This window comes from Heptranchias perlo, chromosome 7 (genome assembly GCF_035084215.1).
Source record: "Heptranchias perlo isolate sHepPer1 chromosome 7, sHepPer1.hap1, whole genome shotgun sequence".
Lineage (NCBI taxonomy): Eukaryota > Metazoa > Chordata > Chondrichthyes > Hexanchiformes > Hexanchidae > Heptranchias > Heptranchias perlo.
The window spans coordinates 23,129,614-23,201,702 of record NC_090331.1 but is presented as its reverse complement, the minus strand read 5'-3'; positions in this window follow the sequence as shown (position 1 = coordinate 23,201,702).

Below are 72,089 nucleotides of genomic sequence, written 5' to 3'. Positions count from 1 at the left end.
TATAACCTTTCTATGATTCTATGATTCTAATTGGCATGGAAATAAAGGGACTTCTTTTGGCCCCACAGGTTTTGGTCGGGTCAGCGGCAGAGGTCCCGGGCAGAAGCATCTCGGCACTTAAGCCAAGATGTGCCTCCCCACGCCAAGAGCTTTCAATCCCAAGTCTTTCAATTTTTAAGTGTGTTTACGCATTTTTGATTTGAGCCATAAGAACAGTTAAAATAAGGAATAAAAGGCTAAGTATGAATCAGTTCTTCAGACTTGTGAGGTGGAGTGAGACAAAGGTTTATGTTGATTTTGCTGGAACAGGTTTAATTTTGGAACACCTTCTGGGACTTCAAGAGCTTTCTCATATTGTTTGACCCCCTTGTTTGCTTCTGTGCTTCTCATGCACCTAACTATGGTCATAAAACTCCATACAGTTCGACAAATAAATTTTGTTCTCTATATGTCAGCTACAGGGATTAAAATACTCCAGGCCCGCTCACTTAATGATGTATAAGAAGGTTAGGTCGTCAGTTCTGACGAAAGGCGATCGACCTGAAACGTTAAGTCTGTTTCTTTCTCCATAGATGCCGCCAGACTTGCTAAGTATTTCCATCATTTTCTGTTTTTATTTTAGATTTAAACAAGTCAATTTATAGTCTGGGGTGCAATTTAGACCATGAATAAAAATGGGTACAGACTTGATAAATTGAAACTTCTCTTTGGGTCACATCAGGGTTAATTCTGCAATGACATACACATATTCTGGTAGCATTCACCCATCAACAATCTGAAAGTATTAATTATTATGAGAGAAATATGAATTTGCTATTGCTTTTCTATACCCCTCTTAATAATTCTTAGCTGTTTAAAATGTTTTAAAGGATATCAGATTAAGTACCTGTATTCATCTTTTTTATGCTGACATATTACAGATTCTCTATCAAAAGCATATTATATTTTGTGTCAATAGAATGATAGAGACCAGCATAATAAGTAACTGTGTATTACTGCACAAAAGTAGGAAAGACACACACACACACACACACACAGTCTCACACACAAACACACACACACTCTCACAAACACACACACACACTCTCACAAACACACACTCTCACACACTCTCTCACAGACACACATCTCACACAAACACACACACACTCTCTCACACTCTCACACAAACACACACACTCTCTCACACTCTCACACAAACACACACACACTCTCTCACAAACACACACTCTCTCACACTCTCTCACAAACACACACACACTCTCACAAACACACACTCTCACACACTCTCTCACAGACACACATCTCACACAAACACACACACACTCTCTCACACTCTCACACAAACACACACACACTCTCTCACAAACACACACTCTCTCACACTCTCTCACAAACACACACACACACTCTCACAAACACACACTCTCACAGATACACATTCTCACACAAACACACACACTCTCTCACACTCTCACACAAACACACACACACTCTCTCACAAACACACACACACTCTCTCACAAACACACACTCTCACACACTCTCTCACAGACACACATTCTCACACAAACACCCACACTCTCTCTCACACACACACTCTCACACACACACAATCATACTCCTCACACACACTCTCACACACACTTACACACATGCTCTCACACACACATATACTCACGCACACACGCACACTCTCACACACTCACACACACACTCACACACACAAACACTCTCACTCACACTCACACACATGCTCTCACACACACACATATACTCACGCACACACATATACTCACACACACACATGCTCTCACACACACACATATACTCACTCACACACACTCTCACTCACACACATGCTCTCACACACACACATACTCACGCACACACATATACTCACACACACACACATACTCACGCACACACATATACTCACGCACACACACATACTCACGCACACACATATACTCACGCACACACACATACTCACGCACACACATATACTCACGCACACATTCTCTCACGCACACTCTCACACACACACACACACACACACACACACTCACACATACACTCACACACATACTCACACATACATGCCGAGTCCAAAATATTAATGGGAAGTAGTTAATATCTACCATTTTGAATAGTTATTTTTATCTCATGTTCCCATTTCATCACCAGAATTATCCACCAGAGCTCAGGTCGCTTTCTCTGTGGTTGACTTTAACTAGCTGAAAACGGTGCAAATGGGGTCGTTACAGCCTCAAAATAGGGGTAAGAACATAAGAACATAAGAAATAGGAGCAGGAGAAGGCCATACGGCCTTTCGAGCCTGCTCTGCCATTCAATCAGATCATGACTGATCTTCTACCTCAACTCCACTTTCCTATCCAATCCCCATATCCCTTGATTCCACTAGAGTCCAAAAAATGATCTACCTCAGTCTTGAATATACTCAATGACTGAGCATCCACAGCCATCTGGGGTAGAGAATTCCAAAGATTCACAACCCTCTGAGCGAAGAAATGCCTCCTCATCTCAGTCTTAAATGGCCGACCCCTTATCCTGCAGCTATGCCCCCTAGTTCTAGAATCTCCATCCAGGAGAAACAACCTCTCAGCCTCCACCCTGTCAAGCCCCCTCAGAATCTTATATGTTTCAATGAAATCACCTCTCATTCTTCTAAACTCCAGAGAGTAAAGGCCCATTCTACTCAACTGGGTTGGTAGATTTACCAATGCTCTGCCCACTGCCACTTTTAGAGGGACCTACCACTGGGCAGACGAAGCCTTTTTTAATATGCATTTCAGGGTCCTGTGATGTACATAGGACCCCAATAGGCATTTTAAGTCCGAACAGGTCAGCCATGCACTGTGCACTCTCTGATCAGTTTCACTGGTGATGCTAGCGAAGAGAACTCAAAAAGTTAAATTTTAAACTATTTTTGACGCAAAGAGGAGAAGGAACTGAGGGCACAGATCCAACCGCTGGCTGAGTATTTGGCCTCTATTTTGCTGAACAATGCCTGTGTACAGGATGCAACATTCTTGTTGGCAAGTACCTGTTCCTGTTGGCAAGAATCCTGTGCAGCCATTACATTCTAAGCTAACATCTTAAAACACACCTCTGAATCCTTACCGGACATTCTGGACTGGGAGGCTGCCTTCAGGATTGTTTATGCATAGAGGCAACCGATCTTCTTCATGTGGCAGCTCCCAGGCTGTTTCAAATATGAAATTGTCTGTGGTTACACATTAGGGCCATGGAGCACATAAAGGTAGAGGAACACTTCTTAGAAGGAACAAACAGCATATAAGGGAAGCACAGAGCGAGACCTCACATTGAGTTCATTGTTTATGAAACACTGCATATGGCTTCTTGAAAGAGACAGATTAAACATGTAGACCTTACAAATAGAAGAATGATTAGCCTCTTGCATGCAGTCAGGAGACATCAATGCCATCCCTAAGTGAACGGGGCCTTGGCTTGTTGTAAAATAACAGCCAGCAATCAACTCCAAACAAGGAACATATCTTTCATGTAAGCTTCAGTAAATCATTATCACTGCAGAGAACAAACAGAAGAGGCAATCATTGTCATTCCCAGAACATTTCAACAAGGATAGCGTTGGAGTTCAGCTGAAGAACGTGGCAATTAAATGCTGCCACTGCTGGCTGCCTGCCAGTGGGCACCACCTCTTCAACAGCCACATCCTCGCGTCCCTCTTTATCCTGCTTATGACTGGAAGCTAAGGCTCATTTGTGCTCTGCATACTGATACCTCACTCAATAACGATATCATCGAGCATGTAGCACCTACCACTTTCTTGCACAGCTTCCGTTGGTACACTTAATTGTGCCTATCAAACAATGTAACTGCTACTGAATGATCACAGAAAATGCTGGAGAAGCTCAGCAAGTCAGGCAGCATCTGTGGAGAAAGAAACAGAGTTAACATTTCAGGTCAAAGAGCTGAACTAATCCAGTTCTGATGATAGGTCTTCGACTTGAAACGTTAACTCTGTTTCTTTCTCCACAGATGCTGCCTGACTTGCTGAGCTTCTCCAGCTTTTTCTGTTTTTATTTCAGATTTCCAGCATCCGCAGTATTTTGCTTTTGACTGAATGATCACCCTGGTTTTGATATGGGTCTCTTTGTAGCACTGCTGTGCCTTGATGCCTTTTTTGGCAATTGGTGTCATCAGCCAAAGATGAAGAGGGCAGTCAGAATATTCCAGGAGCCACCCATGCAGCTTGCTGTCTGTGAATGTTGGACTGTTGCATAATGTAAGTCATGGAGGCTCCCTGAAGGCCTGGGATTATTATGGAAGATGTTCAAGTTGACATCTGTACATTGACTAAATTATATCCTTTTTCATTCGGTACAGCACATGTGGTCTGATGATGCCTGAAAGTTCATATGTGTGAAATCAAAGATACCTATACACTTAGGAAACTGGCATTTTAAAAACGCTTTGCTGTCTGTATTTCTGCTGCTGAGGCTCATTGCCAAAGTTCAAAGCCTTCCAGAGCTTCAGTGATACTCTAGATGGAGGGCTGCACTGAGGATTGGCTCACTTCTGTCAGGCCTGCAAATGCCCCGAACCGTAAAAATTCATGTCCACTTTAAAAGTCAGTGGGCAGAGGAGTGTCACAACTCAATGACTCTCTCCATGGTCAACCCTGAATGCTGCAAGCAGTGTCCTGCCATTATATCCAAGTAATCCTCAGATAATGAAGCAGTCCGTGCCTGCATCCAGCAAGACCTGGACAACATCCAGGCTTGAGCTGATAAGTGGCAAGTAACATTCGCGCCAGACAAGTGCCAGGCAATCACCATCTCCAACAAGAGAGAGTCTAACCACCTCCTCTTGACATTCAACGGCATTACCATCGCCGAATCCCCCACCATCAACATCCTGGGGTCACCATTGACCAGAAACTTAACTGGACAAGCCACATAAATACTGTGGCTACAAAAGCAGTTCAGAGGCTGGGTATTCTGCAGCGAGTGACTCACCTCCTGACTCCCCAAAGCCTTTCCACCATCTACAAGGCACAAGTCAGGAGTGTGATGGAATACTCGCCACTTGCCTGGATGAGTGCAGCTCCAACAACACTCAAGAAGCTCAACACCATCCAGGACAAAGCAGCCCGCATGATTGGCACCCCATCCACCACCCTAAACATTCACTCCCTTCACCACCGGCGCACTGTGGCTGCAGTGTGTACCATCCACAGGATGCACTGCAGCAACTCGCCAAGGCTTCTTCGCCAGCACCTCCCAAACCCACGACCTTTACCACCTAGAAGGACAAAGGCAGCAGGCACATGGGAACAACACCACCTGCATGTTCCCTTCCAAGTCACACACCATCCCGACTTGGAAATATATCACCATTCCTTCATCGTCGCTGGGTCAAAATCCTGGAACTCCCTACCTAACAGCACTGTGGGAGAACCTTCACCACACGGACTGCAGCGGTTCACAAAGACGGCTCACCGCCACCTTCTCAAGGGCAATTAGGGATGGGCAATAAATGCTGGCCTTGCCAGCGACGCCCACATCCCATGACCGAATTTTAAAAAATTGTTGCTGACGCAGTAGAGGCATTCCCGTGTGGTCTGATACGGGGGATGTCAGGTCTCCAAGTGATCTGCCTTCTGTGACTATGCAATAAGCACAAACATTGGCAATGCTGCTCATCTTGAAAACTGTGCAGAGGTTGCTGCAGTGCTCTTATTTCAACTCCATTTGAAACTGAAGGCAGGATGCACAGGAATATTTTATTATAACTGGAGAACGGTGCTATTGGAAGAGATTCAGCATCAATTAGGCCTCCATTTAAGTTCAGGAGTCTATTGCAGTGAAGAAAAGAAAATCATGCTGAAGATATCTACTCCTGTTTGGAATGAGTAGGGAACTCTGACTCCTGCACCTAGTGGCAGTCAAATCTCACTGTTCCTCACCTGGTTTAGCAACATTGGCAGTGATCAGTGAGGAGGATAGTGATCGACTTCTAGATGATATAGACAGGCTGGTGGCATGGGCGGACACATGGCAGGTAAAATGCAGAAAAGTGCGAGGTAATACAGTTCGGTAGGAAGAATGAGGAGAGGCAATATAAACTAAAGGGCACAATTCTAAAAGGGGTACAGGAAAAGGGAGATCTTGGGGATATGTGCACAAATTGTTGAAGGTGGCAGGGCAGGTTGAGAAAGTGGTTAAAAAAGCCAACAGGATCCTGGGCTTTATAAATAGATGCATAGAGTACAAAAGCAAGGAAGTCATGATGAACCTTTATAAAACATTGGTTCTGCCAAAGCTGGAGTACTGTGTTCAGTTCTGGGCACCACACTTTAGGAAAGATGTGAAGACCTTAAAGAGGGTGCAGAAGAGATTTACTGGAACGATTCCGGGGATGAGGGACTTTAGTTACGTGGATAGACTAAAGAAGCTGGTATTGTTCTCTTTGGAACAGAGAAGATTGAGAGGCGATTTGATAGAGGTATTCAAAATCATGAAGGGTCTAGACAGAGTAGATAGAGAGAAACTGTTCCCATTGGCAGAATGGTCAAGTACCAGAGGACATAGATTTAAGGTGATTGACAAAAAAACCAAAGGTGACATGAGGTAAAAATGTTTTAAACAGCGAGTGGTTATGATCTGGAATGCACTACCGGGGGGTGGTGGAGGCAGATTCAATCGTGGCCTTCAAAAGGGAACTGGATAAGTACTTGAAAGGAAAAAAATTGCAGGGCTACGGGGAAAGGGCAGGGGAGTGGGACTAGCTGGATTGCTCTTGCATAGAGCTGGCACGGACTCTATGGGCCAAACGGCCTCCTTCCACGCTGTAACCTTTCTATGGTTCTATGATTCTATCACTAATCCGTAATCAGAATGGAGAACAGGGCCTCAGGTCAGTGTGAGCATGAGAAGTCTTAGCTAAAGAACACTCCATTAAGCTCTTTCAAACACCAGGTGCATGTCTTGACACAATTGCGGTACAATGAAGTCTGCAGTACCCTATTTTCTTATTCATTTTTACATTGCACTGCCTCTCCTCCTCTCTTCCTCTCTCCCCCTCTCCCCCCCCCCCCCACTTTAAGACGTTCCTTAAAACCTATCTCTGACCAAGTCACCTGTACTAATATCTCCTCATGTGGCTCAGTGTCAAATTTTGTCTGATAACAATGCTGCAAAATACCATGGGACGTTTTACTCCATTAATGACGCTATATAAATGCAAGTTGTTGTTAATGTTGTTGTTGCCATATAATTGTATAATAAAAAATAACCCTACAAGAAGTGAAAATGATATCTGTGTGCAAAAGCTGTCAAGAAATTCATCAGATTTTTTTTAAACAAGACTCATAAAATTGTATTAAAAGCTGATAAATGACAGAAAGCAGTTTCAAACAAAAATGCTTGTTTTTTGTGTATTTGTACGGGTTTATCAGCCATCAAAATAACACAATATACTACAGCAGAAGGCTACTTAGATTTTATTTATCTTTTATTTTATTCTCTCCCATCTTTTCCCGAGGCATTAACTGCTGCTCAGGTATAGATTCCTGAGACATTTGATGCCCTCTGTTACCTCAGCCAAGTGGCCATTCCTCGGCGTGAGTCTGGACAGTGAATGTCGTCAATCTATTTGACCATGGGGGGAGAGGGAGTCATAGCCGAATCTGATCCTGCCTTAACCTGTTATCCATACATGTATTCTCATCAAGGGTTTCTGGCTAGCAACTTTGCCAATTTTTCCCTCCCTAACCCAGGGTGTTGAGGCCAATTGTAGCCCTACTTTCCACCTCCCAGTCTGAGAACGACTAACTCAAATGAGGGATATGGCTCCGTGACTCACTGGCTAAACTCAGTTGAACCATCGGGGGAACTCCACAAAATTTTTAACATTTTAACCCTGATTATAACCAAACTCGACTGATAGGAACTGGGCAGGTGACGGCCATTTTACACCCCGTCAGATTTTACTCTCCGTTGAAGTCAAGGGCCTCAGGTCAGTGTGAGCATGATTATTTTTGTCAAGGTTGTCCTGTGTTAAGGGACACCAACGCACCGTGACACAGAGTAGTGAGACATAGGTTCAGAGACATTGGTCCCTACATTATAGCTTGGAATTTGCACTGCTTGTCGCCCATTCATTGTAGAAGCGTAAATCAGGTGGTTGTTAATAAAAATGGGTGGAAGTTACATCCTGCCAGAACTTTCTTCATTATAATATCACTTTTTGTCATGATGTAGTTTCTTGGTTAGGTGGGAGCAACGACGTAGGAAGTGCCTGCCTCAAACAGACGAGCGTGCCATTTAAACATTCATTTGCGGGGAGGGGCATCCCTCTATTTCCTGACATTTCTAATGTGCAGGTTGTCATTTCTAAAGGATGCCCGTGTGAAATTAAAGCCAGGCATTTCCTTGCAATGAAGGGGAAATTGACAGATACACTGTTATGGATATTCTACTAAACAGTTTGAGCACAGCATTGGACTAATCTTGGGAATAAGTCATTTACCTGTCTTGTTGGCTGCACAAGATCCATGGTGCATGTGACAATGTTTGCTACCACGCAGAAGGAGAACTTGGGTAATGACATTGCTTATTACTGCTAGAGTTCCAAAGGTCACAGTATTTAATAGTCAGAGAACATAACTAGTGCATACCAACTTCGAGAAACACAGAGAGCCTGATCGGGTTGTGAACTAAAAATAAATAACACGCAATGTAGAAAAGAATCTACAGAGCCTATTGTAAATTTGAAACATCATTACAGCACAAGGAGTCCAAGAAGACGATGAGGAGGGAAGTATCCTCAGAAGATAACTAAATTTATTCCAAAAAAATATTTTGAATCAACAACTGTTCTGAGGCTCTACATATTTCAGACTTCACATTGTATTATTCAACCTAAGAAATTTGCAAAAAATCCATTAGATATGAAACAACCTATGGCCCTGAAATTACGCTGTGGGATATTAATACTTAACCTATACATCCAAAACTCCTTCCTCTGCTATTTAAACAGATGTTAACCCCTTTAAAATAAATAGGTTAACACTTCCACTAAAACAGTAGAGAGAGAAATTTCGAATGAATGTTCTAAGCATTCGAGTGCTAGAATCCCATGGCATAATTTCAGGGACTGGCTTCAAATCTGGAGAGCTGAATGAACTTGGATGGATTCAAAAATAGTTCTATCTAGAAATACTAGACTACCTAGAAATTGACTCAGATGAATCTCCACAGCAAATTGGCGGCAACTCGAAATAACCTGCACGTGCCAGGCATTCGACCTTCACCCTTACCGCGCGAGTGGTAAACAGGAGGTGACATCAAACTGCCCAGGAAGAAGCTTCAGAGAAGCTGCCAGCAGCTGCTCCTCTCTGGACCAATCTTCCATGAGGGTTGGGCCACCTCAGTTCCATGAGTCTTTATAGCACAGGAACAACCAACCACCTCTCATGATACTGGCCCTCACGTTGTACCTAGGACAAGAGCTAAAATAGGAGAAAGAAAGGCATCTTTTAGACACCCAGGAAAGCATGGTGTGGGAAGCAAGCAGGAGTTTACTCTGAGTTGATTGTAATAAAGAAGAAAGTGCACTTACTGCATGCTCAGTTATGCAATCAAATGATTAAGACTTTGATATTGATGTAGGGTCAATGAAGTTTGTTGTGATATGTGCCCTCAATTTCACACAAATGGAAAAAGACTTGTGCCTGCCAATGATCTGGAGAGAAATTTACACCAGATTTTTCTGGGCCAGCTCATTTGCATATCCATTGAAGTGGTGATTGGCATAAAATCCACATAAAATGGTGGTAATGTGCTGGGGTGCATGGAAATGACAATGTAGCCTTTCAAAAGTTAGTTCTGGCTGAAGATTGCAGTAGTAGGTTAGAGGAACGGCAGGTAAGGAAGGAGCAGTGCTCGGCTCACTCATTTTACAGCCTCCGCCATGTCTGCTGATGTATTTTTCTCTCCTCTACAGGTGACACAAATGAAGGTTTGCTCACTTTTCCAGGTTGGTTACACTGTGGAGATTCTTAAGGCTGATTCTTCTGCCATTGGTTGTATGTCTTATTCTAGCCCTCAGCTGGTGGTGTGCTAGGCTCTTCCTCATCAAAAATCACAAGGGCAGCTCTTTTATTCATGTTTCAGGAAAATTAAACATGTCAACCTTTTCCACAAGGATTACAAATGACAGCTATCTACATGCTACTGTCAATGCTCAGACATGAGAGTTTATATATTTTTATAAGGATTATGGAGGAGCACTATATTGGATATTTGAAGAAATATTTGAGGTAGACAGGAACTGAAATACTTATCTATAACTGACAGCATGTGTAGTTTTCACTGCAGTAACTGATGACAACTTTGAAATGTGTAGTTGCCTTCAAAATGACAGACTCAACAGAGTCTTCAGGGTCATAGAGTCATAGAGTCATAGAGTTATACAGCACGGATAGAGGCCCTTCGGCCCATCGCGTCCGCGCCGGCCATCAAGCCCTGTCTAATCTAATCCCATATTCCAGCATTTGGTCCGTAGCCTTGTATGCTATGGCATTTCAAGTGCTCATCCAAATGCTTCTTGAATGTTGTGAGGGTTCCTGCCTCCACAACCCTTTCAGGCAGTGAGTTCCAGACTCCAACCACCCTCTGGGTGAAAAAGTTCTTTCTCAAATCACCTCTAAACCTCCCGCCTTTTACCTTGAATCTATGCCCCCTTGTTATAGAACCCTCAACGAAGGGAAAAAGCTCCTTAGTATCCATCCTATCTGTGCCCCTCATAATTTTGTACACCTCAATCATGTCCCCCCTCAGCCTCCTCTGTTCCAAGGAAAACAAACCCAATCTTCCCAGTCTCTCTTCATAGCTGAAGCGCTCCAGCCCTGGTAACATCCTGGTGAATCTCCTCTGCACCCTCTCCAAAGCGATCACATCCTTCCTGTAGTGTGGCGACCAGAACTGCACACAGTACTCCAGCTGTGGCCTAACCAGCTCCATCATAACCTCCTTGCTCTTATATTCTATGCCTCGGCTAATAAAGGCAAGTATCCCATATGCCTTCTTTACCACCTTATCTACCTGTTCCGCCGCCTTCAGGGGTCTGTGAACTTGCACACCAAGATCCCTCTGACCCTCTGTCTTGCCCAGGGTCCTCCCATTCATTGTGTATTCCCTTGCCTTGTTAGTCCCTCCAAAGTGCATCACCTCGCACTTTTCCGGGTTAAATTCCATTTGCCACTGTTCCGCCCATCTGACCAACCCATCTATATCGTCCTGCAGACTGAGGCTATCCTTGTATCATCAGCGAACTTACTGATCATACCTTTTACATTCATATCCAAGTCATTAATGTAGACCACAAACAGCAAGGGACCCAGCACCGATCCCTGTGGTACCCCATTGGCCACAGGCTTCCAGTCACAAAAACAACCTTCGACCATCACCCTCTGCCTTCTGCCACTAAGCCAGTTTTGTATCCAAAGTGCCAAGGCACCCTGGATTCCATGGGCTCGTACCTTCTTGACCAGTCTCCTGTGCGGGACTTTATCGAAGGCCTTACTGAAATCCATGTATACCACATCCACTGCGTTACCCTCATCCACACGCCTAGTCACCCCCTCAAAAAATTCAATCAAATTAGTCAGACATGATCTTCCCTTGACAAAGCCATGTTGACTATCCTTGATTAATCCTTGCTTCTCCAAGTGGAGACTAATTTTGTCCTTCAGAATTTTTTCCAATAATTTTCCTACCACTGATGTTAGGCTCACTGGCCTGTAGTTCCCCGGTTTTTCCCTACTCCCCTTCTTGAATAATGGTACTACATTAGCGGTTCTCCAGTCCTCTGGCACATCCCCTGTGGCCAGAGAGGTTCTGAATATATGTGTTAGAGCCCCCGCAATCTCCTCCTTTGCCTCACACAGTAGCCTGGGATACATTTCGTCCGGGCCTGGGGACTTATCCATTTTTAGGCCTGCTAAAACCGCCAATACCTCCTCCCGCTCGATGTTAATATGTTCGAGTATATCACAGTCCCCCTGCCATATTTCTATGTCTACATCGTCCTTCTCCATAGTGAAAACAGATGCAAAAAATTCATTTAGAACCCCTCCTACATCTGCCGGCTCCACACACAGATTGCCATTTTTGTCCCTAGTCATCCTCTTACCCTTAATATACTTATAAAACATCTTAGGATTTTCCTTTATTTTGCTCGCCAGTGTTATTTCATGGCCCCTCCTTGATCTCCTAATTTCTTTTTTAAGTATCCCCCTGCACTTTTTGTACTCCTCTAGGGCTTCCTCTGTCTTTAGCCTTTTGTATCTGCCAAAAGCCCTCCTTTTTTTCCTAATCCATTCTCGTATATCCCCTGACATCCAAGGTTCCCTGGAGTTCTTGGAACCACCCTTGACCTTTACGGGAACATGTTGCCATTGTATGGTCTCAATCTCCCTTCTGAAAGACTCCCATTGCTCCGATGCGGATTTTCCTACAAGCAGCTGATCCCAGTCCATTTTGGCCAGATCCTGCCTTATCCTATTAAAATCGGCCTTCCCCCAATTTAGAACCTTTATTTCCGGCCCCTCCCTGTCCTTTTCCATGACCACCTTAAATCTCACCGAATTATGGTCACTGTCACCAAAGTGCTCACCTACTAGCACTTCTTCCACTTGGCCGGCCACATTCCCTAGAATTAGGTCCAGTACCGCCCCCTCTCTTGTAGGACTTTCTACATGCTGGCTCAAAAAGCTCTCCTGGATGCACATTAAGAATTTTGTACCCTCTGAGCCTTTTACACTCTGAGTATCCCAGTTAATATTGGGGAAGTTGAAATCCCCCACTATTATTACCCTATTATTTGCACAATTTTCTGAGATTTGCATACATATCTGTTCCTCTATCTCCCCCTGACTGTTTGGGGGCCTATAGTACACTCCCATCAAAGTGCTTGCCCCCTTTTTGTTTTTAAGCTCCACCCATATGGCTTCATTCGAGGAACCTGCTAATATATCATCCCTCCTTATGGCAGTAATTGATTCTTTAATTAATATTGTGACCCCCCCCCTCCTCTTATACCTCCCCCTGTGACCAGAGCTGGTCTCGTCGTCTCTCTCTCTTTGTCCTGAATCCCAGCAGCTTTGTTATCATCTGCATGTATTCATACCTTTAAGAAAGATGATCCCCCTCTGGCCTCTCCAAGGTTTATTTTGCATTCATTTTTCATCCATTATTTTGCAGCTCTGCTAGACTCACTTGCAAAGATCAAGTAATCAATAATCCCATGATTTTGGCCTGCCTCTGATTAGACAGCTAAATTTACCATCAGTTGATTTCAGTTATCGTAAAAATCTAATTAATACAAACTCGCTTTGGCATTATATTGCCCATTTAGTATCAAGTGTATGATAAACATAAAAACAGACCCAAAAATGGGTTAAGAATAAATCCAATAAATGTTAGTGTAGAAACACCAAGTAAGATTTTAAAGCTTTGCAAAGTAAAATCCTGCATTCAGGTCTAAAACCTTTTTTTCCCCAATAAACTGAGGAATTTTAGCACCAAACCTTATATTCATAAATAATGGAAAACTTTAATTTTCCATTCAAAGTGGATTAGAACCATTGACAGCTTTGATCCATTCCATCCCCTCATTGCATTTGCTAATAATCATCATTTAATCTGTGTAGATTCTTCTCATTGCAGATGAGACTATGTATATAAAATCACCAGATATTGATTTATAGACTGATGTATTTGAAAATGCAATATATATGAATTATACAGTTTTAATCTCTAATACTCACATGTCAAAAGTTTTATTTAAATCCATCAATTTATTTAAACATTTCCATATTCTTTGCTAATACTTCAACACAAGGAGTTACGTGATATTTTACTGACATATCATTGTCAGTATTTCATGCATTATATTGAAATCATCCCAATTTTACACAGTATTGAAGCCTGCCAAGTAATTCTTCTAGCTCACAGTGATGAAGGGCTAGATTCTCCCTTTACCATGAGCAGTCGTGGGTTCAATACTGGCAACAACATTTGTTTGGTCATAATTACACAAGAGGTATGTTACCTACCAGTTCAAAGGTTCTGCTCCATATTCGACACCAGTTGCAATGCATAATGCGAGTGTGATTAGAAACCAATTAGCTGAATGATTAGATATGTATCAGTGAAAATGTAAGTTATTCAACAATTTTCAACATCATTTCTACCAATAACTTGAGGCTTTGCGCAGGCCAAGTTCTAACTGACTTTACTAATAGCACAGTACTGTGAACCATCCTCTACTGTCATTACAGTACTGACTCCAGGAGCTGCATTGATTTTTTATATGTGACAGCAGTAAGCTGTTTGTAGCAAGGCGAATAGCTGTGCTGAAGCAGCTAACAACTGGCTTAGTTGCAAGTTCCTAGAACAGCACCATCTAATGTATAAGATACCTGCATCTTTATATAGATAATACAAACCATTGCAGAAAGCTCTAGGAAATTACATAAATGAAGTTTTCTTGTTTGGGCCGTACATTCACCATATTCTCCTTGATAACATGAAGAACAGGAGAAATCCCTTCTTAGGTACATATGAAATCCCTTCTTAGGTACATAGGTACTGTGTCAACAGAATTTGCTGCACAAAAAATGAATTATATGGCCACTGCCAAAAGACAATGTGCACAATTTAGGGCCAGTAGGGAGACTGCGACTGGCCTATGTGGGAAACTGCAAACTAAATAAAAGTATCATTCTATAATTTTGCATTGTCATTAACCTTGGAGTAACAGTGGCCATTAATTTTTATGGTACTTGCTCTTTTCACATGTTTGGGGGCACACATTTCATTGAAAACTCATGGTAAGTACCTGTGGTACCTATTGCTCCTGTCGGTGGCACTGTAGTGGGTATTTTCAATGTTAAAGGTGAATCACTGAGTAACACACAACAGCTGCTCTGTTATTGTTAAAGTATGCTAGACGATCTTCCATGACATTGCACATAAAACTAAATGTAGCCTTCAGATGAAGCAAAGTTAGAGCACAAAGGACAATTGGAACAGGATGCACAGATATAATTCAGTTCCCATTTTAAAGTCATAAATTCTATCCTTGTTTTTTCATTACCATTATAAATTCCTATGCCCACATTTATAATGGGAATTGCCAATGTAAATTTGTCACACTGTAGTTACACTTCCTCTTTGCACTGAACTCCCTTTCTCTATAAACCCCCTTATCTCTTTCACAACCCTCCACCCCACCCCTCAACCCAACTTCTCGCAACCTTAATCTGGCTGGTCCCTCTCCACCGTAACATCACAGGAAATGCATGAATCCGCCTCTCCGGCAAACTTGCGGGCAGCGGGGGTGGGACCAGAGACTAACCACGAGGGATAGTCCAGCTGAGAATCACGCCTCCAGCTTCACAGAGACAAATAGAATGGTGTGGGGCATTAATTGACAGATCAGGGTGGGAATTGACAGATCGGGGCTGGAATTGACAGATCATAGAATCATAGAATGGTTACAGTACAGAAGGAGGCCATTCGGCCCATCGAATCTGTGCCAGCTCTCTGCAAGAGTAATCCAGCTAGTCCCACTCTCGCCCCATCCCCGTAGCCCTGCAAATTTTTTCTCTTCAAGTACATATCCAATTCCCTTTTGAAAGTCATGACTGAATCTGCCTCCACCTTCCCCCCGGCAGTGCATTCCAGATCATAATCACTCGCTGTGTAAAAAAGTTTTTCCTCATGTTGCCTTTGGTTCTTTTGCCAATCACCTTAAATCTATACTCTCTGATCGGGGTGGGAATTGGCAGTACGAGGCAGGAATTGGCAGATCGGGGTGGGAATTGGCAGGTCGGGGCAGGAATTGGCAGATCGGGGTGGGAATTGGCAGATCGGGGTGGGAATTGGCAGATCGGGGCGAGAATTGGCAGAGGCATGCAGGTGCAAACCGGTACATGGAAGTACTTTTCTCCCAGGCACGGGAGATCGATTGTGTATTCCAGGAGACTCTCGGGCAATTGGGGAAGGTTAGCAACCCAAGAATACAGGGTGAGGAATAATTAGACTGAGGATGACAGAGGTATGTGATGCAGAACCCTAGAAGTTACAGAAGGAAGTTAAATAGTTTGGGGTGAGAGGGAAGTCAGAGTGGAGTGGAGCGGGGCTACAGAAGGATAGGAGGCTAGGAAAACAAATTGCTGGACAGCAGTTGGGAGCTAGAAACCCAGCCTATTCACCCCTGCTGGCCCATGTGCTGAGATCAATTGTAGCACCCCAACTTCCACAAACAGCTTCCATCTCATTTTGCTGCCAAAGAAAGTTACTTGCCCCAATTAAAAGCTGAAATTATGCTGAAAACGGTGTAGAATTTCTAGGGCAAGGTTTTTAGTTTTTTAAGTATATGTTTTCATCATATAGGGTGAATGATGTGGGAATAGGTTTATGTCTGATATGTGAGTGCTATTAATGTCTGTTTCTTTGTCAGAAGGGCAGAAATTACTGCTGGTGAGAAATGTAGACAAATGGATTCACACAACTTTCCTCCATGTGATATTTTACCACAGGAATTAATCTAGTATCATGGAGGGAGGCATTATATTCCCTAATATTGCCAACAATAATTTTTAGGCTAAAGATGTATAAATCAAAGCTGACAGCCTGAAATGAAATAAATTTTGCATCTTTGCTGCTGGATCTGCTCTTACTTCCTCCTTTGATGGGCTGCATTGGAAGTTTTATACTGCTGGTTTGGCACTGGTGTGTGCAAATGTTGAGCTAGCACTAATGCCAAAGATGCATGATGAAGACAGTATCAAGTGAGCCCATTCAAGTCAACTCAGTTGCTTAACTGAACTGCAAGCGCCTTCAGTCCAATTTCACGGTATCTCCAATGCAAATCTAGATCTTAAAGTTGGTTTAAATGTAACATTAACAAATACACTAACTATTCAAATGATTTGATATAGCAAACAGGAACTAAAGATAAATGATGATTGCTGGTGGGAGATGCATAAGTAGGCAAGCCTGCAGAATCTATGAGGTAAACAGCTACTGGCTTGTTGCAAAATGTATGCCAGTAAATTTGAAATCCTCCCCTGCCAACTAACAGAGTCTTAAAATATGATTGTTTAAATTATCCCCAAATAGATTTTGTGCAAGAATATTGGGTGTATTTCTTAATTTGTTTAACATTCATTTATGTGTTTTTTTTAATTCACTCAAGAAATAACCTATAATACAAAATATCACACAAATGTACTTCCCTCTCAATCAACAGCCTAAGTCCAATAATTTCTGGTTGGCAAATTCAAAACAACACCAGCACATGCCTTTAATCGTATCACATTTTCACGTGTACTGTTGATGTTAATATTAGCTAAAATATTAGCCATGTAAAAATATGATTAGAAATATTAAAAGCTGTTGAACGTATTTTTTCCCTAAAAGTCCTTGCAAAAACCGTGTTCATAGAATCATAGAATCATAGAAAGGTTACAGCACGGAAGGAGGCCATTCGACCCATCGAGTCCGTGCCGGCTCTATGCAAGAGCAATACAGCTAGTTCCACTCCCCCACCCTAATCCCCTAGCCCTGCAAATTTTTTCCTTTCAAGTGCTTATCCAGATCCCTTTTGAAGGCCATGATTGAATCTGCCTCCGCCATCCCCTCGGGCAGTGCATTCCAGATCCTAACCACTCACTGTGTAAAAAAGTTTTTCCTCATGTCACCTTTGGTTCTTTTGCCAATCACCTTAAATCTACGTTCTCTGGTTCTTGACCCTTCCACCAATGGGAACAGTTTCTCTCTATCTACTCTGTCTAGACCCATCATGATTTTGAATACCTCTATCAAATCTCCTCTCAACCTTCTCTGTTCCAAGGAGAACAATCCCAGTCTATCCACGTAAGTAAAGCCCCTCATCCCTGGAATCATTCTAGTAAATCTCTTCTGCACCCTCTCTAAGGCCTTCACATCTTTCCTAAAGTGTGGTGCCCAGAACTGGACACAATACTCCAGTTGTGGACGAACCAGTGTTTTATAAAGGTTCATCATAACCTCCTTGCTTTTGTACTCTATTCATCTATTTATAATGCCCAGGATCCCGTATGCTTTTTTAATCGCTTTCTCAACCTGCCCTGCCACCTTCAGCGATTTGTGCACATATACACCCCAGGTCTCTGTCCCTGTACCCCTTTTAGAATTGTGCCCTCTAGTTTATATTGCATCGCCTCTTTCTTCCTACCAAAATGTATCACTTCGCATTTTTCTGCGTTAAATTTCATCTGCCACGTGTTCGCCCATGCCACCAGCCTGTCTATATCCTCTTGAAGTCTATCACTATCCTCCTCACTGTTTACTACCCTTCCAAGTTTTGTGTCATCTGCAAATTTTGAAATTGTGCCCTGTACATCCAAGTCCAAGTCATTAATATATATCAAGAAAAGCAGTGGTCCCAGGACTGACCCCTGGGGAACACCACTCCAGTCCGAAAAACAACAGTTCACCAATACTACTGTCTGTTTCTTGTCACTAAGCCAATTCTGTATCCATGTTGCTATTGCCCCCTTTATTCCATGGGCCGCAATCTTGATAAGCCTACCATGCGGCACTTTATCAAATGCCTTTTGAAAGTCCGTATACACCACATCAACTGCATTGCCCTCATCCACCCTCTCTGTTACCTCATCATAAAACTCTATCAGATTAGTTAAACATGATTTGCCTTTAACAAATCCCTGCTGACTTTCCCTAATCAATCTACACTCGTCCAAGTGACTGTTAATTCTGTCCCGGATTATCGTTTCTAAAAGTTTCCCCATCACTGAGGTTAAACTGACTGGCCTATAGTTGCTGGGTTTATCCTTACACTCTTTTTTGAACAAGGGTGTAACATTTGCAATTCTCCATTCCTCTGCCACCGTTTCTACGGATGTTTGGAAGATTATGGCCAGTACCTCCGCAATTTCCACCCTTACTTCCCTCAGCAACTTAGGATGCATCCCATCCGCACTGGGTGACTTATCTACTTTAAGTACAGCTAGCCTTTCAAGTAACTCTTCATTTTCAATTTTTAGCCCATCCAGTATCTCAACTCTATCTTCCTTTACTGAGACTCTGGCAGCATCTTCTTCCTTGGTAAAGACAGATCCGAAGTATTGATTTAGTACCTCGGCCATCCCCTCTGTCTCCATGAGTAGATCTCCTTTATGGTCCTTAATCGGCCCCACCCCTCCTCTTACTGTTTAGATGTACGTAGAAGACTTTTGGATTCCCTTTTATGTTGGCCGCAAGTCTATAGTCATACTCTCTCTTTACCCCTTTTATCTCCTTTTTCACTTCCCCTCTGAACTTTCTATATTCTGCCTGGCTCTCACTTGCGTTATCAACCTGACATCTGTCATACGCCCCTTTTTTCCATTTCATCTTACTCACGATCTCTTTTGTCATTTAGGGAGCTCTGGCTTTAGTTGCCCTACCTTTCTCCTTTGTGGGAATGTGCCTAGACTGTACCCGAACCTTCTCCTCTTTAAAGGCCGCCCATTGTTCAATTACAGTTTTGCCTGACAATCTTTGATTCAAATTTACCCGGGCCAGATGTGTTCTCATCCCACTGAAATTGGCCCTCCTCCAATTGAGTAATTTTATTTTAGAGTGGTCCATGTCATTTTCCATAGCTATTCTAAACCTTATGATACTGTAATCGCTGCTCCCTAAATGCTCCCCCATTGACACTTGCTCCACTTGGCCCGCCTCATTCCCTAGAATCAAGTCCAGCAATCAGTTTAATTTGAAACATTCATCCCATTGCATCATTCTATGTTTCCAATCAGAAATAATGCCTAAAATGTTTTTGTTCAGCAATGTAAAAATGCCTATGTTGAAACTGCAGCTTATGTTGCATTCAGTGCTCTGAAATGGTACGTACAGCCATTAAATTCAATGTTTTAAAGGGTTTTAAGAGCTTCCTTGAAATCAGAAGATTGTTGGATTGAGATTTATTGCAAATTAGAGCAAGAACCGTTGCTTGCAGGAGGTGGGCGGTCAGTTCAAGAACTATACGTAAATATTATTGAATACCGGATTGCTAATAAGGATTATTACAGTTTCATTTCCTCTTTGCCTCGGCGAATTTATGCATTGAGTAGATGAGCAATGCAGACCAGGAAGGTTCCTGTTTTTATCCACTGTCTGCACTGAGTAGGGTGATCTCAGCTGAGGGCATCAGTTGGGGTGCTAATATTGATCTCAGCACCCACGGGTCAGCAGGGGATAATAGGCTGGGGTTCCAGCTCCTAATTGCTGACAATGCACCTCTGTGGATATTAGACAGAGACATGGTCAGTTTCTGCTATAATGGCCCCGATATTTACGGGGAGATGGGGAGGGACTGGCGACACGTGATTGCAGCCGGAAAACCGAAAATGCCAAGAAGGCGGAGGTCCTGCTGAATTTAACAGCAGGACCTCATATCATTTTTTTTACTTTGTTTCCCGCCCGGCAGCCGGCCAGATTGAGAGTCTGGCCAGCTGCCGGATGGGAAAGTCTGCAGTACAAGATCGCAGCCGGGGACACTTGGGGGCACTCCCCGGCAATCGGAAAAGATTGGGGCATAGGTTGGGGGGGGGGGGGCTTGGAGTGCGGCAGGGAGCAGGGAGGGAAAGATCAGGGCATAGTGGTGGGGGTAAGCAGATCGCGGGGGGGGGGTCGGAAAATCGCAGGGTGGGAGGCAGATTGCGGTGGGACAGGGAATGGCGGCCGATCGAGAGGTGACAGAAGATCACGGCAGAAGATTTGCTTGAGGGGCCAGAGGGAAGCGCTCCTACTCTTCCTGGCCCGCAGGCAGTGCTGGAAACGCACTTACCTGCTGGATCTGGCAGCTCCCGCCTCCCTTTAGCTGCCGAGTTTCCCAGGTTTTGATCGCTAAATTCAAATGGCTCCCAAAATCTGAGGAACAGAGCCTCTTTTAAATTTTCTAATCACGGACCTGCTTCTCCAGAGCATGTTACTCGGACGCCCCCAAACCCACCGAGGTTAAACCGGAAGTAGGCGCATTCAAGGCGGGTTGGAGTCGGGATTCAAATATTTATTGATTTAACCCCCACTCCCCGCTCCGACCCTCTCCTGCCTGTCATGGGAGGGGTTTAAAATTACCCCCAATGTGTCTCACGATTGAATGTATTAATATGTCCCAGCAGAGAGTTAGTTAATGGGCTCGATGTTACCAGGGCTGCGGGTTCGCGGCGGGGGGGCTATCAAGCGCGTGGGTAACGCGCCCGGTGAAATTAGTCAGCCCCCCGCGCGATCGTAGCCCAATTGGATCCACTTACCTGGTCTTCCGGGTTCCCCACTGCTGATCTGCGCGTCGGGCGGGCTGCGCATGCGCAGTAAGGTCTGTCAGCTGGAGGAGCTCTATTTAAAGGGGCAGTCCTCCACTGACAGATGATGCAACAAATAGCAAAAATTACAGCATGGAGCAGCCCAGGGGGAAGGCTGCTCCCAGTTTAATGATGTGTCACTCCAGGTATCAATACATGGGGTGAGGAGGAGGGGGAGGACAGAGATCTTCCCCCGGCGGGCGGGAGGAAGCGGCCTGCCTCTGCCACCAGGAAGGCCTGGCTCGAGGTGGCAGAGGAGGTCACCTGCACCACCAACAGTGCAGGAGGTGCTCCAATGACCTCAGTAGGTCAGCCAAAGTGAGTACACTTATTCATTCCCCTACACTCTGTCTGCCACATCCCCGCCCCCACCCCACACCTCCTTCTGCACTGCCAACACTACTCTGTCACATCACCCCTCATACCCACTCAAACCTCAACCTCATCTTACCTGCACTTACTCACCTCGCCAGTACTCATCCCGCCACTACCACTCAACCCAATCCTCATACAATCTCATGGCTCGATCTCATACTCACCCTCTCGTGCATCTCTTTCACGGTCAGCCTCACTCAACCTGCCACTACCTGTGCTGCAGCCACAGGGCATGCATCACATATGTGCAGTAGGCAGCGTAAGGCAAACGTGTCGTGAGCATGAAGGGGATGCACAAGGGTGTTTGAGGGTTTGTCATGGTTGTTACTTATATTGAATATCTGACCAACTCACATTACATATTATATTGACACCACTACTGCCACGTCTTTGCGAATCTTGTCTGGTTTGTGCAATAATGCCCTTTCCTGAGGATCACTATGAAGACCCACAACTGATGCCACCCATTGTGTCACTGCAGAGTGGGTGTAGGTGTATTTGCAGGGCTCTTTTGTGCAGACGGCTGAGAGACGTCAGCGATGTCCCCGGTTGCACCCTGGAAGGATGCGGAGGAGAAGTTGTTGAGGGCTGTGGTGACTTTGACAGCAACAGGTAAGAAGATGGTGCTCGGGCCAGCCGGGAGCAGCTTGGCATGAAGGAGGCTGCAGATGTCCACGACTACATGTCGAGTGACTCTGAGCCTCCGTGTGCACTGCTGCTCAGAGAGGTCCAGGAAGCTGAGCCTCGGTCTGTGGACCCTGTGGCGAGGGTAGTGCCCTCTGCGGTGCATCTCTCTCTGCGGTTGCCCTCCCTCCTGCTGTACAGGTGAATGTGTCACAGCACTCTGTTGTGGATTTCCATGTGTCAGAGGTGGACGGCGTGGATGGCGAGGCTGGTGAGCCTGGTGATGCTGTTCACCCTCCGAGGAGGTCATGACTGCAGCTACGGCGGCCCCCATCCGGAAGATGTACATCTGAGGGGGTCGGCAAGGTAGGTACATGTCTCTGGACCCCGGGGTAAGTGTGCAAGTTGGTGACTTTGATTGTCACGAGGAGGGTGGTGGAGGCCAAACTTTGTCCCAAGTGACAGAGTGGCCTCCTGCAATGAGTGAGGGTCTCCCCCCTCACCTGTCAAATGGACCTTTGCAGCTGCCACAGGCTGACAGCTGCAACACGTCCATTTGAACTGGGAGTGTTTCCCCCAGTACAGGAAACAGTCCCAGTTTGCTATAAAATCCCACCCCTCCTCACATAATCCCTTAATCAGGTCAGTTAATGACCTGAACAAGCCAAATAAATACCTTCAAGTGGCATCCCGCTGGCTTTAATTGCCTGTGGGATTCCCAACAGCGGGGGCTGCACGCGCATGCCGGCGCGTCAGTGGGGAACCCGGAAGTGGTTGGGTTGGAGCCGGGCTCCGGTCCCGCTCCGGGATTCTCCGATTTTTGGAGCCCCCCCGCCAGCAAAGCACCCGATAGCGGGTGCTAAAATGATGCCCAATGGCTCCAGGAGAAAATGGAGAAAATTAGGGAAAAAAGATAGTTACAAATCTGTAATGCAAGAGATTGAAGCTTGTATAATTTGTTAACATTCTCTGAACCCCAAGATTGATTTATGAGCCAAAATCTTCTGCCCTTCATTCCCTGACCGGGAGTTGGTGCTGTCAGTGGAAAATGAGTCAGGAACTTGTTCCACCAGGTTTTCTGACATTTTTACGGCAGTGATGGTGACGTACAATACATTCTCCCATATATGGGCAGGTGGGTTGTACTAATATGCAAACGCTGAAAATACATCATTTGGAGTATTTCCAATCATTTGGGTCATAATAGCACTGGATCAAAAGACACCAGTTCATTCCTGAATTTCAGCGTTGCTATGGGGAACAAAGGGGCCTTTTAAGATTTAAATGGCCAAAATCTCCATGCAACTAACCACAGAGAGATCAATTGCATAGGCCTCAGTGCGGTCTTACAAACCTCGAGTTTTATTTAATTAAAAATGGCAGCAACAAGGCTGCTTGCCAGGCTGCCCTCTGGCAGATCTCCAAGGCCTGAAATAACCAGTCTCCACCTTCCTCTCAGGCAGGCTCCCTGCTAGAGGCCAAGTGAAAGATCCACGCCATAGTCTTTAGCTCCCTGCCGGGTAATTGCTATTTTACACAATAGAACACATATTAACAATTTGCAAAAGTTTGCTTTTCTTTGAAAATCTTCCACATCACAAGAAATAATATAGAAAATATTTTGATCTTTTATGTTGTTAGTACATTTAAGCAAGATCCACTGGACTTGAGAAATTCAGATGGATGTATGAAAAATGCAGCAAGAAATTGGGAAACAAATCTAAGCTAAACATGAATAACAGATGCTATTGCATGTTAATGATGCTTACCTCCATATTTGAAAGGCAATGCATCCAAATCATATGCAAACCTGAAGCCAAAATATCACAGGAGATAGGAAATAGGAAATACTTTCTGAACTTTAATAAGGAGGAAACTGGCAGCATATAAGTGACAATAAACAATATGGTCAAAAATTCAGGCACATTATAAAGCAACCACCAAAATAAAATGAAAGCTATCAATGTTATAAAAAGATGTAAAAAACCTAATTTAGCTTAGGGTGATTGTCATGTTCTGGTGTAATTATTTCATGTCTATAGATCTCATACACAAGCTTTATTTCTGTCAACTGAACACTTCTTGTCAGATCATTACACAACACTTCAATAAACCATGGGGACAAAATCCCTCTGTTCACTAATTTTAGTCAGGCCGATGTCAGTATACAGTGGTTATCCACAGGAAGATGAATTATGGCATTCCATACTGGCAATTTTGCTTTTTATCACATGTCAATTAACACTTTGCTTTGGAGATATTAGGGCAAATCACTGGGCTCAATCAAAATGTAAATGATTTAAAAAAGAGACTTGCAATCATATAGCGTACTATCAGATCTCTCAGAAATTTCATCTAACTCTATTCATACAATGAACTACAGTGATTGAGACTGAGAGAAAGAGAGGATGGCACGTGATGCTCTCATAATGGGTAGCGACATTCTGTTAGACCTCCTGATGTCTCACCCCTCTATCCACAGCCATCTGTCCTTAGGATCCATCTGACAGCTGGAGAAAAATGTATCTTTTAAAGGTTAGACATATTGCTACTAACCTGGCCAAATATTTTTGTAAAATGTTATTATGATGGTGTAGAAACTGGCAGATAGAGGGTATTCCCTTCTCCTCCTCCGTGCAATCATTGGCAGGAATTGTCAGCAGCGCCACCTGCGGCATGCTCCCAGATTGGTCCACATTAATGGAAGAGCTGGCAGACATTAAAAATTGCATGAACAGGAGAGGAGAGGAGACAGCTGAGCTAATTACCATCCATGAACATATTAAGAATGTAGTTGACAGGCTCCTCCGATGGCACCGTGAGTTTATCCAGTGTGCACTCGAGTAATAACAGGCCGGGAAGGCCCAGTTCATTCCCTAGTCCCATGCTGAGTTGACTGATCTCTACTGGGACCATGGTAGGGTTCCTGCTTCTGATTGCTATTTGGCAGCACCTGCTGAAAGTGTGCACATATGAACAACGGGTGGTAAAAGGACTGGACTTGTCTACGGTGACCCGTGTGGTTAAATAGGCCACCAATATTCGCTGTCAACTGTCACATACGAATAATGGCCTCTTGGGTGAAGTACCAGATGACAATCACCAGCTGGTATAGATGTACTCCAGAGAGTGGTTAGAATGTTGAATTCACTCCCACAAATAGTAGTTGAGGTGACCAGCATTGATTCATTTAAAGGCAAGCTAGATAAACACATGAGGGAGAAAGGAATAGAAGGATATGCAGATAAGGTGAGATGAAGTCAGGAGGGAGGAGGCTCCTGTGGAGCATAAACACCAGCATAGACCAGTTGGGCTGAATGGTCTGTTTCTGTGCTGTAATTCCAAGTAAGAAGTCAAGGGAGTGCAGGCATTAGTGAAGAGAAAAATAAATCAATCAGCAGAATAACAACACTGAAGGAGAAGGATTCCACCAAGAAAGATGGACTGAAGGTTGCACCGAAAATTAGTTAGATACCTGAAGCACAAACTCAAAGCAAAGCAATTTGGCTTAGAGATTCCCTACTTCTCCAGGCAAAAAGAATCCCCCCCACACCGTAAAATTTCCCAGGCTCAACGCCTGGTGTAACTGGGCCTAGCGTGCAGAGCGCACGCTCCACTCATTTGTACATGAAAATGCAATCGGGGCCCTGCAACCAGTGATATAAGCAGTCTCCCACCCATTTAAACGCCTGCCTGAAAATTGAATCAGGCAGATCTTTGGACATCAAAAGGGTGTCCAAGGTTCCCACCTAATTTTTTCTCTATAGGTCACCTGTTTCTTAGGCGAGAAACAGGCGACGAGCAGTTGAAAATCACCCCCTATGTTAATGAGTTGACCTTTAGAAAATTGGTTGCAAACAGTCTACTTCCATTTGTGTCTGTCTAGAATTTACCAATGGCCAGTCTTGTCTAAACTATGCCAATACTTGAAAATCTATGCTCTATGTCACTCTAATAAAAAAATATGAAAACTGAACGAAAGCCAATAATTTCCAATCTATAGTTAAACCTCCTCATAAAACCATAGAAGTTTGCAGCACGGAAAGAGGCCATTTGGCCCATCGTGTCTGTGCCAACCCTATATTATTTTCTGCTCTCTACCCATTGCCTTGTATCTTCCGCTGCTTCAAATATTTATCAAATTTTCCGTTAAAATATACAATGGTCTCTGCCTCAACCATTCCTTGTGGCCACGCATTCCATGATCCAACAATCTTCTGTGTATAGAAATTTCTCCTGAGCTCCCTCCTCACTCAATAATGGCAATTTTAAAATTGATGACCCTTCATCACTGACATTGACTCCCCACCGAAGGGAAATAGTCTTTCCTTATTCACTCTATCAAACCATTCATAATATTTTTAAAAACCTCTATTAAATCTACTTCTACTCTTCTCTGATCCAGTGGAAATAATCCTAGTATTTCCAGTCTCTTCTCTTAATTATAGTTTCCCATCCCTGGCATCATCCAGCAACATAAAATACCTTCTAATTGAACTCAAGAGGCCAGATTTTTCATCAGCTTTATTTTAACATTGGCCTTAATACATTCATTTTAAATGGGTTAATGTTGGCATTAAAATAGCACCAATCAGAAAATCTAGACTCAGAAGTCGCATTTTTTAAAGTAGTATTAAGAAATCCAGTCATTTTTCATCTGAATGGAAACATCCTAGCAACAAACAATACCTTCCAATTCTTTTTCATTATCAGGATGTGGACATCGCTGGCAAGGCCGGCATTTATCGCTCATCCCTAGTTGCCCTTGAGATGGTGATGGTGAGCCGCCTTCTTGAACTGCTGCAGTCTGTTAGGTAGGGTGTTTCAGGATTTTGACCCCAGTGACGATGAAGGAACGGTAATATAGTTCCAAGTCAGGATGCTTTGTGACTTGGAGGAGAACTTGAAGGTGATGGTGTTCCCATGCATGTGCTGCTCATGTCCTTCTAGGTGGTGGAGGTCGCGGGTTTGGGAGGTGCTGCTGAAGAAGTCTTGGCAAGTTGCTGCGGTGCATCTTGTACATAGTACACACTGAGGCCACGGTACGCCGGTGGTGGAGGGGGTGGATGTTAAGGCCTAATTCATCTCAGACCAGAATTTCCTGCCTTCCCTCCACCAATTCTTCGTCCTAAGTGGTGTGGGCAGAGGCAGAAATTGGATTGGGGATGTCTCCTACCCATTTTTACATCCTCCTGAGTTCCTGCAGCCAGGGTGATGATGTACATTGCACCTCCTCATATATGGGCAGACATATAGCAAGCAGATGCAAATGAGGAAAATACGTCCTCTGGCATATTTCCCATCATTTGCGCTGTAGCAACTCTGGATGCCAAAGATCCATGTTGACCTTTTTAGCCTCGGAAACCAGTACAATCACTCTGCAATCAATTGCAAAGCTACATCGGAAATTTTTTAAAAATCTACAGAGAAAACTTTTACATGCAACTCAGAAGTCTGCCTCAAAATATGACTCTACTCCATTCTGTGCAGACCCCCTGGTGGAAGCTGGGGAGCCTGCAAAAGAAAATAGTAATGACCCCAAGATCGGGAGATTGATCAGGGTCACGGGTGTGTCTTTGTGGCAAGCAGAAGATGGAGATGTGTCCCAACTCTGAGGGGAGGGAATCTAGATCTGGATGTCACTAAACACATTTAGAGCTCTAATTGATCTCAAATGTTTTTTTCCCCCTTCGTTTGTTCTTGGGATGTGGAGCATTTATTGTCCATCTCTAGCCTTGAAAAGGTAGTGCTAGGCTGCCTTCTTCAAATTAGAAATTGTTCATACAGCTGTGGAGCCTGCTAGGTCACTTTAGAGAGCATTAAGAGTCAACCAGAGTAGGGGATTGTAGGCTCTATCCCTGAAGGACATTAATCAATTATTTTGGTTTTTATGACAATCTGGCAGCTTTCATGGTCATTTTTCTGCTGCTAGATCACAAATTACCAGATTTATTGAATTCAGTTTCACAATTTACCATTGTGCAATTTGAACTCACAACTTCTGGGTTGCTGGTCCACTATCATAACCACTACACTAACATACCCTGTTTCAGCAATTAGACATTTTGGCCTTAAAGGAGCAGGCCAGAAAATGGACACAGTTGCTCTTTAGCAGCAGAATAACACGCAACGTGCTACATGGTAGATTGTTGCCGTCCTTATAAACAGCTTATCATCTGACTTACGATAAGCAATGTTACAGGAGACCCACTGGTTTGCTGATCTTAAACAGCATGTTTATGATGAGGCCCTGTCCACTGCCACACATAAAATAAACTTGATGTATATTTTAATTTCTTCTGTGTTTGATATCTGATGCTTGCTCCGAGCAATACTGAATTTATAATGTATGTTGTGGGGACAAAATACACTCACAAATAAAGGCAAATTTTTGAAAGGCAATGTAATAATGGTCATTTTTCTTGCTCATCTTTAAAGGGACATTTCCATTTTACTTCTTACTATCATCAAACTGAAAGATATTTTATTTACTTTGGTTGAGCTTTGAGGGCTATATCTACTTCACACTGAATACTGAAATGATGTGAGATCATAAATTTTTCGAGCAATATTGATTTTCTTTAAGTGGATCTCCCGTGGCATTGCTCACTGTAAGTTTGAGGGGGGGTGGGGGGTGGATGCGCTGTTTTATAAAGACTTGAAAATTATATCATATAACGCACAGTATTGTTGAATTCCAAATGCTGTAGTTCAATTCAAAAGTCTACTTTTTCACTAAAATTAATGAGGAAAGAAAAATATGGATGATAGTAACCAAAGTTCAGGTTGATCTAAGCTGGACAAATTCAGCAAGAATCTTACTTTAGATCCAAAAGTGATTTTCAATCTCACCCCTGATTAAGCTTGCTCTCAGTCTCAGGAAAAAAACTGAAGATAATATTGGATAGATAATAGTGAACTGAAGCCAAGCAAATTATTGAAGATATACCCCTGAAGCATAAGCATAATGAGTAAAATTCTACTGCAGCAGCAATTTCTTTCTGCTTTCAACCTTCTATCTTGATGTCCCTACTTTGTTTTTAGTGTTCAAATTATAGCCATTGATTTCTTTCCCCTTTCTCTGATGGTACAGCTGCTTTCTATAATCACTCTTCCTACTCTGTTGTCCTTTTGATTACCATTTCTGCTCAACAATTTCATTTAGCCCAGAGCTCCCCTTTCCATCTGAAATATAGGATCTTTCAGGAAACATTGGGCCTTTGGGCCTCGCTTCTGTGTTGGGTTCGATACTTGTTCAATAAGGCAGACATTTAAGCTAGTATATTCAATAGTATTGAACCTTTGTTGTGTCTAAAACATATGACAAATGTAGGAGGATTTCAGTTTAATTTGAGAATATAGGACTTAGTTTTTCAAGAGTATCTTGCAACACATGGTGCAAGGCATTGTAACTTTATCATGTAATATCTACAGGATTGATTCTGTGCACAGACGTTAATGCTGAATGTTATGAAGACAGATAAGAACAAAATAAAGAGCCAAAAAAAATACAGTTATCCCCTGAAGAAAGATTATAGCAGTGTTACATCATTACTCTTCTTGCTGCAATTTTTTTTTAGCAGAAACACTTACTCCAATGACCACATTTATTTCAAACGTTTAGAATAGAATTTATTTTGTTTCTCATCACCATTGTCGACACTGTGACTCTTAACTATGCTGCGACTGTCACCTGTGTTGTGACAGTCATCTGCGCCATAATTATCTGTCAGTTTTTTTCTTCCTTATTAGTGAATGGTATCTAGGCCCTAAGCTGTGGAAGTCCCTCCCTAAACCCCTCTGCCTGTTCAAGATGCTCTTTAAAACCTACCTCTTTGACCAAGCTTTTGGTCACCTTTCCTAATATCATGGCTGGCTCTGCTGCACAGGAGGGCAGGAAAAAGAGTGGCAGAGCTATAGTGATAGGGGACTCGATTGTAAGGGGAATAGACAGGCGTTTCTGCGGACGCAACCGAGACTCCAGGATGGTATGTTCCCTCCCTGGTGCAAGGGTCAAGGATGTCTCGGAGCGGCTGCAGGACATTCTGGAGGGGGAGGGTGAACAGCCAGTTGCCGTGGTGCATATAGGCACCAACGATATAGGTAAAAAACAGGATGAGGTCCTACAAGCTGAATTTAGGGAGTTAGGAGTTAAACTAAAGAGTAGGACCTCAAAGGTAGTAATCTCAGGATTGCTACCAGTGCCACGGGCTAGTCAGAGTAGGAATGACAGGATAGCTAGGATGAACACGTGGCTTGAGAGATGGTGCAAGAGGGAGGGATTCAAATTCCTGGGCCATTGGAACCGGTTCTGGGGGAGGTGGGACCAGTACAAATTGGACGGTCTGCATCTGGGCAGGACTGGAACCAATGTCCTAGGGGGAGTGTTTGCTAGTGCTGTTGGGGAGGGTTTAAACTAATGTGGCAGGGGGATGGGAACCGATGCAGGAAGTCAGTGGGAAATAAAGTGGTGACAGAAACAAAAGGCAGTAAGGGAGAGTGTACAAAACATGACCGGACAGATGGTCTGAGAAAGCAGGGCAAAGACCAAGGGAAGTCTAGATTAATCTGCATTTATTTCAATGCAAGAAGTCTGATGGGCAAGGCAGATGAACTCAGGGCATGGATGGGTACATGGGACTGGGATGTTATAGCTATTACTGAAACATGGCTAAGGGAGGGGCAGGACTGGCAGCTCAATGTTCCAGGGTACAGATGCTATAGGAAAGATAGAGCAGGAGGTAAGAGAGGAGGGGGAGTTGCGTTCTTGATTAGGGAGAACATCACGGCAGTAGTGAGAGGGGATATATCCGAGGGTTCGCCCACTGAGTCTATATGGGTGGAACTGAAAAATAAGAAGGGAGAGATCACTTTGATAGGATTGTACTACAGACCCCCAAATAGTCAACGGGAAATTGAGGAGCAAATATGTAAGGAGATTACAGACAGCTGCAAGAAAAATAGGGTGGTAATAGTAGGGGACTTTAACTTTCCCAACATTGACTGGGACAGCCATAGCATTAGGGGCTTGGATGGAGAGAAATTTGTTGAGTGTATTCAGGAGGAATTTCTCATTCAGTATGTGGATGGCCCGACTAGAGAGGGGGCAAAACTTGACCTCCTCTTGGGAAATAAGGAAGGGCAGGTGACAGAAGTGTTAGTGAGGGATCACTTTGGGACCAGTGATCATAATTCCATTAGTTTTAAGATAGCTATGGAGAAGGATAGGTCTGGCCCAAAAGTTAAAATTCTAAATTGGGGAAAGGCCAATTTTGATGGTATTAGACAGGAACTTTCAGAAGTTGATTGGAAGAGTCTGTTGGCAGGCAAAGGGACGTCTGGTAAGTGGGAGGCTTTCAAAAGTGTGTTAACCAGGGTTCAGGGTAAGCACATTCCTTATAAAGTGAAGGGCAAGGCTGGTAGAAGTAGGGAACCTTGGATGACTCGGGAGATTGAGGCCCTAGTCAAAAAGAAGAAGGAGGCATATGACATGCATAGGCAGCTGGGATCAAGTGGATCCCTTGAAGAGTATAGAGATTGCCGGAGTAGAGTTAAGAGAGAAATCAGGAGGGCAAAAAGGGGATATGAGATTGCTTTGGCAGATCAGGCAAAGGTGAATCCAAAGAGCTTCTACAAATACATAAAGGGCAAAAGGGTAACTAGGGAGAGAGTAGGGCCTCTTAAGGATCAACAAGGTCATCTATGTGCGGAACCACAAGAGATGGGTGAGATCCTGAATGAATATTTCACATCGGTATTTACGGTTGAGAAAGGCATGGATGTTAGGGAACTTGGGGAAATAAATAGTGATGTCTTGAGGAGTGTACATATTACAGAGAGGGAGGTGCTGGAAGTCTTAACACGCATCAAGGTAGATAAATCTTCGGGACCTGATGAAATGTATCCCAGGACGTCATGGGAGGTTAGGGAGGAAATTGCGGGTCCCCTAGCAGAGATATTTGAATCATCCACCGCTACAGGTGAGGTGCCTGAAGATTGGAGGGTAGCAAATGTTGTGCCTTTGTTTAAGAAGGGCGGCAGGGAAAAGCCTGGGAACTACAAACCGGTGAGCCTGACATCTGTAGTGGGTAAGTTGTTAGAGGGTATTCTGAGGGACAGGATCTACAGGCATTTGGAGAGGCAGGGACTAATTAGGAACAGTCAGCATGGTTTTGTGAGAGGAAAATCATGTCTCACGAATTTGATTGAGTTTTTTGAAGGGGTAACCAAGAAGATAGATGAGGGCTGTGCAGTAGACGTGGTCTGCATGGACTTCAGCAAAGCCTTTGACAAGGTACCGCATGGTAGGTTGTTACATAAGGTTAAATCTCATGGGATCCAAGGTGAGGTAGCCAATTGGATACAAAATTGGCTTGACGACAGAAGACAGTGGTTGTAGAGGGTTGTTTTTCAAACTGGATGCCTGTGTCCAGCGGTGTGCCTCAGGGATCGGTGCTGGGTCCGCTGTTATTTGTTATTTATATTAATGATTTGGATGAGAATTTAGGAGGCATGGTTAGTAAGTTTGCAGATGACACCAAGATTGGTGGCATTGTGGACAGTGAAGAAGGTTATCTAGGATTGCAACGGGATCTTGATAAATTGGGCCAGTGGGCCGATGAATGGCAGATGGAGTTTAATTTAGATAAATGTGAGGTGATGCATTTTGGTAGATCGAATCGGGCCAGGACCTACTCCGTTAATGGTAGGGCGTTGGGGAGAGTTATAGAACAAAGAGATCTAGGAGTAAATGGTTCATAGCTCCTTGAAAGTGGAATCACAGGTGGATAGGGTGGTGAAGAAGGCATTCGGCATGCTTGGTTTCATTGGTCAGAACATTGAATACAGGAGTTGGGATGTCTTGTTGAAGTTGTACAGGGCATTGGTGAGGCCACACTTGGAATACTGTGTACAGTTCTGGTCACCCTATTATAGAACGGATATTATTAAACTAGAAAGAGTGCAGAAAAGATTTACTAGGATGCTACCGGGACTTGATGGTTTGACTTATAGGGAGAGGTTGGATAGACTGAGACTTTTTTCCCTGGAGAGTAGGAGGTTTAGGGGTGATCTTATAGAAGTCTATAAAATAATGAGGGGCATAGATAAGGTAGATAGTCAAAATCTTTTCCCAAAGGTAGGGGAGTCTATAACGAGGGGGCATAGATTTAAGGTGAGAGGGGAGAGATAGTGTGCTGAGAGTTCGGTACGTGTGGGAGTTGAAGGGTTAATCTCTTTAAGGGTTAATCTCTTTAAATCTAGTGCATATTGCTTCAACTGTTTAAGGTCAATTTAAAAGTTTAAATTTCTAAGTTTCTGTCTGGCTTCAGCAGAGAGCTGCTGTAGCAAGTTAATTGGTTAGCTGGATTCAATTGGTACCTGAAGGTGGGGCAGGCCTGACTCATCTGAGTCTCAACTGTAGAAATACAGGGGCCTGTCAGTGCGGACAGCACGGTGTGAGGACAACATAGTGTGCTGAGAGTTCGGTACGTGTGGGAGTTTGGTAAAGTGGGGGAAGGAGGTGCTGCTTTGCCTTGCTTTTCCTGCAGAGCGGTAGTGGACCTGAGAGCGGTGAGCGGCGGGAGAGAGCGAGACCAGAGCGGGGATAAAAACAGCGCGGAGAGAGCGAGAGTCCAGTCGGTGAGCGGCGGTAAAGAGCGAGACCAGAGCGGAGATATAAACAGCGCGGAGAGAGCGAGAGTCCAGTCGGTGAGCGGCGGGAGAGAGCGAGACCAGAGCGGGGATATAAACAGCGCGGAGAGAGCGAGACCAGAGCTTACTCTGAGAGCGAGACTCTGAGACCAGCGGCAGAGTTCGGGGTGACGTCACCAGTCAGAAAGTGACGTGGCACAGGGGAGGCAGCTGATTGGTGAGTAGGTTCAGGTGAGTATTTCTACCATTTTACTGTAAGTAAAGTAATAAGAAAGGGAAGATCTGCAGGTTTTATAGCAGATAGTATTTTTTTTAGTGAACCTAGGTCCCTAGTATAGTTAACATTTTCTAGTTTGAACGTAATTTAAAAGGGGTAACTAAGCTAAGGCAAGTCATGGCAGCAGACCTCGCACCCGTGATATGCTCCTCCTGCAAGATGTGGGAAGTCATGGACACTACCAGTGTCCCTGCCGACCATGTGTGCGGGAAGTGTGTCCACCTGCAGCTACTGACCGATCGTATCTCGGAGCTGGAGCTGCGGGTGGACTCACTGTGGAGCATCCGCGATGCAGAGAAACTCGTGGATAGCACGTTTAGCGAGTTGGTCACACCGCAGGTAAAGGGTATACAGGCAGGAAGTGAATGGGTGACCACCAGGAAGAGTAAGAGATGCAGGCAGGTAGTGCAGGGGTCCCCTGTGGCCATCCCCCTCTCAAACAGATATGCCACTTTGGATGCTGTTGGGGGGGATGACTTATCAGGGGAAGGCAGCAGCAGCCAACTTCCTGGCACCACGGGTAGCTCTGCTGCACAGGCTGGGAGGAAAAAGAGTGGCAGAGCTATAGTGATAGGGGACTCAATTGTAAGGGGAATAGACAGGCGTTTCTGCGGCCGCAACCGAGACTCCAGGATGGTGTGTTGCCTCCCTGGTGCAAGGATCAAGGATGTCTCGGAGCGGCTACAGAACATTTTGGAGGGGGAGGGCGAACAGCCAGCTGTCGTGGTGCACATAGGCACCAACGATATAGGTAAAAAAGGGGATGAGGTCCTAAAAGCAGAATATAGGGAGTTAGGAGGTAAATTAAAAAATAGGACCTCAAAGGTAGTAATCTCAGGATTGCTGCCAGTGCCACGTGCTAGTCAGAGTAGAAATAGGAGGATATTTCAAATGAATACGTGGCTAGAGGAATGGTGCAAGGGGGAGGGATTCAAATTCCTGGGACACTGGAAATGGTTCTGGGGGAGGTGGGACCAGTACAAACCGGATGGTCTGCACCTGGGCAGGGCCGGGACCGCTGTCCTAGGAGGAGTGTTTGCTAGTGCTGTTGGGGAGGGTTTAAACTAAAGTGGCAGGGGGTTGGGAACCTGAGCAGGGAGAGAGAGGAAAGCGTAACAGGAAGGGACAGAAGGTATGGAGTAATAGGTAAAGTGTTAAAAAAGGAAAAAGCAGGAACTAAGCGTCACAAAACAGATTTGAAAGTTCTTTATCTGAATGCACGTAGCATTCGTAATAAAATGGACGAGTTAACGGCACAAATAACTACGTATGGGTATGATCTTGTGGCCATTACAGAAACATGGCTGCAGGGTGACAACGACTGGGAATTAAATATGCCAGGGTATTTAACAATCAGGAAGGACAGGCAGGAAGGAAGGGGAGGTGGGGTGGCTATGTTAATAAAGGAAGGAATCACTGTAATACAGAGAAATGATATTGGGACAAAGCATCAAGATAATGAAACAGTTTGGGTGGAGATAAGGAATAATAAGGGAAAAAAAACATTAGTGGGCGTAGTATATAGGCCTCCTAATAGTTGCAACTCTGCTGGAAGAAGTATTAATCAGGAGATAGTCGGGGCATGTAATAAGGGAACAGCCATAATTATGGGGGATTTTAATTATCATATTAACTGGACAAATCAAATTGGGCAGAGCAGCCTTAAGGACGAGTTCATTGAGTGCATCAGGGATGGATTTCTTGAGCAGTATGTAACTGATCCTACAAGGGGGCAGGCAACCTTGGACCTGGTCCTGTGTAATGAGTCAGGATTAATTAATAATGTCCTAGTTAAGAATCCCCTTGGAACGAGCGACCACAACATGGTTGAATTCCATATCCAATTAGAGGGTGAGAAGGTTGATTCTCAAACAAGCGTACTGAGCTTGAATAAAGGAGACTATGATGGTATGAGAGCGGAATTGATTAAAGTGGACTGGGAAAATAGATTAAAGGGTAAGACGGTACATGAGCAGTGGTGTTCATTTAGGGAGTTATTTTACAACTTTCAAAATAAATATATTCCACTGAGGAAAAAAGGGTGTAAAAGAAATGACAGCCATCCGTGGCTAAGTAAAGAAATCAAGGATAGTATCCGACTAAAAACAAGGACATATAAGGTAGCCAAACTTAGTGGGAGGATAGAAGATTGGGAAGTCTTCAAAAGACAGCAAAAAGTAACTAAAGGATTGATTAAGAAAGGGAAGTTAGATTATGAAAAGAAATTAGCAAAAAATATAAAAACAGATAGCAAGAGTTTCTATAGTTATATAAAAAGAAAAAGGGTGGCTAAGGCAAACATAGGTCCCTTAGAGGATGAGACCGGGAAATTAATGGTGGGAAACATGGAGATGGCAAAAATGCTGAACAAATATTTTGTTTCAGTCTTTACAGTAGAGGACACTAAGAATATCCCAACACTGGACAAACAGGGGACTCTCGGGGGGGAGGAGCTAAATACGATTAAAATCACTCAGGAGATGGTACTCAGTAAAATAATGGGACTCAAGGCGGATAAATCCCCTGGACCTGATGGCTTCCATCCTAGGGTCTTGAGGGAAGTGGCAGTAGGGATTGTGGATGCTTTGGTGATAGTTTTCCAAAATTCCCTGGACTCAGGAGAGGTCCCGGCAGATTGGAAAACTGCTAATGTAACACCGTTATTTAAAAAGGGTAGTAGGCAGAAGGCTGGAAATTATAGGCCAGTTAGCTTAACATCTGTGGTGGGTAAAATTTTGGAGTCTATTATTAAGGAGACAGTAACGGAACATTTAGATAAGCATAATTTAATAGGACAAAGTCAGCATGGCTTTATGAAGGGGAAGTCATGTCTGACAAATTTGCTTGAGTTCTTCGAGGATATAATGTATAGGGTGGATAAAGGGGAACCAGTGGACATAGTGTATTTAGACTTCCAGAAGGCATTCGACAAGGTGCCACATAAAAGATTATTACTTAAGATAAAAAATCACGGGATTGGGGGTAATATTCTGGCATGGGTGGAGGATTGGTTATCGAACAGGAAGCAGAGAGTTGGGATAAATGGTTCATTTTCGGACTGGCAACCAGTAACCAGTGGTGTTCCACAGGGGTCGGTGCTGGGTCCCCAACTCTTTACAATCTATATTAACGATTTGGAGGAGGGGACCGAGTGCAACATATCAAAATTTGCAGATGATACAAAGATGGGAGGGAAAGTAGAGAGTGAGGAGGACATAAAAAACCTGCAAGGGGATATAGACAGGCTGGGTGAGTGGGCGGAGATTTGGCAGATGCAATATAATATTGGAAAATGTGAGGTTATGCACTTTGGCAGGAAAAATCAGAGAGCAAGTTATTTTCTTAATGGCGAGAGACTGGAAAGTACTGCAGTACAAAGGGATCTGGGGGTCCTAGTGCAAGAAAATCAAAAAGTTGGTATGCAGGTGCAGCAGGTGATCAAGAAAGCCAACGGAATGTTGGCTTTTATTGCTAGGGGGATAGAATATAAAAACAAGGAGGTATTGCTGCAGTTATATAAGGTATTGGTGAGACCGCACCTGGAATACTGCATACAGTTTTGGTCTCCATACTTAAGAAAAGACATACTTGCTCTCGAGGCAGTACAAAGAAGGTTCACTCGGTTAATCCCGGGGATGAGGGGGCGGACATATGAGGAGAGGTTGAGTAGATTGGGACTCTACTCATTGGAGTTCAGAAGAATGAGAGGCGATCTTATTGAAACATATAAGATTGTGAAGGGTCTTGATCGGGTGGATGCAGTAAGGATGTTCCCAAAGATGGGTGAAACTAGAACTAGGGGGCATAATCTTAGAATAAGGGGCTGCTCTTTCAAAACTGAGATGAGGAGAAACTTCTTCACTCAGAGGGTGGTAGGTCTGTGGAATTTGCTGCCCCAGGAAGCTGTGGAAGCTACATCATTAGATAAATTTAAAACAGAAATAGACAGTTTCCTAGAAGTAAAGGGAATTAGGGGTTATGGGGAGCGGGCAGGAAATTGGACATGAAGCTGAGTTCGGATCGGTCAATGCCCTGTGGGTGGCGGAGAGGGCCCAGGGGCTATGTGGCCGGGTCCTGCTCCGACTTCTTGTGTTCTTTAGATTTGTGGTTGGGATCAGATCAGCCATGATCTTATTGAATGGCGGAGCAGGCTCGAGGGGCCAATTGGCCTACTCCTGCTCCAATTTCTTATGTTCTTATGTTCTTATACAAAAGGGTCCAGAGGGGCAATTTTTTCACTCAAAGGGTGGTGAGTGTCTGGAACGAGCTGCCAGAGGCAGTAGTAGAGGCGGGTACAATTTTGTCTTTTAAAAAGCATTTGGACAGTTGCATGGGTAAGATGGGTATAGAGGGATATGGGCCAAGTGCAGGAAATTGGGACTAGCTTAGTGGTATAAACTGGGCGACATGGACATGTTGGGCCGAAGGGCCTGTTTCCATGTTGTAACTTCTATGATTCTATGATTCTATGATCTTACGTGGCTCGGTGTCAAATTTTGTATGATAACGCTCCTGTGAAGTGCCTTGAGACGTTTTCTTATGTTAAAGGTGCTATATAAATGCAAGTTGTTTTTGTTCTTCCTCAATGGTTAAGTCTCCTTTCCAATTGATTGTTTATTACTTTTGTTTTTATTTATATTGTATTGCACAAACTTATCTCCTCTAAGTTCAATTTTCTCCCCAGTCGCATTCCAGCAAAACAAACAATCCCTGAAACACAGCTGCTATGAGAGTTCCTCACTCACCCATCTATATACCCTGGAAAAAAACAATTATATAACACATTAAAAAATCGTCACAGTCTTACCTAGAAACTTGGTTCCAAAACTTTGACGCCACCTTCCACAAGCAGCACAGCGCACGTTGCTGGGCTGCTGAACATCCTGGACTTCAGGTCGATCCTTCCTCCATACATCACAGTGCACACCTGGCCAGCTAACATCCCATACCCACTGTCAGTGGCCTAATGTAAGCAAACAAAATGTGCATGCACATTAGTCCAATTGCTGATGTAAAAGAGCCGCCAAGCACCTGGAGCTCCAACATATGCACAAAGGAATATGCCTCTTTCTTCGTGTATATGGTTTCCCTGTTCTGAGGCGCTCGTCCCATTTCGTTGTGCTCTCATGATTTATCAGTTGAATGAACCTACCTTCTCCCACTCTTTCTGCTGCATCACCAACCCAGAATGCCACACTCTTCTTGCTACACCAACAGCCCCAGCACATTTGTTTCTGTTGTCTATGGTGCATTTATATCTAAACTTTGCAAACAAGTTGCCTTTTCTGATGCAACATTTTTATTACTCAAAAGGGTGCTTAGCAGCAGATTGCTGTTCCACTGTTCTGAGGATTGGAATATTAAAAATTTTCCTCATTTTCTGTTCACATTCTGCCCAATCTGCAGACATTTCCATGGATGGTGCCAATGCTGCTCCATGGCTGCTGTGGAAGGGTCAATAGTCAGTGTCCCTCTATTTCTTCAGTAAACTTATCCAAGTTTATCAAGGGCAGGGGTATTCAAGCTATTTTTTTTGTTTATGGATTGCATAAGTGCATACCTTGGAGCCTCGGGTGGGCCACAATAAAGTTTAAATCCATGTTCATTATAATTTGCATATATCTCAATTTGCTCATACCAACCAATTTTGTATTCTATTTAGGATTTATCGACTAATGAGCCAACAGCACTAAGAACAGACCTTTCCAAATCTTCACAGCCACAAAATTCAGAGGACAAAGCAGGAAATATGAAATATAAGCAGAAATAAACCTGAGTTGCTTGGACTTTGAGGTCTGGATTGCCAGGGGTTGATGTCCACATGTGGCCCACAGGCCATAACTTGTACACCTCTGCTCTAGGCAACTCTGAAGTACAAACAAATGGCAACACTGGGATTTGAACTGAGGCCTCTCAATTGTCTGGCTTAAGTTCTTGCACTGTAGCTTATATCAGCCCTATTTCTTACTGTTTTCAATCATTTACTCTGCTGTATTTCAGCTGGCAGTCAAAAATACTACTGTAGATATGTCCCCCTCCCCCCAGCGTTCTCCAACTGTAACTTTAGCGGAGACCCTGGATAAACAGTTTTTATGCCATTTCTCCAGATTCTCCATCAAAGTTACACCGGGAGATCAGAAGACCACACTCCCCACCCCCCTCCCTCTCCCACAAGAAATCCTATCCAGTAGGCTTTATTGGAGAATTATGTCAAATACTTGCTTAAAGGGAATTTATAGCTAAAAGAGTTCAATATGCAGCAAATTTTCCATGCTTCTATGCTTCTATGTTTCTAAATGCAATGAGGCCAGATTTTGGAACTTATATTTACGGCTTAAATATTTACACATCAGATATCCATTGAAGTGCAATCAATTGTGTCATGGAAATGGTCACAAAGAATTAATAATGCAGGTTTTTGTTGGTTATTGTGGACTTTAAGACACTCAGCATTTTTCTTATTTTTTAAAGATATACTACACAGGAAATTCAGTGTAATAAGGGAAGTGCTCTCAACATCCTAGTGCATTAAAGCCCAGGAGTCCAATATCCATGGATGAATGCTTAATGCATTTGTGCAACCTCTCTTCGGTAATTATTTTATCAGAGGCATTGGGCTTGATTTTCAAAGTAAAAAATGGGTGGGTTGTGGGTGGGGGGGCATTGAAAATTGCCGCCATTTCAGACCCACCCCCAACCCACCCATTTCCGGTTTTCACTGGGGCGGGATGAGGGGTGGGCGGCCAACCCGCTCCCAGGAGGTGGGTCAGGCCTTAAAATCTTTAAAGGAGGTCTTAGGCCTCCATTTTTAACTAATTCCCCATTTCAACCTCGGGGGTCCGGGATTCCCGGGCCTTTTGTTTTACGCCTCGTGAAAGGAGGTGAGAAGGCCCGAGGCTGCAGGTAAGTGCCTAGAAAGGCACAGCTTGTGGGCCCGGAGGAGCAGTAGTGCTTCCCCCAGGCCCAACAAGCCTACCTGCACCGACACCCCTCCCCGATCATGGACCGCCCCCCCATCGCGGAATCCCCCTCCCCTCCCAATCACGGGACCAGACCCCTCCCCACCAACCCTGATCCTCCCCCTCCAACCCCCGATCCTCCAACCCCAATCATCCAACCCCTTTCCCCAACCCCCGACCCCGATCCTCCTCCTCCAATCCCGACCCCGATTCCGATCCTCCGACCATGACCCTAATCCTCCGACCCCCGACCCTCCCCCTCAATGATCGCGGACCCCCGCGATGACCCCCGATCCCATCCCGCCATGACTGACCCCCAATCCAATTCCCCATGACCCCCGTGCCCACCTATGCCCACCAATGCCCACCAATGCCCACCTGTGCCCCTTGCCCACCCATGCCCCTCCTCCCCCCAGTCATGCAAACAAAGACTTAACATCCTCTCCCTGGTTGGTCTTCCGTCCATCTGAGGCCAGCCTGTCAATCAGCCGGTCAGTTGGACAGGAAACTGACAAAAAAAAATAAAAGACGTCCTTACGTCAAAATCGTAAGGACGTCCGGGAAACCCATATTAATGAGTTTCCTGACCTCAAATTGACCCTCCCGCCCCCTTCCCGGCTCCGTTTGAAAATTGAGCCCATTATATCAGTTAAAATAAACAGGTTAATGTCTGCATCAAAATAAGGGGCACAGGAATATCATATGACAGCATTAAGCATTTGCCCTTTCTTATTACCAACGGTAATTCCTAGTCTTAAATATTGCAGCTAAGCTTTATAAGAAAGTTGAAAGTCGCAACAATTGCTTTTCATTTCTGGCTTCAATGTACAAAATTCTAGCCCATTTTTTAAACCTATATCTAAACTGCAATATATATATATTTAACCAAAACCAAAGCAAGGAACCATATTCTGTTTTTGAACCTATATATTAATTGCCCGGAATTTGCTCTTAAAAATAACGGCGACGCTAACAGGGCTCACCGTTATTTCAGGGCAAGTGGAAGAGCAACTACCGGCAAGCACACATGGGCAGTCAAATGCTGAAATCCGCAAGTTGCTCTCCGAGATTCCCTGCTCCTCCGACAGCTGTGCGGGAAGGACAGCTCGCTATGTTATGGACCAGAGCAAAGTTGCTCTCCTGCCAAGCTGGAAACGAACTAATCTCTCCAGAAAAAGGTAGGCTCAGTTTTTTAGGTCTAAGCTAACTTTTAAACATGTGCTAAGTCTTAATGACTGCCAAACAAACCCTCTGGCACTGAAAATTAACTTTTAAAAATGTGATCTCTCATTCCATCCGATTTTAATTGTTGCACATCTGAAAAAAAAACATTTTTATTTTATTACTTTTTCTTTCTGTCTCTTTAACTCTATCTTTTAATTAAATATTTCTTACCCTTTCTTTATTTCGCTTTCCCTAATTGATTTTACATTGAATTTATTGTTATAGCTTGCATTTCCTGGTTCTGACTCTTAGTAGCTTGTTAAGGATGCTTCAATCTGATTGGCTGAGGGGACAGACAGTTTCTTGCGTATAAAATTCTGAGAGGGTTTGACAGGGTAGATGCTGAGAGGCTGTTTCCCCAGGCTGGAGAGTCTAGAACTAGGGGTCATAGTCCCAGAATAAGGGGTCGGCCATTTAAGACCGAGATGAGAAAAAATTTCTTCACTCAGAGGGTTGTGAATCTTTGGAATTCTCTACCCCAGAGGGCTGTGGATGCTCAGTCGTTAAGTATATTCAAGTTTGAGATCGATAGATTTTTGGACACTAAGGGAACCAAGGGATATGGGGATAGGGCAGGAAAGTGGAGTTGAGGTAGAAGATCAGCCATGATCTTATTGAATGGCGGAGCAGGCTCGAGGGGCCGTATGGTTATTCCTGCTCCTATTTCTTATAGTCTTATATTCTTATGTTCTTGCCCCGCTCACACAGCTCATAGATGCCTGGGAGAGGACGCTGCACATTTTTTGGCTTCCCATTACAGGAAGTTGGATAGTTTGTGGGTAAGTGGCGGGCACCATTCATTCGCCATCCAGCGCAAAATCTGGGCCATTATCTTTCAGGCTAAGTTTTTTTCAAACTCCTAATTTACCCCCAACTACAGGCCAGTTAGTTCAAATTTGGTGGTAGGGAAGTTTTTAGAAACAATAATCCGGGACAGAATTAATAGTCACTTGGACAAGTGTAGATTAATAAAGGAAAGCCAGCATGGATTTATTAAAGACAAATCATGTTTAACTAACTTCATTGAGTTGTTTGATGATGATTGTTGAGGGCAATGCAGTTGATGTGGTGTATATGGACTTTCAAAAGGCGATTGATGAAGTGCCGCATAATAGGCTTGTCAGCAAAATTGAAACCCATGGAATAAAAGCAGGAGGCCCTACCCAATGAGGGCCTTCCGGGATCAATTCTCTTACCTCAGCATGACCAAGGAGGATTGCATCCGACGCCTGAGGTTCACCAAGGAAGCTGTGACCGAGATCTGTCAACTGGTGAGGACACAACTACAGCCTCAGAGCAGGGCAAGGACAGCATTGGCTGTGAAGGTCACCGTGGCACTAAATTTCTACGGTTCAGGATCTTTTCAGGCCTCTGCTGGCGACATATGCAACATCTCACAGTATGCAGTGCACTGCTACATAAGGGAGGTCACAGACGCACTGTACCAGATGAGGAACAGGTTCATCACCTTCCTTCTTGACAGAGATAATCAGAACGAGCGAGCACGGGGGTTCGCTCGCATTGCTGGCTTTCCCATGGAGGAACGTGGAGATGGCCTTGGAGGATGACCTCGAGCAGCTCTGGGCCAGGAGGGCCCGGCTTCAGACTGCACCATCTCAGCATGGGCTGCAGCAGTCTTGCCTGGCTGGCTGATAGGCAACAACGAGAGCACTGGCAGAGTTTTTTTTTATTTGTTCATGGGATTTGGGCATTGCTGGCAAGGCCAGCATTTATTGCCCATCCCTAGTGTCAGGGGTGGGAGCAGGAATTCTGTCGTCCTGAGAGAGGACAGCAGGTCCGACTGCCATGGTGCCACTGCCACTCTCCCTGTGTGGCGCCTCAGCAATCCTGGTGATCAGCTGGAGAACGGATTGCTGGAGTGCTGTGACACCATGGAAGCCCCGTTCCACAGTGAACCCCAGAGCCATGATAGCAGCAGTCTGAGCTTCCATTGCAGCAGTCTGAGCAGCAACTGTAGCTTGCCGACCTTTGATGACATTAGTTTATGCTGCAATGGAAGCCGCGACATCGGCCATCAGACGTGATGTCATGGTGGGTTCCACAGGTGCGCTGATGGAGGTGGCCACTGATTCCATGTTGGAAAGGATAGGCTCCAAGCTCTGCGCAAAGCCCTGTGCCAAGTTGGAGCTGGACTCCTCCATGCCCCTTATCATTGCGCGCAGGCTTTCCAGTGCCCCGAGCATTTGATGGTGCTTGCCCATCAGCCGTCTTCTGTAGCCTGGCCCATTGAAGTCCTCATCTGACTCTTCTGCAGCAGAACTAGTGAGCGACCTTGCCCTCCAGCGAGCTGGCACCTGTGGTATCCGTTCCCCCTGCCCCGGCTCCTGTGCACTTGTGCCCGGTATCTCACCACGTGCAGATCCCTCCTCTAACCTAGCCTCTAAAGGACGTGCAGTGTCAGTCTCTGAGCTGGTGGATGCAAGTGCCAGATTGAATGACGGTGTGCCTTCAGTGTCCCCCTCCTCCTCCTCCTCCTCCTCCTCCTCAGACAGTGCTGCCACGTGTTGTTGGGAATCTGCAATGACAAAGGGAAACAGGTTGAGTTGTGGAGCGGGGAGAGCATCAAGTAAGACGTGCGTGTGGACAGCATCTGCAGCACGTGAGTCAGAAAAGATTATGGGAGGAGGGAGATGTGGGAAAGGAGAAGGAGCATTAACTATGCAGAAACCCTCTTCATCGGGACCTCCAGCGCGGCATGTGGTCACTGCTGCAGTGGCGGCCCGCCCAACGATCCGAAGCACGATGTCCTCTAGGGGGATGAGGACATGTAAGCGTCCCCGCCCACCCTCAAGTCTCTCCTTTTGCCGGCTGTTATGCGCCACCTTCTCCTGCAAGACAGAGGACAGTGTGACAGTGAGTATCCTGTAAGGTGATGTGCCTGTTGTGGTCGAATAGCTGCCAGTGTGTGTGACTTGTGAGTGGTGGTTGTGTGGCCTGCAAGTGTGGCACTATGTGTGAGTAAGATGCTGCATGCCAAGTGCAGCATTGCCTATGGATGGGTGGGTGATAGGGAGTATGATGCATGGAGCAGTGGTGCAGTTCGTAGGATGTGACACTTGACATTTGCATTCACCCACCTTGACCACTCATGTCAAATCATTGAACTTCTTTCGCACTGCTCGTGCGTATGTGGTGCCATGCTCCTGGCGTTCACTTCCTGTGCCACAGCCTACCAAACCTGTAGAGCTGCAGTCTAGAGGGTTTCCTGCCACCCTGCAGGTACATGTTGGCCCTCCTTTTGTCCATCCCCTCCACCAGGGCGTCCAGTACATCATCGGAGAAGTGTGGGACTCTCTCTCACGCCGGTCCTGCCATCCTGGCGGCCATCCGAGTGGACTGTGCATGTCTCATTTAAAATGTGCGCCTGCACCTTTAAGAGGTGCAGGCTGCTGATGACGTGCGATGGCCATTTCCAACTTCCTCATTCTCCATGCAGCCCCTCAGCAGCGCGGGTAGCGCTGGTTGCACAGAGCTATCATGCTAATTAGCTGGCAGCACGAAGTTCACCTGCTGCCTGCGTAGGGGCCATCGGGTGCGGGGTAATAGCGCAACAAGCTACCCGCACCCGAAAATGGCCCTTATCGAATTTTTCCCCCTATGATTCTAACCCTTTCACATTGCATTCAGTCCAGCAGATCTACGAGTGAATGAACCAGTTGTGAAGTTAATGACTGCGGCCTATTTTATGTGTTGTGATTAATGGATCTTTTAGCAAGGGAAGCAGATTGTGGAAACTTTCAGTGTTGCACTATTTGAGAGTAGACAAAGGACATCTCAGTCTCTCATTCTAAAATGATAGGCAGCTAAAAACATTCCACAATGGCTGCTACATAAATTACAACTGGAAATTCAGCCTACACAACAGGAAATTCAGCCTACACAACAGGAAATTCAGCCTACACAACTGGAAATTCAGCCTATACAACAGGAAATTCAGCCTACACAACTGGAAATTCAGCCTACACAACTGGAGATTTAGCCTATACAACAGGAAATTCAGCCTAAACAACTGGAAATTCAGCCTAAACAACTGGAAATTCAGCCTACACAACAGGAAATTCCGGCACCAAAATTCTGAGTCCTGTATCTGCCGCCAGAAGTGTGGTAGGATGGGACTTCCATTCGCCCTGCAGCCCTGCTGGAAATCAAAAATGAGTAGCAGATCGCACTGCCATTCTTTGCAGCACTATCAGAGTGAGCTTCTCTACAATGCAGAGCATCCTGAAGCAAGTTTCAGCTGCAGGAACTTATGAACAATTCCCACAGAACAGTGATGTTTCCTGACAAATAACTCCATGGATGTATTGAGGCCTATACACCCTGGTGAATGGGTGCAAGCCCACAAATCACCAAATTTCATGAAACCTGGCCATGATGGGATTTGTACTCACAGCCTCTGGACCATAACCTCTAGGTTACAGTACCCCGCCGCCTGTCCTCCTCTTTCTCCAACAAATAAGCTATAAAGAGGAGAATCCCCATGAAGAAAAACATTTTGCATCCTTCCCCTTCATTTTACAGAAATTCCCCAACTAGGAAACAGTCTTGCGTGAGACTACCAAACATGACTGAGCTCAGGCCTACTTTCCAGTCATGTCGGCAGGCACCCACCGAAGTTACAATGGATATCTATTGGAATGGCTGCGTATTTTCAGTCCCAGGCAATCAGTTCAACTGTGAATTCTTCGTCAGAACTGGAAACTGAAAAACAGACATGCTCTTTAATGGAACTGAACAAAACTAAAGGGACAGGGAGAAGAGACGTAATGGGTGAATGTCCAAACGTATTTTTTTTTAAGTTGGAAACTGGTTTATGATATGCTCTTGCCGACTCAATTCCTCCTTTAAATTGTTGACTATGTGATGAGTTCCTGCTCTTGGTCTGATCTTAAGGAATTCATTGACTATGATACAATTTCCACTCATCGTTATCTGGTCTTTCTCTGCCTCTTCAGGAGCGATTTTATCCCTGCCCGCCCAGCGGAAACCAGGCAGACGGGCAGTTAAAATCGCCCGAGAGCTTCTCTGCCAATGTCCCGTTTCCTTTCCGGTCTATTTTGGCCTGCTGTTCTGAGTAGGCGAGAAGGACATCCCAGTGGGGTCCTTCTTTAAATATGCAGATCAGACTCCGATAAAGTAATTGGTGCCTGACTATTTCAAGCAGTGGCCTGGGCGGGGAAGCTCTCGTGGCTTTCTCGCCAAGTCAACCTAACAGGAAGAGGAGCCGGGGCCAGAAGAGGTCCAAACAGCTAAGCCTTTTAACTTTTTTTGACTTTCCCTGTGGAGGTTGAGGAACAGGAGTGCTCCTCCGGGCCACACAAGGAAAGTTTATGCCAACTCTACCCCGGGCACCCCCCCCCCCCCCGCCTTCCTGATCGCGAGGCCCTCCCGATACCCCTCCCTGTGACTTACCTGAGTGTTTCTTTGGTCCACGTCAACAGCCTCCTGCCGCCCAACATTCCACCTCCGCCTCCCGGCCAACTGCCGCTTCTCACCGCTTTTGGCAGGCAATTGACCAACAACATGGAGATGAGTCCCAGGAATGATAATCGCCCAGGCCTCACACTGCCGAGGTCAGGACAGTTTGTCGCCCGCCTCGGCCCCAGCCCAGCCAATTCCCGCCCCGAGTTAAAATCGGGGCTTTTCTTTCCTTTCCTGGACTGCTTTCTGTCCAGATCTGGCAATGGACTTTCTTTAGACATTCATCACAAGCCCACAGACTCCCGCAACTACTTCGACTCTGGAGCCATTAATGTAATTGGAGGAATCTGTAGCGCTCTAAGTTTAATCAACTGCTATATTATTGAATGCAGAGACCTGAGGCCTACTCCATAACCCATGAGAATACACGTCAATTCAATCCAGACGTGTTTTTAGCACTTGAAGATAATTATTGGCCACAATTTTCATCCCCGTTTTCAGGCAAGTGGGATGATAGTGTACTCAAAATTGGAATGAGGAACTTATCACCCTATTCCTGCAAATTGATTCAAAAGATTCTACCGCTCTTTTGATTGGGGCCTTCAAGGGTGGCCAAGGATTCTGCTGGAAACAATAGTACCCCGATGCAATTTTCCAGTACTAATGGTTGTGGATGTAGGGTTGTCTAACGAGTAGTGCTTAAAGTGAACATTGGAGGCAACTCAAAAAACGGTGCAGGTAGGTTATTTAGCACTTATTGTAGGACTAGGAGGAGCATTAATGTCCCTCCACCTCCCATCAGTGAGCTGTTCCAAAAGTGCAGGAAGCTTGGCCCGTGCATGGTATTGAGGCCCAACCGTCAAAATGATTCGGGCCTCTGACTGCTTTCTTTGGGCCTGCTCACACCTTCTCTTCCCTGATGAAATGGGTTACATCAAAGTTGGCCTCATTGTGTTATTGAGAAGAGAGTTCCGTGCTGTGATCCCAGACCATAGCAGCTAAGTGCCTGTACGTGGTGCAAGGGATGCATGTTCCCTTTAGTTGGTACTTGTTGTATTTTTGCTTTATAAGTTGTATTTTGATATTTCAATCTTGTTGGACAAAGCAAGTGATAAGAACTTCTTGCAGCCTTCCTGACAGCTTTTTAATGCTGTCTTGCATCTCTGTGTCTATTAATCAGGGGGAAAACTCTCCAGTGGCTGGAGTCATATCTAGCACAAAGGAAGATGGTAGTGGTTGTTGGAGGCCAATCATCTCAGCCCCAGGGCATTGCTGCAGGAGTTCCTCAGGGCAGTGTCCTTGGCCCAACCATCTTCAGCAGCTTCATCAATGACCTTCCCTCCATCATAAGGTCAGAAATGGGGATGTTCGCTGACGATTGCACAGTGTTCAGTTCCATTCGCAACCCCTCAGATAATGAAGCAGTCCGTGCCCGCATGCAGCAAGACCTGGACAACATCCAGGCTTGGGCTCATAAGTGGCAAGTAACGTTCACGCCAGACAAATGACAGGCAATGACCATCTCCAACAAGAGAGAGTCGAGCCACCTCCTCTTGATATTCAACGGCATTACCATCACCGAATCCCCCACCATCAACATCCTGGGGGTCACCATTGACCAGAAACTTAACTGGACCAGCCACATAAATACTGTGGCTACAAGAACAGGTCAGAGGCTGGGTATTCTGCGGCGAGTGACTCACCTCCTGACTCCCCAAAGCCTTTCCACCATCTACAAGGCACAAGTCAAGGGTGTGATGGAATACTCTCCACTTGCCTGGATGAGTGCAGCTCCAACAACACTCAAGAAGCTCGACACCATCCAGGACAAAGCAGCCGGCTTGATTGGCATCGCATCCACCACCCGAAGCATTCACTCCCTTCACCACCGGCGCACAGTGGCTGCAGTGTGTACCATCTGCAGGATGCACTGCAGCAACTCACCAAAGCTTTCTTCGACAGCAACTCCCAAACCTGCGACCTCCACCACCTAGAAGGACAAGGGCAGCAGGCACATGGGAACAACGCCACCCGCATGTTTCCCTCCAAGTCAGACACCATCCCGACTTGGAAATATATTGCCGTTCCTTCATCGTCGATGGGTCAAAATCCTGGAACTCCCTACCCAACAGCACTGTGGGAGAACCTTCACCACACGGACTGCAGCAGTTCAAGAAGGCGGCTCACCACCACCTTCTCGAGGGCAATTAGGGATGGGCAATAAATGCTGGCCTTGCCAGCAATGCCCACATCCCTTGAACATTTAAAAATATACAACTGAAGCTGATCATGACACCAATTGTGTGCAGCTATGGGTATGCCTACGAGCAAGACTTTCTGACTGCATGTCCTGGAGGAGAAGGATCAAAGATGCGTGCCAGACAAATGTGTTTGCACCTTAGACACTCTATTCAGACACATTATTATATTGCTGCTCATGTATACATGGCCAAGTCCTCATATCTGAACCAGTCTGAGGATACTGTCCGTGCAAAGAATCCCAAATGATACCATAATATGACTATTCACAAGCCTGCAGTCAGATTTGCAAACCAGTTTGAATAGAGGAACTGCTCTGTCAGTGACTGTGAAAGTTACAGCTGCGCTGAGCTTTTATGTGGCAGGCTCCTTTCAAGTAAGTGCAGGAGGTCTGTGTCACATTACCTTCAGTGCGCACTTGCATTAAGCAGTCAGTAACTTATTGTTTGCCAGGACCAGGAAAATCATCAATTTCCTTTTGGAAAGCGGCCAGCAGCAGGAAAGATGCCTCCACTCCTGCTATATGGTCGGATGCATCATTTACTGCACTCATGTGGCCGTATGTGCCACTACCCTCAACGCAATTCCATTAACAAATGGAAAGAGCTACTGTTACAAATTTTGGATCTGCCCTCGATATTCTCTTGGGTTCAAATGTCACTGGTCTCTGCTATAAGCAGACCCCATGTCCCTTACAATTAAGAGTTTACTTTCACTACCTAATATCCAGACATGATAGTATGGCCCAAGGATGAAACAATGAGACCTCCCTTGCTCTATGTACTGGATGCTTCCTCTGCGTGTATCCTCAGGCACTTCTTCAAGCTTTCAAAAGGTGGACTGATTAACACCAGTAAAGGAGCACTTAAGCATCCCATATAGCAAGAGGAAGTGCACCGCCTGCCATATTGGTAAAGGATCCAGTCTTGGTGTCCAGGACCCAAGTCTAAAACAGGCATAGGAACCTAACACCTGTTTGAGGCCCCATTCCCAAAATTAGGCTGCCCTGAACACAGCCAGCGCCGGACCCATTGTGTTCAGGGTAACCATGTCTATGTGCGGCCTAACCAGCAGTCATTAAAGGGACCACTGGAGACCATCACCAAAAGGTGTTTTTTTTAAATACTTATCTGAATGTGAAGCCGGGAGGAGCAGGAGCACCACAGCAGTCCCTCAGCCCCTCCCTCAGCCCCTTCACCCTCTCCCGATCGCCCCCTCACCCCCTCCCAATAGCACCCTCACCCCTTCCGATAAGCCCCTCACCCCTCGTGATCGCCTCCCAAGACTTACCTGAGTGCCACTGCCAGGGTGGCAGCCTGCCCAACTTCATCCTTGTCCAACCAATGAGCTGCCTCCGGTTGCCTGATTAGCGTCCACAGCTCGCCAGCAATATGCTGATGAGGCCAAAGGCACAAATTCAGATCAGCCTTGGGCCTTTGGCTTCTGGCTCCCGCTCCCAGCACACGGTCTATTTCAGGTCTGAAAACAGGCTGAAATGAATTTCCACCCCAATAGGTCTGGATGTACTCCCATCATCTAAATTGAAGAAAGGCCTGTCTGGCTTTAATACACATTTCCCCCTCCCTGCTTTATGTGGCAAAAGGGATCCGCAAACCTTTGTGAGTTCAATCCAATTTAAAAGTAACACTTCAATATAAATCATATCCAAATCTTCCACAGGAAAATGGTTGAACATCCCAAAATGTGAAAGCCATCACTCCATTAATGTACAGCTGGGACAGGATCCAAGGAAAGGTTTGAATGAAGTTCTTAGTGGAACACACCTTTAGCATCCCGATGCTTGGATGAATCACAAGGAGTGCTACAGGACAGCCTAGCCAAGTTCTCTTTGATTATTGTTGTCGATTGTGGCCTGCATAACTTTGCCCTGTAAAGGCATCTAACCATGGAGCAGGTAAGAGAAGAAAGTCAACAATAAGCAGAAGATGAAGTAAGACCAACCATGAGGCAGTGCAATTAGCTTCACAATGACCAATTCAGTCTGCAAGAGTCATCAGGGAGGGTCTTTAATTTAAGTGCCTTATATTTCTAAAACATAACAGTCATCTCTACGTGGGCCCAAAGTCCTTTCCAAATGAGACCTTCTTTCCATGGTGCCTAACCCTACATACGGACCCATGAATTCAACTTCACTTCTCCTCAACTACAGTCATGTGTTTCATACTGAAAGAACGAGCAAGTCATTTAGATAATCAGTCATTCCAACTTTTATTGAACCATACAGTGCATGATGCAAGTTTGTTCACTGTGTTTTAGCCCAGTAGTTCCTCTTAGTGAAAATGTATGGCAGGTGTCTTTTATTTCATAGCTGTGGGCTCCTTTAAATGTTCTCCACTGGGAGGTGGAAGTCAGATGTATTTTGCTGATTGTCGGTATGACCTTCTAAGAACGGGATTTTTTTCTGGGCATCCTGGAGCACTCTGACCTGAACACTGCTGTTAGCAGCTTCAGACCACCTTACTACTTCCATGGGGTCGATTTTAGGATGACCGAGCAGGTGCGTTCGTGGCGGGGGGAGCTCCGAAAATTCGGGATTCCCGGAGCGGATCCGGAGCCCGGCTCCAACCCACCCACTTCCGGTGGGATCCCAATTAAACCAATTATTTTGATACTTCAGGTCATTAGCAGATCTGATTGGGAGGATATTTTAGGAGGGGTGGGATTTTCATCCAAACTGAGCGTGTTTCCCGTACTGGGGGAAACACTCCCAATTGAAACAGACGTGTTGCAGCCACCAGTCTGTGGGAGCTGCAAAGGTCCATTTGATAGGTGGGGGGGGGGGAGACCCTCACTCATTGCAGGAGGCCACTCTGTTATTTTGGACAAAGTTTGGCCTGTACCATCCTCCTCCTAACACAAAAAGTCACCAACTTGCAATAAATTTAAAACAGAAATAGACAGTTTCCTAGAAGTAAAGGGAATTAGGGGTTATGGGGAGCGGGCAGGAAATTGGACATGAAACTGAGCTCGGATCGGTCAATGCCCTGTGGGTGGCGGAGAGGGCCCAGGGGCTGAGTGGCCGGGTCCTGCTCCTACTTCTTGTGTTCTTTAGATTTATGGTTGGGATCAGATCAGCCATGATCTTATTAAATGGCGGACCAGGCTCGAGGGGCCGATTGGCCTACTCCTGCTCCTATTTCTTATGTTCTTATGTTCAACCCCAGTGTGCAGACACATTTACCTACCTTGCGGACTCCCTCAAACGTACATCTTCCGGATGGGGGCCGCCATAGCTGCAGTCATGACCTCCTCGGAGGACGAACAGCATCACCAGCCTCACCAGCCTCGCCGGCCACGCCGTCCACCTCTGACACGTGGAGCCCCACAACACAGTGCTGTGACACATCCACCTGCATAGCAGGAGGGAGGGCAACCGAAGAGAGAGATGCGTCGCAGAAGGCACTACCCTCGCCACAGGGTCTATAGACCGAGGCTCAGCTTCCTGGACCTCTCTGAGTAACAGTGCACACAGAGGCTCAGAGTCACTCGACATGTAGTCGTGGATATCTGCAGCCTCCTTCATGCCGAGCTGCTCCCGGCTGGCCCGAGCACCATCTTCTTACCTGTCGCTGTCAAAGTCACCACTGCCCTCAACAACTTCTCCTCCGGATCCTTCCAGGGTGCCACCGGGGACATCGTCGACGTCTCTCAGTCGTCTGCACAAAAGAGCCCTGCAATACACCTACACCCACTCTGCAGTGACACAATGGGTGGCATCAGGTGTGGGTCTTCATGGTGATCCTCATGAAAGGACCTTATTGCACAAGCCAGTCAAGAATGGCCAAGACGTGGCAGTAGTGGTGACAATATAATATGTAACATGAGCTGATCAGAAATCAAATATAAGTAAAAACCATGACAAACCCTCAAACACCCTTGTGCATCCTCTTCATGCTCACGACATGTTTTCCTTACACTTCCTACTACACATACGTGATGCATGTCTTGTGGCTGCAGCACAGGTAGTGGCAGGTAGGGTGAGGCTGACCGTGAAAGAGATGCATCAGAGGGTGAGTATGAGATGGAGCCATGAGATTGTATGAGGATTGGATTGAGTGCTAGTGGTGGGAGGAGTACTGGCGAGGTGAGTAAGTGCAGGTGAGATGAGGATGAGCTTTGAGTGGGTGTGAGGGGTGATGTGATAGAGTAGTGTTGGCAGTGCAGAAGGAGATGTGGGGTGGGGGTGGTGATATGGCAGACGGAGTGTAGGGGAATGAGTAAGTGTACTCACTTCGGCTGACCTACTTAGGTCATTGAAGCGCCTCCTGCACTGTATACAGGTGCGTGATGTGTTGGTGGTGCTGGTGACCTCCTCTGCCACCTTGAGCCAGGCCTTCGTGGTGGCAGAGGCAGGCCACTTCCTCCCATCCGCCGGGGAGAAGATCTCTGTCTTCCCCCTCCTCCTCCTCACCCCATCCAGTAGGACCTGGAATGAGGCATCAGTAAGCCTGGGAGCAGCCTTTCCCCTGGGCTACTCCATGCTGTAATTTTGGTTCCTTTCTGCAGCATCAGTCAGTGGAGGACTGCCGCTTTAAATAGGGCTCCTCCAGCTGACAGCCTATGATGCGGGTGCACAGTCCGCTCGCTGAGCAGTTTTCCAGCGCCTCACTCCTAATATCGGGCCCCATGTGTTTTTGTTATCTTAATACCTTTTCATTGCAGCAATGAGATGACCTCCAATCATGGTCCTTCAGTTTTTGCCTCTATCCAGCTATTAAAAACATTTGGGCATTGAATCCATTGAGACAGATTCTCCTATTGTGGCACTTGGCATAAAAGATCATAGGGTCGATTTTAATTCCCTCCACACAGCCTAAACGGGGCAGCAGCAGCCCATAAACGGCATCAGTCACAGCCCAGCCCACCCTTTACGCTACCACTTTGGCTGCTGCCATCATGGGTAGAGTCCTGAGTTGGGCGACTGAAGCACCCACCTGTTTCAGGCAGGAGACTACTTGTAATATGCAAATCGGAGTCCCTTGACGTACATAAGGCCTCGATTGCAATTTCCAGGTAAAAATGGGACGAATAAGCGCTGTGCACCGTCCGCCCACTTGTACCTGGCAGTGAGTGGCCTAGCCAGCAGTCCTTAAAGGGACCACTGACGACCACTCACAAAACAGCCCAGGAAATGGTACTTTTTTTTGGTGGGGCCAGGAGGAGGAGGAGTGATGCTCCTGGGCCCACAAAAAACTACAGGCCGCTGCCAGCCCATCCAAGGCCACCCATAGGATAGCCTTCCCACTCTTCCCAGGACCCCACTGTCAGCCACCTCAGTGTGGGAGCCAGCTGATTGCCCGCCTCCCTGAACCAGGAGCTGCGGCATGTAAATGAGGCCCAGGTCTTAAAGTGGCTTGGACATCTCACCTGCAAGATCAAAATGGGAGGCAGGTCCACTCTGCTTGCCACGCTCCTGTTCTCTGCCCGTAGTTAAAATCGGCCCTCATTATCCTACATTACAACAGTGACTACACTTCAAAAAGTACTTCATTGGCTGTAAAGTGCTTTGGGACGTCCTGAGGTCATGAAAGGCGCTGTATATATGCAAGTCTTTCCTTATTTATTTATTTCTTTCATCTGGGCACAGAGGAGAGATGGAACTTAGGCAGAAAGGTTCACACACCTGCTCCCATCGGATTTTCCATCCATTAATTTAAATGCTTGATCTTCTTCTCTGCGCTGCATCCAGGGAATCTTTTACACCCAAATGCAGTAAAAGGAAAATCATCCCCATTAACCTTCTACCTCACCTCCAACTCTTGTTTTGTTTAGTTTCTACAAAGAGGTTGATTATCCCCAAGTTTCCAGTTCATATGCGGAGTCCGCACCTGAAATGGTACCTGTTTTTTCTCGTTCCAGATGCTGGCTGACCTGCTGTATTTTTCTAGCATTTCCTGTTTTTATTTCAGGTTTCCATCATTTTCTATTACTTCACTTTTATTTCTTCAACTGGAAATTCGACTAAACAAAATCTACGAGCATACAGAAAAAATTCTGAAGATTTTGTAAGATTAACCAATTCTCGAAAAAGGATCTGAACTTCCTTTCTATATTTTTTCCTAATAGAATCTTCTTCAACTCCTCGATACCAAAAAGAGATTCTAATAACAGCTAGAAAATATAAGTGAAAGTTTTTTAATGTTGAAAGGAAGATAGGAACAGGAGTAGGCCATTCAGCCCCTCGAGCCATTCAATTACATCGTGGCTGATCTGTATCTTATCTCCATCCACTTTGGTTCTGTAACCCTTAAAACTCTTGCCTAACAAAAATCTATCCATCACAGTTTGAAATTTTCAATTGGCCTGGCCTCAACAGCTTTTTGTGAGAGAGAGTTCCAGATTTCCACTACCCTTTGTGTGAAGAAATATTCTGACAGTGCTGTGAAATATTTTAGATAGCATAGATGCTCCTAATTCTACTTTGTGATATTATTCAATATTAATAATTTGTTGCAGATTTTAGATAAGAGAAACGTATAGGCAGAGAACTGCCTGGAATGTTCTTTCAGTATTTCTATTGTCATTATGGTACCAGCAACATTGATTTCAGAAGCACTGAAATAACTAAATGAATTGTAGGCTGGATTTAAATTTCAGCTGTACCATGCCCACCCACAAACCTTGGCTAAAATCCCAATTAAGGTTTTTTGTTGATGCACCTAATTTTTCAATCTCTTGTTTTTTCATGTTTTCCTTTCATTTCTGCTTCCAGAAATAAGCAATGAGGAGAGAGGGTGGAAACTAGTGGAGTGATGACTGACAGACAATTAAGAATGCGGCCCATGCATTTGAAAAGAGCATGATAAAGAACAGGAAAGGCTAGAGCGACTCTGGACAGAGCTCAGGGCTTGAGCAAGGTATGAGATGAAACCATTGAGTTGGTTAGCAGTATGCAGCAACTGGAAGATTTCCCATTCTCGTTTCTTTTGTTGGGAAATGTAGGACTCTCTGATCTCACCAAAGGGTTCTTTCAGAGCTTCTACTTTTTGATCAAAAGCAGCACATTTGTGACAAAGGTTCAAAGTACACTCAGTCAATTTTTTTCCATTGCAAATTAGGTTATGCAACTTAATTACTGAGATTATCAAATATTAAAAAAGGAGAAATTATTATATATTTTTTTATTCAATAGGACATACACTTGACAGACACAACAGGAAGCCCAGGAGTGGGGGCTCTCTCATAAACTTGATTCTTATAAGTGAACCTGTTCAGGGAGTAGAAGTTGTTGCCCCACTGGGTAACAGTGGCTATAGCATGGTAACATTCAGTCTGACTGGAAAGCAGCACATGCATATAACTAAACTGTAATATACAATTTTAGATGGACAAATTTCACGATTCGAAGGCTGAGCTTGATAACATAGACTGAAGAGCTGTACTTGAGGATAAATCTGTTCAGCGTGTTATATTTTGCCATTACAAAATACATTCTGCTTAGGCTGAAGGAACTGAAAACTGATAAATCAATTGGGGTGAAACTAGGCCCTAGAGTATATAGAGAGTAAAGGGAGGAGATTTGTGAACTTCTAACAGTCATCTAGAGGGAATCAATGAACACATGGGAGGCCCTGATCAACTTGAAATGGACAAATATAGTTCCCATATTCAACAAAGTACAATTTACAATCTAAAATTATTGAGTATCAAGGGTACACATGAATTTGGATTAGTAACTGGCTAAACGGAAGGAGGCAAGCAATACTTGTAAGAGGACTGTCACAAATTTCGGGTGTGCATCAGGTATTCTCTCAAGTTTAACGTCACTGGTCTTTTCGTAAGTGGATCCTGCACTCTTACAATCAGGAGCTTACCTTTACTTCCCAACATCTAGTCAAATGATAACATGACCAGGATGTAACAATGAAGCACCGCTTCATGTGAACCAGATCGTGCAATCTTGCATATGCTGTCAAGTGGGTTTCTCTAAACTTCCGGATGAACACTGTAAGATTCTCAAAATTCACAAATCTCCCAAAACTCGGAGGAAAACCCTAAAGAAAAGGACTTTGGACTCTGTTCTAACCATTTCAGGGTGATGAAATATTGGGCCGACTCACACACGTGCCGCACCAGGAAGCATCAACCAGGGAAAAGTACTTTTCGAGGAATTCATGTCCTTTAAGGGACTCGCTTCCTCGTAGGGGCGATTGTAAGAATTCTGGGAATTCACCTTTTCCCTGAGTATGGAAAACTTTGGCCATTGACTAAAACCCTAAGATGGAAGGATAGGTGAGAGGTCACCAGACCAATCAACAACACACACAGTGGAATGTGGGAGAATTACTGCTTCAGACATGTCTCTGTTTTAATGCAAAACCTACAGCAGGTGGTCAACACTCAGCACTAATTCGAAAGGCAGTTGGCCATTGAAAGAGGCAACTGCTTCAGACATGGTGGGGCCATATCTTTGTTTTAAAGCAAAACCGATCAACACCTAGGACGTTGGATACAAAAGGAAGCCTGTATACCAGTTGATCAGCAAATCGGAATTAAAACAATGACCCATCGGGAGAAGCAATTGCAACATGATGAGGGACCATCAAAAGCCATCAAAGATTCTTAAGGACTTTGTAAGAACTGTTTAAACAGACATGAAGTGCTTTTTTTTAAGTGACGAAGACCATTGTAAGAGAAGGATATAGAAGTGGAAACTCAAAACCTCTCTCGCTCTCTCTGGCTTTTGCTGGCTCTTGTGTTCTGCTTCTCTTTTTCTGCCTGTCTCTGGAAGGAGAGCAGCTTCCAACGAAGCCAACGAACCCTACGTGAGAGAGCCGGTCAGCCAGACCTGCAAGTGCAAAGGATTGTTCAGTTCAGTTCAGCCAGGAGTTCGACAGCTTGGAAGGCGATAGTTCAACAAGGCGAGGGGGCAACAGAGAGAAGGTCAGCAGCTCTAGAAGCAGGCCGACACACAAGAAGAAACCAGAGCAACAGCCCCAGTGACCATCAGACACCTCGTGGCAACAAGGGCCTTACGAAACAACCCACCGAATATTGCCACCAACCAACTGGGTAATATTGGGCCACCGCAACCAAAGAAAACCAACTCGGGAGAAAACCAAAGATCCACAAAGTTTCCACTCTACGATCTATTCCTGACTTACCTCTGGGTGAATTACTGTCAAGCGTTCGTTTGGTGAGCATTATCTCTGGTCCTTTAGAGTCCAACTTAGCTAGTAAAGTGGGATTGGGAGGGGTGAGGTATATTTCTACTGTAATTTCCCTCGTGTGTACCGAAGTGTTCCCCATTTTATTAGAGTGTTAAGATTGTTGTGTTGTATTTTCTCTCTTGAATAAAGATCAAAGTTTCTTGCACCAAAACCAGTTGTCTGCTGCACTTTGTCACAACCCCCAAATAAGTCCAAGGTCTAGAACCCAGGGAGTGGGAGCGATTCGAACCACTCAGAAGTCAGAGGTGAAGCTGACACACACCACCACCCCCTACAACACTTTGCTGAGACAAGGCCAATTAAGAATCAGCAAGCTGATTTTATTTTACATATTTTATGAACAGAGTAATGTTTACATAAGAACATAAGAACATAAGAAATAGGAGCAGGAGTAGGCCAATCGGCCCCTCGGGCCTGCTCCGCCATTCAATAAGCTCATGGCTGATCTGATCCTGACCTCAAATTTAAATTCATGTCCAATTTCCTGCCCACTCCCCGTAACCCCTAATTCCCTTTACTTCTTGGAAACTGTCTATTTTTGTTTTAAATTTATTTAATGATGTAGCTTCCACAGCGTCCTGGGGCAGCAAATTCCACAGACCTACTACCCTCTGAGTGAAGAAGTTTCTCCTCATCTCAGTTTTGAAAGAGCAGCCCCTTATTCTAAGATTATGCCTCCTCGTTCTAGTTTCACCCATCCTTGGGAACATCCTTACCGCATCCACCCGATCAAGCCCCTTCACAATCTTATATGTTTCAATAAGATTGCCTCTCATTCTTCTGAACTCCAATGAGTAGAGTCCCAATCTACTCAACCTCTCCTCATATGTCCACCCCCTCATCCCCGGGAAATGAGTGAATTACAGTGAATTTTAACTGCTTATTATTTTCTATGCTACAGGAGCATTACAAAGTATATCAAACTGTTACTGGGCTAAATGTACATATTTAGCCAGTATTTCTCTGAAACTGGTCAGCACTAAGATTAGGTAGGGAGCTCCCAATGCCCTGCGCCTGATTCCCTTACTAGATCTATCCTCTGTATGCCCTTGTTTAACTGGACAGGAAGCCAAAGGCTTGACCTCTGATCATCCTTCAGCTCTCTGTGCCAGGGATTGGTTATTTAAGATGCAAATTAAACCTGCTATCACCCTCCTCAGTCTGGATTCTGGGCAGCCAACCCCCAATCAGCTCACATGAATGAAACCATTCCAACCTATCGTGTGTGAATTTTACTGGGATGTTTTTAACAACTCTCCATTCTCTCCAACCGATGTTGTATGCAAGAAGCATCATTCTGCACAGACGCTTTGACTAAATTCTAATCCACATTACCAGAAGGTGTATGTTTTGAATTTAATCCCTTGGGAGCTGAATTGAACTTGATAGCAAGATCTTAATATAAATTACCTGAAATTGCTCCAAGTTTATATAGTCAAAATCCCAAAACACACCAGGCATTTAGCATAAAATGTGGAAAGAATTGAGTAGAGTGCTGATAGATCTGCATCAGTTCCTGGAATGCAAAAAATAGCTTCATTTGCTTATCCCAGTGCTGGTAGTTAAATTCTCAGGTGACATTGTTATTTTTTTTATATATTCATTCTCAGGATGTGGGCATCACTCTCAAGGATGGCATTTATTGCCCATCCCTCGATACAACTGAGTGGCTTCCTTCGGAGGACAGTTAAGAGTCAAACACGTTGGTGTGGGACTGGAGTCACGTTTCGGCCAGACCGGGTAAGGGCAGCAGGTTTCCTTCCCGAAAAGGACATTCGTGAACCAATTGGGTTTTTATGACAATCCAACAGCTTTATGGTCGCATTTTACTGATACTAGCTGGGGCTGTGGATTCAGTGGCCACCAGGATCTTGTAAATGGAGACTGACAGGGTGTGAATTTGTGCTGATCAGTGACAAACGGATGTACAATACTGACAAATAGAAGGTACAGCATATTGGAGCTAAAAATACAAGCCTTTGATCAGATAAAGGAGAAGCTAAAAGAGACCCAGAGTTGATTTATCACTCATCGTGTTCAAACACTGCAACGCAACAATAAGCAAAATGAATAGGTTGGTGGGCTCTATTGCCAAATCAGTTAAGTCCAAACCCTCAGAGGTCATGCTGAAGATGTTCAGTGCCAAGGTTAGGCCACCTTGCAGTACTGTATATAATTCTCAGCACAGCAATATTTTTTTTATTCGTTCATGGGGTATGGGCGACGCTGGCAAGGCGGGCATTTATTGCCCATCCCTAATTGCCCTTGAGAAGGTGGTGGTGAGCCGCCTTCTTGAACCGCTGCAGTCTGTGTGGTGAAGGTTCTCCCACAGTGCTGTTAGGAAGGAAGTTCCAGGATTTTGACCCAGCGACGATGAAGGAACAGCGATATATTTCCAAGTCGGGATGGTGTGTGACTTGGAGGGAAACATGCAGGTGGTGTTGTTCCCATGTACCTGCTGCTCTTGTCCTTCTAGGTGGTAGAGGTTGAGGATTTGGGAGGTGCTGTCGAAGAACCCTTGGCGAGTTGCTGCAGTGCATCCTGTGGATGGTACACACTGCAGCCACTGTGCGCCGGTGGTGAAGGGAGTGAATGTTTAGGGTGGTGGATGGGGTGCCAATCAAGCGGGCTGCTTTGTCCTGGATGGTGTCGAGCTTCTTGAGTGTTGTTGGAGCTGCACTCATCCAGGCAAGTGGAGAGTATTCCATCACACTCATGACTTGTGCCTTGTAGATGGTGGAAAGGCTTTGGGGAGTCAGGAGGTGAGTCACTCGCCACAGAATACCTAGCCTCTGACCCGCTCTTGTAGCCACAGTATTTATATGGCTGGTCCAGTTAAGTTTCTGGTCAATGGTGACCCCCAGGATGTTGATGGTGGGGGATTCAGCGATGGTAATGCCATTGAATGTCAAGGGTTAGGTGGTTAGACTCTCTCTTGTTGGAGATGGTCATTGCCTGGCACTTGTCTGGCGCGAATGTTACTTGCCACTTATCAGCCTAAGCCTGGATGTTGTCCAGGTCTTGCTGCAGCGGGCTCGGACTGCTTCATTATCCGAGGCCTTGCGAATGGAACTGAACACTGTGCAATTATCAGCGAACATCCCCATTTCTGACCTTATGATGGAGGGAAGGTCATTGATGAAGCAGCTGAAGATGGTTGGGTCTAGGACACTGCCTTGAGGAACTCCTGCAGCAATGTCCTGGGGCTGAGATGATTGGCCTCCAACAACCACTACCATCTTCCTTTGTGCTAGGTATGACTCCAGCCACTGGAGAGTTTTCCCCCTGATTCCCATTGACTTCAATTTTACTAGGGCTCCTTGGTGCCACCCTTGGTCAAATGCTGCCTTGATGTCAAGGGCAGTCACTCTCACCTCACCTCTGGAATTCAGCTCTTTTGTCCATGTTTGGACCAGGGCTGTAATGAGGTCTGGAGCCGAGTGGTCCTGGCGGAACCCAAACTGAGCATCGGTGAGCAGGTTATTGGTCAGTAAGTGCCGCTTGATAGCACTGTCGACGACACCTTCCATCACTTTGCTGATGATCAAGAGTAGACTGATGGGGCGGTAATTGGCCGGATTGGATTTGTCCTGCTTTTTGTGGACAGGACATACCTGGGCAATTTTCCACATTGTCGGGTAGATGCCAGCATTGTAGCTGTACTGGAACAGCTTGGCTAGAGGCGCAGCTAGTTCTGGAGCACAAGTCTTCAGCACTACAGCCGGGATGTTGTCGGGGCCCATAGCCTTTGCTGTAACATAAGGGGGTCTTCCAGGCCCTGGAGGCAGCAAAGGGACAGCAGCAAGGCTGATCCTCTCATCCTTTAGAGGGATGAGCTATGAGGATTGATTAGACACCTGGAGCTATTCATCCTTGGAAAATAAATGAATTTCATGAAGTCTTATAGAGGGATAAAGGATACTTAACAGGATAGAGAAACTAAACCAAGAACAACACTGGTCATCAGGATAAGAAAGGAAAGGTTCAAAATTGTGCAGCCGATTTTTGACAGTGCTAGGAAATATTTTAACCTAACAGCAGAACAGGGTTGCCAGGAATAGCCTAGAATCTTGGGGGTGATTCTGGTTTGCTGCGGTATTCGGACAGGCAGAGAGCCTTACGATCGCCATTACCAGTCCCTGCCATGCGCCAAGTACCTAAAGGACCATCCCCACAACTAGCTCCCCAACCCCCAATGACTGGTCCCCATAAGAAATATAAGAGATCATCATCCGGATCTTAGGGAATCCCAGCTTTGCAGAAGGAAACTGTCTTTAAGTTGTTGAAGTGCTTTTAGTGCTCCAATAAGCTTTTCTGTACCTTTTGAAAGCACCAGAAGAACTAACTTAATGCCAGCTCCCATTCATTACCAGGAATGTAGGATTGCCTTGGTAGCCAAGAACTTTTTATTATTTAAACACCAAACAGCACTAATACAAGGACTGTTTAACATTTAAATACAACAGGCTTTTCCAACACTGCTGGAGATGTCTTTTAGATACCTGACTCAAAACAAGACAATGTTCATCAGTACCAAAAGAGATGTTATGTAAACTAGGGGCCGCTGCACGAACCATTGAAGTAGCTGCACATTTGCCAAGAAAAGCAGCAAAATCAAGTAAATACTATGTTCTATCTTCTCACGAATTTTAACTATTTCTATCAATAGGGAAATAAAATTGGAAAGCTGGAAACAAGAGATCGCAATGCCTACTTTCAACTCCCTTCTTCTTCAATGAGGCTGCAAAGGTACGCATACTACACTCACCACACTGGAACATTTCTCTCTTTTCAGTAGACTTCAGGATAGCCATAACTGAAAATGCTTTGAGCTTTACCAGCAGATCATATGAATGCACAAAAAGGGCAAGAAAAGGCCATCAGGCTAATCAATGTGGGCTCCATCTAGATGGTACAACCTCAAGCATCAAACACCCCAATCTCTAGTATTACGTTTATCTTTACAGGGCCTCCGCTGCGTGTCTGACAGGTTTAATTGAGCGAGGCATCCGTGGCGGGCTACATCTATGCTCAGTAGGCAATTAAAATAGATAGGACCACAATTTGCATCAATTTATAAGCACCTCAAATCCTCAATAACATAGCAGTGTTAAAATAGTCGCAGGTGGGAAATGAGCAGTGCACGGCTTGGATTTTAACACCACACCACCCTGGTTTCTGCAAGGCGGAGGAAGTTAAAATTCCACCTCACATCTTTAGGAGGGTGCCAGCTGTTGCTCATTTACCTTACCTGTTGAAGGAAAAGCCATGAAACCTGTTAGTGGCAGAATAGTAAAATAAAGGCATCCATCAATCATTTCCTTCAAGCAAACACCATTGACAGTATGCATACTGATGCTATCAGCAGGAAGGCATACTTTAAGTGCTCAATAAAGCTAATAACCCAACTTCTAATGGAAGGGCTGCATTAGTTGATAATGGTGCACGAAGGTTGAAGCTATTTCTACATTTAAAAACTTAAAGAGATGGCAAAACCACAGTTCGCTTGCCATTGGCTGCAGTTAGAAAGGCATGATAAGTTCCTTCTAAGAAATCATTTTTATGAAATATAAACTGCCAAATTTATCTTATTCCAGCAATAGTGAAGACCAAGGGGGGGATTTTAACCCCCAAGAATGAGTGGGTTGGGAGCGAGTAGGAAGTTAAAATGAATGATTTTTCCAGCACAACCGCAACCCGGCTCCTACGCGGATATAACGGAGGTGCGTTTGGATGCTCGCGAGTAACCTACTCACCGGAAGTGGGTCCATAATTAGTGCAGGCAGGCAGGTAGTTATCAGAGCAATTAACGTCCTTATGAGATGTTAATTAGTTATTTTTAAATTGATTTTAAGAGACCTTCAAATTTAACACCTCCAGCATGGGTTTCCCGGGGCTCGTGAATCTCGCCAGTGAAAGGAAGGTGAGAAAAGCCGGATCGCAAGGTAAGTGCCTTCATTGCATGGCTTGTGGGCCAGGAGGAGCGGGAGTACTTCCCCGCGGTTCACCAACCTTACCTTTGAAAGACCCCGTGATCGGCTGACCATCGATGTCCGACTTCCCCCACCCCCCGGCGATCATCCCCCCCCCCCCCCCCCCCCCCGCCCCCCACCATACAAACCCTGAAGATTCTGATCGCTCCTCTGCTGCTTTCACACCCGACAGACAGCCAGCCTGTCAATCTGGCTGGCTGCTGGGCGCGAAACCAGGAAGTAAAAATTTAATCCTTCAATTAAATTGTGATTGCAGAATCTGACCCGCTAACTTCACTTCCGGGTTTCATGTCCAAAAAAATTCCCCACCCACCCCCACACTCTTCCTGGCACCGAGTAAATATTGGGGCACAAAGTGGCTGCTGAATTTTCACTTCTTTAAAATTTCAAAATATACTTTATTTCAGAGAATTTAAAGATACACACAGTTCAATGTAAATATCACAATTTCAAACCAGTACAATTCAAACCAATATATTACAGATTGTACACAATGCGCTCTCAATATTACAATTCAAACACAGTATATTCCTTATGATTCATAGTGTACAATACAATACAAGGTGGGGTGGCTTTATACGGTGGCCTTTCCCCATAGAGCCTTTACGTAGGCCACACCTCGCTTCAGTGCATCCCGCAGCATGTACTCCTGAACCTTGGAGTGTGCCAGTTGGCAACATTCGGTCGTGGACAGCTCCTTCAGCTGGAAGACCAGAAGGTTTCAGGTGAACCAAAGGGCCTCCTTCACCAAGTTGATGGTCTTCCAGCAGCAGGTGATGTCTGTCTTGGTGCGTGTCCCGGGGAATGGCTCTTAGAGCACAGCATACCGTGTTGCCGAACTGTTGGGGATGAACCAGGACAGATACCAACACATCTCTCTCCACACCCTCTGCCTGAAGGGAGGAGGACGACAATCTCCTCCCCGCCAAGGGCAGCTCACGGTGGCGCTGAGATTCCGTACGTGTTGGAAGGAATGCACTGGGAGAGCCTTTCTCACCACCATCCAGGCTACATCCTGGTGCTTGTTTGTCAGCTCTGGGGGCAAAACGTTCTGCCAAATGGCATCGGCCATCTGGTCAGGGAAGAACCTGATCGAGTCCACCCTCTCCTTTCCTTGCAGGACTCTCAGGGCGTTTCGTATTGACCACTGTCTGACGGCCTTGTGGTCACTGCTGGATTTTCACCTGATGGAGGACAGTGACAGGTCAAAACGTAATCATGGAAAGATAGCTCCAGTATAGCGCTGTTCTTCTGAAAGTAGCACTGCAACGTAAAAATACATTTCGTCTGACTTTAGGCTGAAAGGTCATCAACCTGAAATGTTAACTCTGTTTCTCTCTCCACAGATGCTACCTGACCTGCTGAGTGTTTTCCAGCATTTTCTGTTTTTATTTCAGATTTTCACATCTGCAGTATTTTGCTTTTGTTTTAGACTGGCTTAGTTTATTTCTACTCCCAGCTTCTCCCAAGCTGGATACATTTGGATTCCAGATTTGGGCTCCCATGTATTCCCATGCTCATCACAGAGTCTCAAGATGCATCACAACTGCATCCAAGTAACATTCAGACTTTTTGCTTTTATGTTAACATTTACATCTTAATACTAATTAATCATGCAAATCCCAATACCAGCAGACTACTGTGCCCATATAGCAATGTTCGATAAATTAGCAATTATGTATTAACATCTACACATAAAAGATATTCTTAGCCAAATGTTCTGTTTAATAAAACATTTCCATCATTAGCGAACCAATTATTTGGTATGGAATGTGTTTTATAGTACTAACATCCTTTTGTTTGTTAGTGAGTATTTGTCAGCATACGTAAGTAGTCTACGTGCCATCTGGAAAACATAATTGCTGTTAATTAATTTTTGCCACAGTTGTTTATCAGTGGACTATTCATATTAGCAATGTGTGTGTTAACTCTTTCTGATCAATGAAAAATTCCTTGAATTGACCCTATTAGGACTCATGTAAAGTACCCATTATAGGTACTAAAAGCCAGAGAATTTGCTTAATTGAAATCTGGATGGGTTTATAGTGCGTGTGTGTGATTAAAGGTACATGTGCATAAATCAAGCAGATTTCTTTATTGACTACAAGCAAGAATAATTCACAAAGGCAAAAAGACCTTATTTGGAGCTGGTTTCTTGGGTTTACATGGAGATTGAATTAACTGCAGCTACATTACTCACATTCTTAAACATGATGACTAAACAAAATATTAACTTGCCTTTTCTCTTTGCAAATGCTGTCTGATTTGCTATGCATTTACAGAATTTTCTGGTTTTATTTTAGCTTGATGATTAATGTGATTGAACATTGTAAAAATAATCAGTTCAAAAGTGTAACTTTGCAGAATATAGATATAAGTCTGAACTGAAAACATGCAACATAGAATGCTCATAAACAGACATTGTATACAGATGTTGTATGCATACACAGACAGATGCAAAGGATAATGCAACGGGATTACTGAAATAAGAAAAGTATCGAGCCTCACCAGAAAACTCACAGTGGCCACACGGAGTTGGGTTGTGTTCATGCCCCAGGTAAGTTAAAGAAACACTTTCACATCATTAAAGAATTTTCAATCTTCAAGATGTGGTGGCATGAGTCTCAACATGGCAGCAGATGTTAAGTTTGCAACATGTACTTCTGTAATGCAGTTTGCACATTTTTGTTTTTTAGCACTAGATATGATAGTGACAAATCTCTCCAGGGAAGGATTATCTCAGCAATATGTTTCTAATGGAAGTAAGCCAATTCAGAATATTCAAACCGGGTGAACTGCAATGTTCATTTAAAATGGACCTATTTGTAAGTAGCATTAAATCAAATTGATCAACTGGGTGTGATTCAGCATTGAAGGGCATTATTGCTGAAATGGGATATGTTATAATATTTGTCAGTCAAGCATACAATAACTGGACAAATAGTGGTGTTCATTTAAGGAGTTATTTTACAACTTTCAAAAAATATATATTCCACTGAGGAAAAAAGGGTGTAAAAGAAATGACAGCCATCCGTGGCTAAGTAAAGAAATCAAGGATAGTATCCGACTAAAAACAAGGACATATAAGGTAGCCAAACTTAGTGGGAGGATAGAAGATTGGGAAGTCTTCAAAAGACAGCAAAAAGTAACTAAAGGATTGATTAAGAAAGGGAAGATAGATTATGAAAATAAATTAGCAAAAAATATAAAAACAGATAGCAAGAGTTTCTATAGTTATATAAAAAGAAAAAGGGTGGCTAAGGCAAACATAGGTCCCTTAGAGGATGAGAACGGGAAATTAATGGTGGGAAACATGGAGATGGCAAAAATGCTGAACAAATATTTTGTTTCAGTCTTTACGGTAGAGGACACTAAGAATATCCCAACACTGGACAAACAGGGGGCTCTGGGGGGGAGGAGCTAAATACGATTAAAATTACTAAGGAATTGGTACTCAGTAAATTAATAGGACTCAAGGCGGATAAATCCCCTGGACCTGATGGCTTCCATCCTAGGGTCTTGAGGGAAGTGGCAGTAGGGATTGTGGATGCTTTGGTAATAATTTTCCAAAATTCTCTGGACTCAGCAAAGGTCCTGGCAGATTGGAAAACTGCTAATGTAACACCGTTATTTAAAAAGGGTAGTAGGCAGAAGGCTGGAAATTATAGACCAGTTGGGTAAAATTTTGGAGTCTATTATTAAGGAGGCAGTAGCGGAACATTTGGATAAACATAATTTAATAGGACAAAGTCAGCATGGCTTTATGAAGGGGAAGTCATGTCTGACAAATTTGCTTGAGTTCTTTGAGGACATAACGTACAGGGTGGATAAAGGGGAACCAGTGGACGTAGTGTATTTAGACTTCCAGAAGGCATTCGACAAGGTGCCACATAAAAGATTATTGCTCAAGATAAAGAATCACTGGATTGGGGGTAAAATTCTGGCATGCGTGGAGGATTGGTTATCTAACAGGAAGCAGAGAGTTGGGATAAATGGTTCATTCTCGGACTGGCAACCAGTAGCCAGTGGTGTTCCGCAGGGGTCGGTGCTGGGTCCCCAACTCTTTACAATCTATATTAACGATTTGGAGGAGGGGACCGAGTGTAACATATCAAAGTTTGCAGATGATACAAAGATGGGAGGGAAAGTAGAGAGTGAGGAGGACATAAAAAACCTACAAGGGGATATAGACAGGCTGGGTGAGTGGGCGGAGATTTGGCAGATGCAATACAATATTGGAAAATGTGAGGTTATGCACTTTGGCAGGAAAAATCAGAGAGCAAGTTATTATCTTAATGGCGAGAAACTGGAAAGTACAGCAGTACAAAGGGATCTGGGGGTCCTAGTGCAAGAAAATCAAAAAGTTAGTATGCAGGTGCAGCAGGTGATCAAGAAGGCCAACGGAATGTTGGCTTTTATTGCTAGGGGGATAGAATTTAAAAACAGGGAGGTATTGATGCAGTTATATAAGGTATTGGTGAGACCGCACCTGGAATACTGCATACAGTTTTGGTGTCCATACTTAAGAAAAGACATACTTGCTCTCGAGGCAGTACAAAGAAGGTTCACTCAGTTAATCCCGGGGATGAGGGGGTGGACATATGAGGAGAGGTTGAGTAGATTGGGACTCTACTCATTGGAGTTCAGAAGAATGAGAGGTGATCTTATTGAAACATATAAGATTGTGAAGGCGCTTGATCGGGTGGATGCAGTAAGGATGTTCCCAAGGATGGGTGAATCTAGAACTAGGGGGCATAATCTTAGAATAAGGGGATGCTCTTTCAAAACTGAGATGAGGAGAAACTTCTTCACTCAGAGGGTAGTAGGTCTGTGGAATTTGCTGCCCCAGGAAGCCGTGGAAGCTCCATCATTAAATAAATTTAAAACAGAAATAGACAGTTTCCTAGAAGTAAAGGGAATTAGGGGTTACGGGGAGCGGGCAGGAAATTGGACATGAATTTAGATTTGAGGTTAGGATCAGATCAGCCATGATCTTATTGAATGGCGGAGCAGGCTCGAGGGGCCGATTGGCCTACTCCTGCTCCTATTTCTTATGTTCTTATGTTTTTATAGTTCAATGTTAGAACCTGTAGACTAGGCTGTTTAACTTAAGCCAATGGTTGTTAACATGACTATATTTGTGAAAGGGGATGTTTAATTTTGCAAATCTTCCAGAACAAAAACTGGAAGGAATCTATTAAGGGCTTTAAAATAGAGAGTTGAGTGTGCATTTCCTAATAATGATATTCCAAACATGATCAAAAATATAATTCTGAAAATAGGAACAGAACTGATGGGATACAGGTCCATTTCTTTAATTCTCTATTTCTGCTGTGTTGCTGTGGGGAGGTCCCAAGGAAAATGAAAACAAGGGGCAGAGTCATTCCTAGGATGCCTTGAGCACTATCATGGAAAACCTGTGATAAAGTTGGTTGCAGTTTATGCTGGACCAAGAAGACCAAGAGACAAACAGGAAGAAAAGTAAAGGGTGTTTAAGCTCAAATTAATCATTTAGAAAATTGTGAACATTATGATTGGCTTTATGCAGTTCCTTTTATTAGAAAATATTTATGCAAAGTGATAAAGGTCCTTGAAAAGAATTAAAACTGAAAATGTAAAAAATATTTTGAATGAATTGGAGCTGTTAACTCTTGTTAAGTGAATACTGTTTGGATCAACATAAATTACCACCAGTCACTCTTAACTTGTTGCAATAACGTTCAACATTCGACGATCTTCCACTGCTCATAAGAGACTTCTGCAACAGAAAATTCCTACTAATATTTTTAGCAGGAACTAACCATAAAATAAGACAGTTCCACAAATGGCTTTATAAAAGGACTATTGCATCTTAAATAACCATCGTGCTGCAGTCCAGAATATTCATGTTCTGATTGGGCCAACTAACTTACTGCACTAAATCATCTTTCTTTCTGTAATCTTTTATCAATTATTAACAGTTGTTTGTAGATCAGGTTTGGTGTAGGCCACTAGTATAAGTAAGCAGGTATTGCTTCAAGTAGCCCAATTGGATTATCTCCTTCAGGAGTATGGTGGTGAACTATTAATAGTGACAGCTGTTCACAGTAAGCACAAAACCCAATCGTTTTTCTTGTCTCCCCTATCCTAGTGTGCCACTTTCTATCTTCTGGCTCAACTCATAAATCTTTCCATTGTGAAAGTTATTTCCAGGCAACAACTATATGCTATATATGTTTCTCAAATGAAACAAATAAAGATATATATAAAGCATAAAAAAATGACACAGACTCTGGTATTGGAATGAATGCAGGCCAGTCTATGTCCATATAGTTTAAAGGATCACCTTTTTCATGAAGTGTTTGACAAGTTCAATAAGCTTTTCTTGTTTGTTTGTAAACACAATTGGACAACATAAAATATGCTGACAGTCATTTTTAACTTATCGGCAGAATGGTAAGTTGAAAATTACCCCCTGTTGGAACACATCATTGCATCATTTCCATATGACATTATCATGATGAAAATGACACATGGTCCATCCAGCTTTGCATCCAAAAATGTTTGTCAAATACTTTTTAGGGAAGATAATGCTCCTTTGCATTGCTGAAGATCTTCAATGATGTCAGTGCCAAGCCATTAACACCAGCCTATCTATCAAATATTTTGGCAGGATAATTGATG